Below are 72,089 nucleotides of genomic sequence, written 5' to 3'. Positions count from 1 at the left end.
GTCTTGAGAGTAAAAAGGCCTCTTCATTTGGTACTGCCTCTGTTCCGTTCAGTCCATGTTGATCAAGTTCCTTTAAATATTTTGTGGGGTTTTTAGACAAATCAACTTCTAGAAATCCACACCCAGAAATCTCATTGATTGGGCTTCAAATGAAGCGACTGAGGGACAACAGACTCAAGATTCTTAGAAGTCCTACCATTTAATGGAGAGGATCTGTGAGACACACACTTAAGGATTCTTCTTCCTTTTGCACTTCCTCCTAACCCTTCATTTCATGCTGATATGATCCCTTTAAAAACATTATGAGTTCCCTGTGAATCAATTTACAAAATCCAGTCCATTAAAAAAATTATTTCCACAAATGTCATTGAGTGGGCTTCCACTTAGGCTGCTGAGGGACAACAAACTGAAGATTCTTAGAAACCCTGTTGTTTAAAGCAGAGGACGTTTGGGGGCACGCTCTCAAGATCCTTAGAGGGCATTTTGTCTGGTTGAGTATACTAACAAGGGACTGAAATATTAACCAGGGACTTACAGTCCTTCCTTCGCATTTGATCTTTTCTTTGCAGTCTTTCTCTCAAATTGGATATCTTAGAAATCATGGGAATAAGAACAGTTCGATTTTGAAGCCAGCAAGTCCTGGATCTGTGTAGGTCTTTCTCGAGTTATCTCTCATTTTGTGGTAATTTGTTACAGCACCAATGGAAAACTAACCCAGCTATCAAGTCTCTTTAGTTTTTCTTAATCTGAGACAGTTTCTCAACCTTTCTTCATCTTTCATGGCTTTGACACATCTGAAGAGTATTTTGTTGAATATCCCCCAGTTTAGGATTGTCCGATATTTCCCCTTGACTAAATTCAGGTTTTAAAATTGTGGCGGGAATATCAGTGAAGGAAACTGCTATCGCATTCTTCTCATTGTAGTCTATTGATTTGTCCCATTCCTGATGAGCTTAAATTTGGTCAGTTACAGGCTATTGATTTGTTCCATTACTGATGGGGTTAACTCGGAAGAGTTGTTTCAATTGGTGTTCACTTGGTTTCTCTATTGCAAAGTTATTCTTTTTTGTAATTAATAAATATTTTGTGGGAAGATATTTTAATCCTATGTAAATATGCTGCTTCTCATCAATGCTTAGCTCACTAGTTTATACCCATTGATGTTTCACTGTGAATTACTCAGCACTATGGGAGTTGCCAGTTCATAGTTTTTGAATTTTATCATTCTTTTTCTCCAATAATTAGCTGGAATCCCATTTCTCTACTTATTTATATTTATTCATTTAATTTTTATCATTGAGATGCCTGCCTTTGGCTCAGGTCGTGATCCCAGAGTCCTGGGATCAAGTTCCACATCAGGCTTCCTGTGTGGAGCCCGTTTCTCCCTCTGCCTGTGTCTCTGCCTCTCTCTCTGTGTCTCTCATGAATAAATAAATTAAATATTTAAAAAAATAATTCTATCATCATGACCTTTTATGTTTCCTTATTCCATGGATTCCAAATGTTACTGTGTTTGTTTATTTTTGCCCCAATTTCCCCAAATTAGGCCAATGGGTGCCACTTTAAGGTGGCTCCTATGTCATTTTTCACATGTTCCATATCATCCTATGAACATTTCCTTACTTTCTGGTACAAGATGTTCCAGGAATGTCTTGTACTTTTCTTGCTTTGAGTCCTAGAAGCAGTCCAAAGACCTCTGAACTGATTAGTGGAGAATGGTACTTAGAAACCAAGATCTGGTTATTAGTGTGATCACTGCTAGTAAGTATCACTGCTTCTAAGCCCTCTCAGAGGCAGTTAGGAAATACACATGAATATGTGTGTGTGTCTGTGTTTGTGTGTATGTGTATTTACATACACGTATATCTGTCTTTATATTACTCATATATACACACACTGCTTTTTTATGTCTTTTGTGAAAAAAATATACTCCTGAGAATATTAATTAAAGGATTAAAAATTATTTTCTGTTCCTCATTGCCTTTGTTTCACATGAGTTTCTTTTTCTTTTCTTTTCTTTTCTTTTCTTTTCTTTTCTTTCTTTCTTTTTTTTTTTTTTTTGCCATTTTGGTCTCTGTGTCTTCCATGTGGGGTGTTGCCTGAAATGTCCAATGGTCACTAACTGTCATCCCATATTTAAGATTGATGCTCAAGCAATTTCTTGTTTTCTATAATAATGAGATACTTAATTCAGGCCAAACTTTCCAGGAAAACAACTATATATATTGGAGAAAAGTATAAAAATAACTTCTTAGAAGCAACATAAATGGGAATACACTTTGATACAACTGTTTTGGAGAGGAATTTACAAAATCAAAAAAGCTACACATGTGCTTACATTCTGACCCATCAATCCAACTTCTATAATTACCTTGGTAGATATAACTCCACAATATGAAAATGTATATGAACAAAGTCATTAATTACATGATTATTTGTAATTGTAAAATATGGAAAACAATCTAAGTGCCCAGACATAGGAGAGAGGTTAAATAAGCTATGCCACATCCACACAAAGTACTACAAGTAAAATAAATAATAAGGGTGATTTCTATCAACTGACATGGAATGATATCCCAGATATATTGTTCATTGAAAATGCAAAATGTAGATCAGTGAAGGAAGGGAGATAAGAAAATATACATGTGTCTGATTATTCATGGAAAAAAAAGAGAAAGAAACGAAACTTAGAAATAATAGACCAGAAACTAATGAGACTGTTTTCCAAGGCTAATGGGTGAAAATTGGGTGGAAAGCATGAGGGCACTGGAATAGAAGTGATGACAAAGGGGCATTTCTTTGATTTACTTTTTAATATGTTCTGAATTTTAGAACTATGTTAATGTTTCACATACTTAAAGAAAATATTAACAAGAGTGGGAAATAACAAAAAAATAGAATACAGAAAAAAATGAACTTAAATATATTCTAAATGGATAACATGACCACACTGAAAGGCCATGAGGGATAACTTTGAACACAGTATTTTGAATATATGCCCACAGGCTAAAGACCACAAGAACTGTAAACAAATATTGTGCTCTAGTTAGTAAGTGTGGGTGAGCAATTATGAAACTACTTTATGTGTATTCCATAACTGGATAAGTAAATATATTGTGGATAATGAGAGCCAGGTTTCTTACTGTTGAAGAAAGCAGTTAATGTATGAAAAATGCTAGGCTGAATTCTGAGTTGTTTGGTTGAAATTTTTGGATGCATAACTGTAAACTGATGGAGAATATCTATCTATCATCTATCTATCTATCCTCATCTATCTATCATCTATCATCTATGTATACACACACACACACACACACACACACACACTTTTTCTCATATATCCAGAGGAAAGAAAACTTCAAGACAACATCTCTCACGAACACAGACACAGAAATCCCCAACAAAATATTAGCAAATCAAATCCAGCAATATATAACAAAAGGATACTATCTCACATCTAGTATGGTTCATCCTAGGAATGCAAGGCTGGTTTAACATTCAAAATCAATCACTGTGACTCACCATTTAGTATACCGAATAGGAAAAAACATCATCATATCAGTAAATGCAAAACAGGCATTAACAGCATCTATTCATGATTTTTAAAAAACTTATACAAACTACGAATAGACAGAACTTCCTTAACCCAATAAAAAGTATTCATGAAAGCCCTACAACTGATATTATATTTAATGGTAAGAGTCTGAATGTTTTCCTCTTAAGATCTAGAACAAGACAAAGATGTTCTCAATTACTGCTTCTATTCAATATCATACTGGAAGTCCTAGTTTCTACAAGAAAAAGAAAAGACATAGAGACTGGAAAGCAAGAAATAAAACTGTCTACTCACAGATGATTATCTGTGTGGAAAATCCCACCAAATATACACACACACAAAATCCCTTGGAATTAATAAATGAGTTTAACAAGGTCACAGGAGACAAAGTTAATATTTTGTGTATTCTTACACACCACCAATGAACAACTGGAATTTGAAATTCTAAAAACTACCATTTACAATAATAGCAAAGAAAGTAGTGACAAAATATGTGCAGGATTTGTATGCAGAAAACTACCCAGGGCACGATCCTGGAGACCCGGGATCGAATCCCATGTCCGGCTCCCCGTGCATGGAGCCTGCTTCTCCCTCTGCCTGTGTCTCTGCCTCTCTCTCTCTGTGACTATCATAAATAAATAAAAATAAATCTTAAAAAAAAAGAAAACTATAAAGTACCAATAAAAAAATCAAAGATGATCTGGATGATTAGATCTATACCCTGGTCCATATATTACAAGACTCAGTATTTGAAAGGTATCTACTCTTCCTAATTTGAGTTATATATTCAATAATCTTAATCAAAATCCAAGCAAGCTTTTTAGTAGAGATTAATAAGCCGATTCTAAAATGTATACAATCTACACGATGTATGTAAAAACAAAAGGAATAGTTAAGCCAATTCTGAAAAAGAAAAATATACTTGGAAGACTCACATTTTCTGATTTTGAGACTTTTACAATAATTGTAACAATGTGATGCTGGTGAAAAGAAAGAGGCAGGTCAACAGAACAGAATAGAGAGGCCAGAAATAAACAAGTGGTGCTAAAATAACTGGATGTCCATATGCCAAACAAACAAAATGGAAGAAAAGGATCTCAATACATAACCTCACATCTTATACAAAAATTAAATAGAAATGGAACATAGACCTACATGTAAAACATAACACTAAACAAGTTTTAAAAGAAATCTTGGAGAAAATCTGCACAGCCTTAGGTTTGGTTTTTAGATACTACCCCAAAAGTACAATTCATGAAGGAAAAAGACATATAAATTGGACTTTACAAAAGTTTTAAGTTTCTCTTTCAAAGACATACTTAATTAAAAGACAAGTCACAGACTGAGAGAAAATCTATGCAAAATATCTGTCTGATAAAGGATTTAAATCCAAAATACATAAAGAACTCTTAAAATTCAACAATAAGAAAATAATCACTTTAATAAAACACATAAAGTCCGGTTTAAAAAATGGGCAAAGGATTTAAACAGATATTTTACTATACATGATACATAATTGCCAGTAAGCATATGAAAAGGTTCTCAACATCATTATCATTGGGAAATGCAAATCAAAACAATGAAATTTCAGTTAACATTCAAACATCCTATAATATCAAACCCTGGGAGGATGTGGGGCAACAAGACCTCTTTATTCATGGAAATGAAAAATATGGTACAGCCATTTTGAATGATGGTATAAAACTTGGTTATTATATTAATCATATGCTTATCATATGATCTAGTAATCATACAAAATATTTGCTATCCAGGCAGTTTACATAGAAAAAAAGAACAATCCTTCATATTGTAGGCAAAGGCCATACACAATAAACCAAGGAAACACATAATATTGAGGAACTTTTTCTAAGGTCTAACAGATTTCATAGCATTTTCAGATGCAGGTATTATAAACCAAAGCAAATAAAATTCACTTTCCAAGTTTATTACATTCCCAGGGACTACTAAGACTCAGATAAAACTCTGCTTCTTACTGAGTTGAAAAACCAGACGCAGAGTTTGAAGGGAATACAGAAGCTGAAAAGGTGAACAAGGAGAATCCCAGAAAAGAGTGTTATCAAGCAAGAGCCAAATTCTGTGTATAAACTGGCCCAAATTTCTAATCCTTGAAATAGCCATCTATTTATTATTGGGCAGACCCCAAAGAGCCCCATTTAAGCTAAAAGAACCTCTATATCAGTTGCAGCCCACCCTAGAGGAGATAAGTCTCAAACAAACAAAAAACAAACAAACCCAAAACTCTTTAGAGAAACATACCAAAATCACACAATTACTAGAAATACAAAGAAGAAATCTGTGAGCCATACACAAGAAAAAGGGTGATTGATGGAGGCTGACCCTAAGAAGGAGCTGTGGCTAGAATTAGAAGAAAAGAAATTGAAATCTGTGCTCAAAAGAATAAGAATAAATATACTCCCTAAACAAACAAATAGGAAATCTCCACAGAGAAAGAAAAATCATAGAAAAGAACCAAATGAAAATCACAGAATGTAAAAAGGAACTATTCGAACGAACCATTTCACTAGATAGTCACATAGAGTTACAGAAAATAATAAATGCTGCTATCTCGTTACCGCCATCAGGCAAGCAAAACTAAAAGGAAACCAAATGCTTATTACTTACTGGTTGGGGCGGTAGGAGATAGTATTTTTGCATATTGCTGTAGGAATGTGAAGTGTTAACAGCAACTGAACAATATAACGTTTTTGAAAAGCAATTTGGCAACATCTCTTAAAATTAAGATTTCAAATACTCTTCAGCCCCTTCTGAGAGTTTGTCCCATAGATTGATTAATAAGGACTTATGATCATGAATGCTTACTAAAGCATTGCTCATACCCATCAAGACCAGGAAACAAAAACATTGCCCAACATTCGCATTCTTATGAAATAATGCTTAAGCAAATTCATTGAAATATCATTGTAAGCAATGATTAATATTAATGTATTAGGCATAATTAATGAGTTTTGATGAGTTGTGTTAGTAATGTTTGTTTGGAAAATTTTGCTAATGATACTTACAAATTTTATAGTTAGCTGAGAACTTGCACCAATAGTAATATGCATTCCTCTTATGCCCCCCAAATCCTTGGGTACATTTCAAGATCCTAATGAAGAAAGTGACATTATGGTAGTAACATCCATCTGGAAAAATAAGCACATATAAATAGCAACTTAGAGAAGAATAAATTCCTTTTTTTAAAGACTTTATTTATTTATTGAGACAGAGAGAGAGAGAGGCAGAGGGAGAAGCAGGCTCCATGCAGGGAGCCCGACGTGGGACTCGATCCAGGGTCTCCAGGATCACGCCCTGGGCTGCAGGCGGCACTAAACCGCTGCACCACCAGGGCTGCCTGAAGAATAAACTCCTATTTAAAAATGCTCACCTTCATCAACAGTTAGAAAAAAAAAAACACATGTAAGTTGGTGTTACTGTTTTGGAGGGCAATCGGGCAATATTTATCAGAATTTAAGAATTTGGGGAGAATTCAAAATTCTCCCATGCCTGCTGAAATATCTTAGCATCAGGGAGGGTGTATTGTGTGTTGTCAGTGGCTCAGTACGTGACCCATTCTGAAGTCTCATGAAAGTCTCAAAAGTACATATTTGACCTTCACGGGCTCCTAATTCCCCGACCTGCGTGCTGCATGTGTCAGCGCCGCCTCCTTCCCCGAGGGGTCTCTGCCGCTGTCCCGCAGGCACGCTGCCTCCAGGTCGCTCCTGGCCCTGGCACCCTGGGCTTGCTGGCCCGGCGGCCCGTTAGCTGGCGATCTCTCTCACGGCCGCCCTTGCACCAAGCACTTCAGGAGTCTGGAGGCTGGAACCCCATCAAGATGGAGTGCTCCAGGTTGGATGGGCACCAGCGAGGCAGGGGTATAAAGTGGGGTAGTCCCCTTCCAGGTCATCCCCCAGTTGTCATCATGAGTGTAATCTCTTCACCAGCATAGCTTCTCCTTTTCAGCCATTCAAAGTGGATCTGCAAGCTCTGAAGAGGCGGTGGTGGGTGTCAGTGGACACTGAGCTGTGGCTTGGTGGGCACAATGTCCACTTCTGAGATGCAGGCCCACATGCTGGCAGCAAACAAGGAGGTGTAGTTTCTTAGCATGATCCTGAGTGTATTTGGGGAGCACTGTGGCCAGGAGCAGGGAAGCCTGGCTTTCACTCCTTGGGAACTCACTCTAGTGAACGTGGGCTCATGGGCATAGAACTTGGTGTCCAATACTGTATTGCCAGCATGTGGAGTAATGCCTGATGCATAGTAGGTGCCCAGTCAACGATTGTAGGGTGAATGGATCCCGTTTGTCAGGAATCAAACTTGGGAAGGGGGTGCTGGTCATACGTAGGGCAAATCCAGTCTCCCCAAATCTGAATTACTGCGTTGGGATTTATTTAATTTTGATGCCTGAAGGATAGCTATCATCTTGTCCTGCCTTCTTCTTCCTAACAGTGAGAATTTGGGGTTCTCTATAGGTTTCTGAAAAAGTTGAGTTTCTCCAGTATTGTTATGGCACCAAATTGCTTCCTACCAAACTGGATTGTTCCATATCTCACTCCGTAGTACTTGTTATATAGCTTCATGTAGAAGTCTCCCAAGATTTCTTTCCATGTGTGATCAGACGTTGATATGTAAGCCTAGTCACGTGAGTGGTGACTACATTCCCACTTGAAGGCATCTGCATTACAGTCATATTTCTCTCTTTCAAAAATGCTTGCTCCCCAGCTAACAATCATACTTCAGATTTAACCAAATTGTTAGCATTATTGTTCATCACTTATGTAGCTTCTGCTTTCTTGAGATGTCCATATTGATTTCATTATTGCTTTTCTGGGTTATTTGTAGCTTCTTCCCCTTTAAATAAAGAGAATAATTTACTTTTTAAAAGCCTCCACGTCAGAAGTCTTATTTTGCTTGAACAGTCTGACAACTTGGTTGACTCCACTGGCTTCTATCATATAATTTTTTAGGTAAGTCTGATGTCAGTTTTGATTTTTTTTTCAAATTGTAGGTATCTGGAACCTTTTTTTTTTTCATTTGTTCTCATAATTCCCCATATTTTCTTAAGTAAGACTGTGGCTTAACCAAAGTCTCCTAGCATTTCTAAAAATGTTTCATCTATTTTGTTGCTAGGTTGTCTGGTGTGAAAATATTCAGTATACTTTCCTTGACTTGGTGGAACAGACTTTTTTTTTTTTTTTTTTTTAATCTCACATGTTGGATCTTCCTTCAGCTTGGGGTGGGGTGGGGGGATTCTCAGTGTATTTTGAGAGTGCTGTCTCCCCAGTGCTCAATCTCCACTTTCCTCTCTCCTTCTGGATGCCTGGGTATTGGCTGTCCTGAAACTAGAGTAGTTAAGGACACAAGACCTGGGGTCAAAAAACCTGGTTTAAGTCCCACCACCTCTCCAAGCCTTGGTTTCTTCGTGTAAAATGAAGATAGTAATAAGCCCTTACAAGGGAAGCAAAGCCATGTGGTTTTTGTTATCTTCCCAGAATTTGAAACTTGAAGGCAAAGCACGAGACTTTTAAGAGATTTCTGCCTGTGGCCTTGCAGGTGGTGACACCTCTCCCCTAAGTGGCGTTATCTCCCAAACAAGGCTGGCTGGGGTGGGGAAATTTAGCCACCTGCAAGCAGAAGGAGCTCGGGGCTGTGTGGGGAGACCCCAGGGCCCTGCCTCGTCTAGCTGTGTGGCCCTGGGCAGCAGCCTTCACTCCCTGGACTAATCTGTAAAGGCGAGGGGAGAACTTCCAAGGTCAGCTTTAGGTTTCGAGTTTGATTTTTTTTTTTTTAAAGGAAAATTGATTTTCATTGTTTGTGCAGCATAAGCGAACAAAAAGTTTCCCCTTCAATGGTGGCTTTTTATTCAGTGGTCTAATTGTGAAGGAGAAAAAGCAAATTAAAGTTTGAATAACATCGAAGGAGATTTCAAAGAGAGAGAATTTCGGTTACGAGCACTTATTGGAGTACTTGATGAAAAAGATCTTAAGAACTCCAGCTACTGATGCCTGTTACCTGGTCACTCACCTTCTAGAAATCTTAAACAGCCAAAGACTCCATGGTGAGAGCTTTTGTTTTTGTTTTTTTTTTTTTTTTTTGTTTGTTTTTGTTTTTTTTTTTTTGGTGAGAGCTTTTGAAGGATAAATGTATAAGAATTAGAGTTCTCAGAGGTTCTTAGCTTTGGTTCATTGTAGTGAAAGCATTTAGAGCAGTTTACTTCTTTTTTTTTTTTTTTTTAGCAGTTTACTTCTGAAGAAATCATATGTTATTGTGGGATGTGCTCGGGTTTGGTGCAAGAGGGAAGAATATAAAGGAAGGGAGAAGAAATGTTGGGAAATATCAGGAAGGGAGACAGAACATAAAGAACAAAATGGAAGTTTTAAGTGTGATCACACAATCTTTAGTGTATCAAATAGACTTTTCTATACCACAGAGGTAACTCAAGTGATAAAATTAACACCAAGTTTTCTAGGCTCATATTTTGAAAGAGTATTTCCTTCAAAAAACAGGTCCTAATTACTAAGATGGTTGATTACCCTTCAGCCAATAAATATGTGTGCAGGGGACGGTGTGAACAGGGTTTTGCCCTTAACAGCTTAGAAGAGTTAAAAAATATACCTATTATCGAGAAGGATCTCATATGCTATTATAAACATTCAGAGAAAAAGTTACTTTTCTGTGGGTGGGGCCAGAGAAGAAATGGAAGAGCCATCATTTAAAAAGGGGGTGGAAGATGATGATGTTTTTCGCATGTGGATTCATAAGCAGGAGCAAAGAAAGGAAGCGGAGAAGGCAGAGGGATGGAGGGGCACAGGGAGTAACTTCTCATGAAAATAAGAGAAAGAGGAAGAGGAGGCGACAGGCAGACTGTAAGAATGGACAAGAACTTTCAGGGTCATTCAGATCACTGGCTGGTACTGACTTACTAGAAGTAAATAGGGAAATACCACACCAAAGAATTCACAAAAGCAAATACCACAGTAGGTAGCACTTTACTCCTGCGAAAGGTAATTTAGAGAATGGGATGAATTGAACTCATTTGCCTGAAGTCTTTCAGCAACATAGTCTTTGTGACCTTTCAAAGGGCGTGGATCTGTGACAGCCACTAAGCACCACTAATTCTGGGGTGGGAAAAGCTGACCTACCTTGAAATGTGAAATAGGGCATGGCTTAGGCTATTAACCTACTAACACAATGAACGTTCCTAGGACATGAAAATCTGGTTACAGGAGCCTTCTTAGAAATGTCGTCAGGGGTGTGTGAATGTTAATAACAGATTATGTATTTTTAGAAACAGGGCAGTTTCCCAACATGATTCCAACAATACTGAATGCACTGACGCTTTGAAAGCCTCCACCCCCCCACCCCCGCCACCGCCCTGCCAAAAGATTAGAGTTCTCTAATTACAAATGAAATAAGCCAAAAGGTAAACCTTTGCAAAAATTCCAGTATCATAAAACAGAAAATACCATAGTTTGTGTGAGGAACCATTATACTTTTCTCATTTCCTCAGAACCCTAATTCTTATTCTGTAAGTGGTTTTTATTATAAATGGACTGTCTGCCTGTTTTCAAGAAAAAGATTCAATTTACAAACATTCCCATATGTGCATGTATAATAAATACTGGTCTTCATTTCAAGTATGCTTCTACTGAGTGGAGCAAGATTAGCCTGTTCACATTTTTAGGAAACTTGTTCATTGGGAGAGAATCCTTTTCATCTGCAATAATAGGAACCCAAATAACAGTACAGAAAAGGAGATTCTGAGGACTTCTTTATGGACACAATCTCTATTAAGCACTGTGCTCTTTTGTGCGTGTGTCTTTTCTAAAGCAGCCAGAACCTGGGAATTTATATTCTCTGGCATAAGTGTATCAGAGAGGAAAATATTTCTACTACTTTCAAGGTAAAATCATCACAACTAAAGAATGAAAGTTGAAACTAGTTGTATTAAACAGGGTTCTTCAGAGAAACCAAACCAATCGGATGTGTGTATAAACAGATACACATATGTATATGTATTATTTGAAGAAATTGTGATCATGGAGGTTGGCCAAGTCCAAAATCTGCAGGCAGGCCAGCAGGCTGCAGACCCAGAGAAGAGTTGATGTTGCAGCCTGAGTCCAAAGGCAGTCTGGGGGCCGAAATCCCTCTTGCTGGGGAACCTGTCTTTTCTTCTCAAGGCCTTCAACCGATTGGATGAGGCCCACCTGCATTATGGAGGGTAGCGTTTTAAGGATTTATTCATTTGAGAGAGACAGAGTGGGGTGGGGGGGCAGAGGGAATCTTCAAGCAGACTCCCCGCTAAGCCTGGAGCCCCACCCAGGACTCCATCTCACGACCCTGAGATCATGACCTGGGCTGAAACCAAGTCAGAGGCTTAACAGACTTAACCAGCCAGGCGCCCCCATTAAGTCAACTGATTATAAGTGTTAATCACACCTAAAAAAATACCTCGCAGCAACGACTAATCTGGGTACCCAGGCCCGTCCAAGTTGACGCATAAAATTAACCATCACACTAGCCAAGAGTCAAACATCTTCAGAGTAGAAAAATTTATTATTGACCTCTGTGTTGAAAAGAATGCAAGTGAAGTCAAGACATCTTGGGTTTTGTTGTTTTGTTTTAGTTTTAGGCTGACATTGCCAATATTTGACCATTTTTGATCTGCAAAAAAAGAGTAACTGGGTATGGCTCAATACAATATTTTGGCTTTCCAGCAGTTGCAGTAACACTGCAATATAAAGCCAATTTCTTTTGGAATACCCCGAGGATTTAGCACAAAGTGGTGCCTGTTGCTGAGGACATGTCTGATTGAGGAAAAATGGCAGCCAAACCCAAGCTGTCTGTAGCCAGACTTGAAATTTTGTCTCCCCTCAATGGTAAACCATCAGTATGAACTTTCTCGTTTAACAGTGACACAAGTGAAAAAGTCTTTTAGCCCCGTTGGGTCTGATACAAAAGACAAACTGCATTTCGAACTACTTTTCCGTAAGGGAGGTTATACCTTAAGTGAATTAATCCCAAACGTACTTTTTTAAAGTACTGTAACTAAGCATCTTATTTTGATAAACAGTCCTCGAAATATTTCACATGCATGAATTTTAATAAAATAAAACGTATTTAGTGTTAACCTGAAGAATTAACAAAGGGATGCTTCTCGATTTTCTGAAAGTTAGCACGTGAAGAGAGGAACTGCTGATACTGGAAATCACCGGTTCCTCTCTCTCTCTGAAAGCGGGAGGGCCTTACCAGGTAAAGAGGCCAAAGGTAAAGAGGCAATTTTCCTATCACACTGAAAGAGGTGCTGTTAGATATACAAGGAATCATTTCTGCAATTGACTCCCGCTCAGATTATTAACCGAATCTCTGGGTAATGTCGCTTTCTGAAGCTGCATCACTGTTTCTCTGATGACTTTCAGACGAAGTGGTGTGTGTGTTTTGGTACAGATAACTGTCAAAGGAGGGTTTTCAGCAAAATTTTAGACAAAGAGCCCAAAGGGAACCTCTCCAAGGATCATTTATAGCACTGGCAGACAGTAAGTGTTAAAGGAATACCGAATGCCAATCTTATCTCATACGAACAAGAAACACCGATTTATACATTCTAATTGCCTTTTGGAAGTCTTTTTGGATGCTCATCTGGATTACAATTCTGATGCATGATCTTTTGACTTTTATTATTATTCTTATTATTTACAGTTTCTATCCTTCCTTTAAAGGTACAAAAGTTTTAAAACAAAACAAAAGAAACCCTGGAACTTTACATTTTGTTTCAACAACAAAGTATTGTCCTAGAGCCAGCTATTAGAATCGTATATTTACGAATGAGAAAATATTTAAAATTCAAAGTGAAGAGAAAAAGTTATACCAAATAGAAATGTATCATCTATTAAAATTTCAGGAAGATCTACATTATCTAAAGCCATTCTATAATTTTATTCATATATTTTGTGGAGTTCACATATCTTTTTCTTACAGCAAACATAACACTGTAGGCCACAAGAAGCTGCAGTACTATTGTTTCATTAGCAGCAAGTTAATATTTTATATCTGGGTAACTGGACAATAAATAGCCTGCTTCTTTGGATGTGGATGTTTAAAATGTAGTATCACTGCAGCTTCATAATGTGATTGCTATTTTACAGAGCTTATACACACACAAAAAAATACGATCTTTGTCTATATTTTATACAAATACAACAGTAGTTTGTGAATACATTTTAAGTACATGATATACATGATAAGCCACTTGATTTCCCAATATCACAGAATAGCGATTTTAAATGCAATAAAAATATACAAAATTCAGCCTGGAATGCAGATTTTTCTATTTTGACTCAAAACTTTATCATTAGAACATTTTTTAGAGTACTAGTCCAAAAACTTTTTCATCAGCTAAAAATACAATTTCAGCAGTCCAGCTTATGTTCAGGCATGACGCAATCCATCTCCTAATGGATTCCCAGTTTTTGTTAAATTCAAAGGGCTGTTAGTAACATACAGCATGTTCTTCACTCCACACCATATTATAAAGCCCACTTTTCATTCTGAGTTATAGTCACCTTGTGGACAAAAGCTGGGTTTGTTCTGATAACATTTGCACGTCCAAGATTTCCTTTTGCAAGTGCACGTGAATACATTGTGGTGGGTGGTGTAAAAGTCTGTTAATGACAAGTCACAGTATAAAAATATATTGTACACCTTTACGCCTACTGGAGTCCTTTTTTTCCTATGGCTAAAAAAATATGACTGAATGAGACAGAGAAGTTTGTAGCACCATGAAGAGTTGTATCCCAAGTTACGTTAGCAGCATGATCCAACATGATATTGAAGGAGTGTTTCTGAGAAGATAAACATTCATTCTGGTTCATCTGTACCATTGAAGCTTATACAAGGAAGTGTTTTATACATTAGCAATAGTTCTGTCATTTCTAGAGCTAGATAAGCTTATCAAAGACACTGCCTGCCTTTCCATCCTCAAAGGGGTGATAACAGAGAAGGGCCTAAGGGTGATGATGATCTAAGTGTGCCTTTACCAACGCTGGTGGGATTGATTTGTTTTATGTGATCCAAAAGGCGCTTTGTAGGGGTAATTTTTAGCACAAAACTACACAAGGCGACTTCTGTGGATCTACATAATCACGACAGACTATCTGTGCTGTAGACATGGCTTCTGACACAGTGTGAGAAAAGACGTAAAGTCAACGTAGGCACTATTTGTCAGAGATAACAGTCTGCTATTGCTAATGAAGAATACTCGACATTTAAAAGACCTCCTCCAATGTCACATGGATCTCAGTAGGCTAGAAGCAACTTGGGGGAACTGGTAATTTTTAATTTACATACTGGGAAGACAGTGTGTTTTGAAACACGTAAACCTTGTAAAAAAATAAACCATTGTAAAACCTTATGAAAAGACACACACTGATTCTGTGCAATATAGCAAATTGATAAGAAAACACTGTAAAAATGTACCTGTTTAATATACATCTACCATTTTTGAACACAAAGCATTATATATCAAAGGCCTACATATATATCATCTAATGGCACTTGAAACAAATTATAATAAGTCTTAAAATAAAAGGCATAACCTATAAGAAAGTTTCTGTAAAGGTTTAGATTCGTTTTGAAAGTGCTATATCTTGTAATATGTGTAGTATAGAGGTTGACCAAGCTCTATTTTTTAAAAAAATATTGGCCTATATATGTGTATTGCTTACTAGATGAATGATCCTGAAATATGTACTCTTTAACATTCATTATTAGCTTAATAAAGCAATCAGCTCTGGCTCATGTTTCAGTCAGTATATGGTTTTTAAAAACCGCTACTGTCCAAATTAACACAATATATCACTCTATTCCACAAATGACTAAGAATAATAAAGCACAAGTAACAAATAGGCAAAAATACATAGCTTGGAAGAAACACTAATTAAAAAGTTGCACAAAGAGTGGCGTGCGATCAGCCAGGAGAACTGAAAAACTTTGAAAACTGCACTTGGTAAATAAGAGGATTTGAAAATGCGAATTTTAACAGTGGCCAATAACTAAAGATGTTATCTGCATACATCAGTGGATAATATTGCTTACAGCGCAAGGCCCTTCCACACTCATGCTTTTGTGCCTGGTGACTTTGTACACACGTGTGGAAGTTCAAACTGAATGAGGTTCAATATCTTGTCTGAGGTCCAAATTCTAAACTGAAATATTTTTACTTAATGATAATCCCTTTTTTTAATCAAGCAAAGGCACTACTAGAAATTTCAAGGATGATGATTCTGGCCATGGGGAGAATGAAAACAGCATTGGCAATTTTTAATCACATCCAGTTGATGTAAAAACACATCTTTTTCTAGAAAAAGAGAGCTGGTTCTGCATTACATCCTTGTTAGAGCACTGTGCAATTAAAATAAGTGAATCTGCCTCGTCTTGAACAGAAATTCTCTCAAAAAGGGTTTAGTGACCAGTATGTAGTCAATTTGAAAAACATGAGCTGAATTCTCTCTTCCTTGGAAAGTGTTATTTCAAGTCTATGAGGCGGCAACAGGCAGAGGGGTTCACATGAAGATTAGTAAGACTCTACAATATTAACCCTGGTGCCCTGAAAGATGTGCCTCCACGTATTTTAATTCCAGGCAGGGTGAGAATTAGGCTAAAAATATACATACATGTATGGTGCCACTCCCCATTTCCAAATGTTTTATTAAATAAATCCTGGTACTCCCTTTTTAATTGTTTATTAGCAGTGAAATACAGCCTACTAAGGCCAACGTCTCAGGTCATTAATTTGACTTCTCCTTAAGCAAATTTTCGACAAAGTAAAGTAGTGCTTCCACACTTGTATTTGTGACTTCTATGTAAAAATAGGTTTTCTATTTATTTGTGCTGTCACCAATTTCTTTTTCCTTTTTTTTTAAAAAATGGTGATTAAAGCAATATTGAACACTAATCATTCAACTAATGATTTAAGTAAGCAATCTGTTTCATAGAAACTAGAGGAAGCAGTAATAAAGCAGAGCTAAAAGCCTACTTTCAGAGCAAATATTCTCCTAATCAAAAGCTTAGGAGCAGTTTGAAAAATTTTAAATGTATTTCCTTATTAAAACATATATAATTTTAATGCCTTTGGAACACACTTTTTTTATAAAATGTAATTTTTTATAATAAAATTTAAATACATAAGTATAAAAACTACTGCTCCTAGAATTAAAAAAAAAAATAGGAGCATGATAGAGTATCAGGGAGCCACAGCTCCCTTAAGAGAGCAATTCTGATTCTATGAAGTGCGATATATGTGTGTGTGTGTGTGTGTGTATAATATATATAGTGAAACCCCCATTTACATTATTACAATTTACACTTCTCCACAAATTATACTACTCCCAAATATTTTAAATAATGTATTATATTCAGTAATCTGCACTCATTTTTAGAAATTCTTGGTAAACATCGCAATCTGCAGTGATAATTGGCCCTATAAACAAAGAAGCTTCCATATAGGGCTAATGAGTGCTCAGAAATATTTTTTTTTTAAGAGATATATACTCTTCTATAAACCCTCCCCCTCACACCCACCCCAACAGACAGGTCCCAAAATAAGGTGTTAACAAGTGCTTAATAGATATGTTTCGTAGGCTGATGTCGCAACCAATATTCTGAAAAGTATAATCTGACCTTCAAACAGATGATGGTGGTTGTCTACTCTGAGGAAAGCCCGTACTACTTTATTTAGTGAACACAATATTCTTGATTGTTGCTTTCACGTTAACTAAGACAGTGCTTGTTCTGCTCTGGTTTCCTCCCCCTTCTACAGATTCGACTGATTCGCAACACTCCCCTGATTTCCCAGACACGTGTAAAAGTGGGGTTTTACTGTATATATTTTTAGCCACTTAAGACTTTGTGGTCATTCCTCGAAGAGTTTTCTAATGCATTGAACTTTAAATTCTCCCTCCAAAAATAGCAAGGAGAGAGAAATCGATACTGAATAAGAAAGATACCATGAGGGTAGGGCTGTTTTGTTTTCTGCTTTTGGCTCTTCTGGGAAAGAAAACTGTATTAAATTCAGCAAGGAGTGATGTAAGCGACATGCTTCTCCTTTACACCTAAAGAGTCTAGTTTTTAAGCCTGGCAACAAGGGACAGGATCCCTAGACAAGTTCGCAAGTTGAACTAAGTGCTTCACATCTTCCTTCTTAGGAGACCATCGCCATTGGAGAAAAGACAGGCCACTCTGGGATAAAGACCCCTCACATCTGTGCTCCACGATGGCTCTCGGTTCTGGATTAGCTGCGAACTGACAATTAAGATAGAGTTGCTGGCTGCACCTGACCCACCCTTTGGCCCTACAAGGCAGAAAAGATTAAAGAGATCTAGCCACACACTGACTCTGAAGACTCCCAAGCCATAACACGATGCATGCTGTTAAGTTGGAACAAGAACAACTTTGATATGTTGCCAACATCCCGTGTGCTAGTTTAAGGCCAACTACTGAATACCATGGAATGCCACTGTCACCTCACCAGGAGTCTCTTTTTGCTAGAAATACTGGTGCTTTGTGTTTAAGTTTTGTTTTCCTTATACACGTATAATAAAGACGGCAAATATTTGAGCCAGACAATAGCAAAATCTCCAAAATATACTGACCTGAAATTATGGTGTATCTAAGAAACATCTATTATCTCTCCAAACTGGATTAATTCCTTTGAAACATTTACTTATGAATCCATTCAGAGACTGGTAAAAATTTAAAAGCTCTCAGGTTATTCATCCACGTTTTAGAAACTGTACATTCTATTGCAAAGATCTTTAGTGAGCCAAAATGTCAAAAGGTAGAGCCACTGTTGCTGGACAGAAAATTTTAAGATCTTAAAGTAATTTGAACATGGGACTCATAAGACTTTACTGCTAATAATGGCTTTCCTAGAAGAAAAAATCATCTTAAACTATGACAATTGGCAGTGAGTGTGGACAAAAATACCCAGGTAAACATAACTGAACACAAATGGTTCTGAAGCTCATTTATAAAGCTTGTTTCTATTTCATACTGGCTTAATGAAAACTGGTACTGTACAAAAGCAGAAAGTTTTATGCTGTTTTAAAGTAGGCACTAAAATAAAAATGGTCATCTAAGTCAGGGCTACACATAGATTGCTGTCAGCAGTCCACATCTTGGACTTCTACTGAAAAGCTTGATGGAAACGTGGCAGTGTGGTGCTTGTGCTGAAGCTACTGGTGAATGCTGCTGACAGAGAGTGCAGGGAGCTGAGACCTAGGGTGTTTGCAGGATCCTGAAGATCCTGTGTCTGGGGGGGCAGCTGAGACACAGAAGAATGGGCTTCTTCTTGGGAATAGCTCATTCCGAGGCTCCCCACCGATATAGGATTATAGGGAGGGCCATTTAGGGGTATGAAATTGAACAACTGGGAAAAATCCAAGGCTGGTGTGTTTAGGGGGTCACTGATAGAGATAGAGCTTTTTGACAGGGAAAGGTCCCCTGCACCATCATCGAGGGACCCGACCTGAGGATCCAACCCTAGCTTAGATGACGATGCTTGGGAATCCTGGGACGAAGAGGGCACGCCACCTTGTAGCTCCATCAGATAACTCTCAATCTCCCCCTTTAGTGGCTGTTCTTTCTCAGGAATAGAAATGGCGTATGAGGTAGAGCTGAATGGGTATTTGAAAGAAAGGTGGTGAGAAGGATGGACAGCATCCATATCTATGGGGCACGTCATTCCCAAGGGTAAAGTCGTGATCATCTGGTGAGCAGGTCCCGAGCTCTGCATGGACTGAAACGGAGTGTTATAGAGGTTTAGCTGCAAAGTGTTTGTGAATGGCTTTGACAACAGTTCACTGGAAGGTAAGGACATCACCGGGAGGAGCTCATCTTTTATAGGCACAGAAACGTTGCAGGTAAATGGATCCAGAAAGTCCACCGGTTCGGTTTTGACCTTCAGAAGTTCTTGATTGTGACTCTTCTTCATGTGTCGTGTCAGGTGATCCTTCCGCCCGAATCTCTGTGCACAGTACTGACAGAGGAAGTCCTTCCTTCCTGTGTGCACCACCATGTGTCTCCGGACATCCTTCCGGGTGTAGAAGCGGCGATCACAGTGCTCGCACTGGTGCTTCTTCTCCTTCGCCCCACCAGATGACTTGCCCGCATGAGATTTAAGGTGCTCTAGCAGCACTCCCGTGCTTTCAAAAGTCTGCAGACAGACCTTGCAGGTGAGGTCACCACTGGTCGCGGCATGCAGGGCCAGGTGACGTTTGAACCCGAGCTTAGTGTTGTAGTTCTTGCCGCATTCTTCACACTTAAACGTCTCTTTGTTAGGGTCGTGCGTATGGAGGTGATTCTTCAGGTGATCTTTCCGGTGAAACATTTTTTCACAATAATTACACTTGTGGGTTTTCTCAGGAGAGTGAGTAGCCATGTGCCTTTAAACACAGACATATTCTGTAAGTATCACAACACAAATGGCACGTATTCACTTTTCAAATGGAAGCTAAACTGCTATGCTACAACAGAGGCTCCCTGATAACGGACACACTTTAACTTAACATGCGCTACAAGGACAGTCAGTACCCCTAAACACTGCATGAGCCACTGAAGTTGCCACTTCAGTATTCGCTGTTTTTTAGCTATTACTACACAAACAAATGAGCGAGACTGAACATACTCACGTAAACGTCCAGACCCTTTCCTTGTAATTTCTTTGAACAAACGGAAATTCTACTCTCATTAAGCATTTCATTAAAAAAAAAAAACCCAAAGACAACTAACACATCAAAGTATGTGACTTAGAATACGAAAACTAGCCGTCTAATCTACGTAACATTTCCTCTCTGCAAAGCAGCTAAAGAAGGTGTATACAAATATATACGTTTACAACGGCTTCACATGGCCAACATAATAGAAAATATAATCTGAAAGACAAATAGAGTGTAATACCTTTGTAATTTGTACTTAGAAACAAAGGCCTTGGTGCAGTCTTGTTGTATGCACTTGTAGGGCCTCTCTCCTGTGTGAGAGTAGGAGTGAACCTTTAATTTCTCAACACTGTTAAAGGCCTTGTCACACAGTTGGCAAGGAAAGTTTTTTCTTGGTTTGGTTTCACCACGCTTACGTTTCCCTGAAGGGACTTTCTGGGTATCTCTTACTTCTGACAAATCACCAGGAATGACAGTGGCCATCGCAGCCTAAAGCAGGCCTTCTTGTTGGACACTTGGGAACTGCCCAACTCCACTAAATGATTTAGCTTTAGGTGGCTTCTCAAGTTTCATGTGGTCGTAAAAGAAAGCAAAAAGGGACTGGAAAAAAAAATAAGAAACAACTAGTTTGTAACTAAATTTAATTTTTAAAAATTTTATTTGCTATGTGATGCTTTTGAATTCAAAAAGGAACCATAAAATGGATTCAGCTGGTCTAATGTAATATCTGTAGGTTTCTTTATATGTGCCAAAATACACATTAATGCATTGCTCAGAATGAACAGTTCACACACCCCCAGAAATTCCACCTAACAAATGTCGTACTTGGGGAAAGTAGTAGTGATTTCAGGAACTCTCAGGAAGCGTCAAAACATGACACTCAAAGTGGCATTATTAATCTTCAGTTTTGACAAGGGATCAGACAACAGAAATCTGACTAAGGACAGAAAAATGTTTCTGCAAATATTTTAACGTCAGAAAATCATTTAAACTTGTGTGAGTCAATTCTAGTCAGGCTCCGTGTGATAGAAAAATATAGATAAGAGACTGAAAACTCTTTTAGGCGCCCTGTGAACCACTTGGTCCATGGAGGAAGTCCTTAATGCAGACACGGGAGGCCTGAAAGAGTTGAAGGCACCACGTACCCAGAGTAGAAATTTACTCTTTATATCAGTGTCATCACCCACACAGGGATTTCCGAGTCAAGAGTAGAAATGACTTCTCTTCGTAACAAATACACATTCTTGAAATGGTAACACCTTGTGAAGTTATCTGAGGTGAGGATCATGGCTTATCATTTGGAGGGGAAAGGAAGATCTGGTTGAGGTAATTTTCCTCACCTTTTTGCACATCACAGAAAATGATTCTGTTCATGGGGCACACTGAGGTTAGCGGATGAGCCAGAGTCATCAGGCCGCCCCAGGAGCTGAGGGGATCAGTCTTTGGCACACCTGTAACCCGTGTGCGGCACACCAGTGCGACTTTTGGGGTGGAGCACAATACTTGTGCGTGGACACATCATTATGGAGGCGTTTCAGGTAAAAGGTGTGTCAGAGTTTCAATTCATTAGGGGTGCTGTGGGGAAGAATGAAATGCACATATCGTATGGTAAAGAGGACATCTACTTGAACAAAAATTTTTCAATTGATTGAAGCCTTTGAAAATTCATGGGTAAGAGATAGTAAATATTATCAGCTGTATTTCTCAAAGTAAGAAACCTACTCCCCAAAGATCCACCTGACATAAATGACTCAAGGTTCCTGAGTGCCAATCTAGCAACATACTTTTAAGTGACATAGAGATGAGGAGACCTACAGTCTCTCTTAAAAAAGATCTGCTGTTTGAAGTGAAAATGCATGTGGCTAAGTGACTGTTATCAACTACTACTCAGTTGGATTTTTTTTAACCTATTATGCATTTAGAAAAAAAACAAAAGTCAGTTTCTTTATATATTCCTTGTTTTGGCATCATACTGATACTCGGTTGCCTTTACGAGCTAGACATGTCATGCTGACTCCTGCAGATTCCAGGTATACTTTTGCAGGGGCTCTAAATTTAACCTAATTTCTGTAAAACTAAGTGTATGCTACAACAGATCCCACTGTGATTCAATGTAGAGGCTGTCACTAAACAGGCAAAATAGGGCAATTATCCACTCATTTGATTAAAATGTAAGGCCTTAGGGTAAGTTAACCATGTTGGCTTCATGTACCCTTTCATCAGTAGACAGTCGCAGACAAGGCCTTCCTGCAAGCTGTGCAAATCGTATCTCCTCTGCAGTTTAAGAGTGATGTTAACACAGTTGACACAGCTGACATTACTAATGCTAACACAATATGCTCCCCTGGTTTTAGATTTCATGAATCTCAGGGACTTGTACTTTTCCTATTATATTCCCATTCAAGAGAGAGCTTCTCTATCTCTCTCAGAAATATCTATACATAGCTCTCCTGCTGTGTCCGGCATTGACACCATAAACTGCTAGAAAGTACTCTGCCAAAGCAGGAAAAAACAGTAATTTTGACTATATGATTTCCTAACATGATGCTTTTATATATCTCTTTAGAGCACTGTGGGAAATAAGCTGATGAATTTGTCAACTGTAAAAATCAACATGGAATGCCAAGCGTCTAAGTCCCTGAATATACCTAGTACTGGGAGATATTTCAAAGATTGGTTGTATTTGTCATTGTTGTGTTAAGAGATCCAAGCATAAGGGGCAGAGAATTCCAGTTGAGAAAAAAAGAAAAAAGGTAACTTCTGAGTTAATGAAAAAAAAAAAAAGTATTGAAAGTATACCATGAAACAATACATAAACATTTGACTGTATTAAAGTTGGTGATCCTCAATATGGAGTAACAAATGAATTGTGTCATCTTTGCATGTACATACTGAGCAATGAAGGACTACAAATTTCAAATATTACACTTTTCTAAGACCAGCTGAAATTTTTTCATGGCTAATAGTATCTTTTCAACTCAATATATTACAAAACTCAAATTAGTTATAGGAGCATTTAAAATTATAGGATAATATAAGGTAGTGAGCTCAACATTGAATAAAAGTCAACATTCATAATATACATATCATATATTTTAAAGACACATGCATAGAATTTTAGTAATTATTGTTCAATGCATACCTGATGACCGATGGAAAAAGCCTCAGACCTTGATCTTAGCCAGTCCCATTGACTCTTCGTGGAAGAGAGCGGAATCCAGTCCTTCCCATTTTGGCTAATCTGTGAAACAAAAAATAAGAATGGACTACACTCTAAATGGAATCAGTATGTAAATGATGGAAAATAAAGGATGAAAGAATTGCAATTTCATGGCACATGCTTACATTCCATACTCTGCTGACAAGTCATGCATTAATTTTCACCAGTTGCAAATTTTTATTAGTTCTAAGCACATTTACATGACCAAATGAAATGCGGAAATGAAAAGTAAAGTAGTATTACCTATATAAATGGCATTTTGTGATGCTGAATGACTCCCCACTTCTGTCCCAAATTCAATTTTTAAATTTTTAAATCTAACTTGCCTACTGAGAGAAATGGATATTAGGGTTACTGTTTGTAAACCAAAAGGATTAAAACTTCATTAAGCTTACTAATATTATGGAAGACACAAAGTTGGTGCATCTGGAACCTCACCGAAGAATAGCTGACTCCCGAAGAAAGTACCTCCTATGCCCACATTGCACATACTTGTGCAAGGTGGGCTTCTCTGAGCTGCCCTTTTGTTTCTGCAATACCTGCCAATTTAATTCTCAGAATGCTGCAAGGATTGCTGAAATGTAGCAATAACTCTGTGCTCTTTAGATTTCAAAGCATGCAAGGGAAGTTATATACGGGTTTGCTGCAGAGGTATCCAGAACAAAGCACCATTGGGTTTTAAAAGATCATTGTTGAAAAATCTTAAAATATCTGTAAAAAAAAAATGCCTATTGGCAGGATCTTCAGTAAACTGAAAACATGCACAGAGAAAATAATCTGCTAATAATTCTTGATTGTATCAGTCAATGTGAAAAGAATGGTCAAAGGCAACTCCCCCAAATCCCCCCCAAAAAACCCCTAGGATTATCTACTGTAGAGACTACAAGGCACAGAGAAATTAGTAAGCTCTGAATATTTTAAAGGATGAACGTTCAGAAATCACGATTGTAAAAACATGAGAGTTATATAACATAAGTCAAATGGTTAAAATGTAATAAAAAAAGGATTCACCAATGACAAGTGAAAAAATTTTACTTAATGTTCCAAACACAAATCTAATTAATTTCTCCTGAAATCACATTTTCACATACTTTTTAAGAATTTGATGTGTAAATAAAATATTTGCCAGAGGACATTCAAGCATCATTACAAAAATACTAAAGGTATATTTGAAAGCAGCATTATTCTCATAGTTTAAAAAACAAGAAACATTAAAAATCAGACTAATAAAAGATATTTAAAAAGTTAAAGCAAAAGCTTTATTCTTTGGTAAAGCACAGGACATGCATAAATGGAAGAACTGAATTCTGCACATCAAAATTGCAAAATAATAAAATTAACTTTGTAAATACTTACTTGCCCAGGGTACATACTGAGGTTTTGGTAGGGTAGTTAAGAACATGAGAGCCTGTTTTGTGTATTGTGTTATTTTAATAATATAAATACCTTGCAAGTGTACTGTGTTTTCAGCTCTATGACCTCCCTGGATTTCAATGGACCTGAGAAGTGGATGCATTTATCATCATTGCCATTTTAAGGTAAGAGGCTCACAGAGGACGAATATCCTGATAGCATGCATGTGGTCAAGAAGGGGCATAAGCCCTAAAATTCCGATTTCACTCTTACATGACTGCATTCTAGGAGAAGGGTAGGTTGGCAAACCAATATGCAAGTGGATAAATCCTGTCATTACATTTAAAAGACAAGAATAGGGAATAGTGCCTATTATCTCTAGCAGAGCTGCCAACAGGATCCCCCAAAAGAAACAAATATAAGACGTTGCTTCTTTTAATAAAGGCAGTTTGCAAAGTAAATTTTCAGTAATTTATGTAACAGTTAAAATAACAACTGGTATATCTGAATGGACGGTGATTTGGGTAGAAACAAATGCAAACCAAAGTTGACTAGTCAACAATACATTTTTGTATTTTTCCTAATATAAATTTTATTGCATCTCAAATACATTCATAAAAGTTTCATTGATGCTGACTCTTCAATAGCATAATAAAAAGTTGAAGTATTTCAATATAGTTTAAAATTTGTATCTTCATTTGAAATATTACTACAGTCTACAAATTACCCATTTCATATTTTAGCCTGAAATAAAATAAAGCCATCATTTTCATTCATTTTATCACAAAACGTAATTACAAACTCACAGTTAATTTCCCTAACTTCAACTGAACTATTTTGAGTTCGTATGAGTGATCCAATAATTTCAAAGGACTGCTAACTACTTCCCCAAACCAAGGAAACTAGGAGCCAGAGTTCATTATTATTTGGCTTGATAAAATAAACATTAAAAAATATACTGTCTGCATTTATGTAATCCTAACTAAGATATCAATTAAAATGATGTATTCCTGTTTATAGAGATAAGAAAGACTTTTAAAAAGTATTATTGGCTATTCTTCTGAAAAGTCTACAACAAAATGCACACTCCTAGCTTTCTTTTTTATGTGTCAAAGAGCGGTTAGTATGCTTTCCAAAGGATTAAAATTCTTCTTTGCCTTTATCTAAGAATTGTGATACAATATACCCCTATACCCATTTCATTTCGCCCTAAGAAATTAACACTTCAGAATGACCTTCCACTTTTTGCTGGTAAGAGAACATGTTTTTTTTTTTTTTTTTCCCCCCTAGGGCAACTCTGCATACATAAAAACAGTAAGTAAAGAGAACAGTGTGTGTGCATGCACACACACATGTTCATCATCCTATGTTTTACATTCTACAACAGTGACTCACACAAAAAAACAAGCAAAAATGAATCATACATCAGAGGGTCTACTAAAACAAATTCCTATGAGAATGCTGGCATAAGAACAGCCCTGTACTGGAAACTGTTCCAATACTTTAAATTCCACAGTTCTGATTGTCATTTGTCTAACAGCTGTGAATTTTTACGACACTTACCTGCATCAATAATTCTTTCATATTTAAATTAAAAGTCAAACATACACTTCGATAATTAGGGGCAAACGCCATCGATAATCAAAGCACTGTTCATTCTACCATATGCTAATCATAAAACACCGTTAGCAAACAATGCAGAAAATGTCAACATTTGCTTAAAACATGTTTTTCATATAAAAAGGTAGCTTGCAAAAGGAAACTTACCAACAGTTAATATTTTAATTCACAAGTACAAAACACAACAGAGCTTCGAATAACATAAACTGAGGACCAATACTGAAGTAAGGGCAACGGCATAGCTGGCACATTTTTTCTGGTCATGAATGTTATGTGGAAATCTTTACATCATTCAATTTCTGTAGGTCTGTAAAATCCCTTATTAATGGATAATAAAAAGGAGAAGTAGATCTTGCAACTATAAAAATCTAAGACTATTAAAAATGGACTGCAGCATTGGGGCAGGAGCTGTGTCAGTTTTATTCACTGCTGTTTCCCATAAAAATTTTTTGTTTTTTTGAATGAATGAAAATAATTAAAGCAGGGCAAGTACTTTCTAGCATCAAAATGAATGATAGGCTTGTTCAATCACCATAAAAGACATAGGATGGAATATACATATCTATGTTCAAGTAAAAAATATTATGGCATAGATACAAATTTGGTCCAACAAACTAAGCCACTAGAAAGGTATTTTGAAACTTACCCACTATTTGTAAAGTCTTACATTAAAACAACAGCAACTGTAATACAATCTAAAATATTTGTTTTGTTTCAGAAAACAAGCCTTCTCTGATTGATCCATTGCTAAGGAATCCGTATAAGTAGATAATATTGATCCAGTCCCCGCTCCTAATAAAATTTTTTTAAAAGATTTTATTAATTTATTCGAGAGAGAGAGAGAGACAGAGAGACAGAGAGAGAGAGGCAGAGACACAGGCAGAGGGAGAAGCAGGCTCCATGCAGGGAGCCTGATGTGGGACTCGATCCTGGGACTCCAGGATCACGCCCTGGGCTAAAGGCAGGCGCCCAACTGCTGAGCCACCCAGGGATCCCCTCCTAATAAAAATTTCTAAAGTGCAAACATGCCTGGAACCTGCACCCATGCCTGGCATGGAGCAGGAAGCATGGTTGGATGGTTAGATGGTGAGATGGGCTGCATCATGATGCCTCAAGAGGACAAAGAAGCAGGAGATAGTGCAGAGAACTGGGATTGTGCTGGACCCACCCACGTTGTAATAAGGTACCTGATTAACACATATCATACCCCCAATACTGAAAATCAGAGCTTATTTTCCTATAGTAGAAGACACAGCCTGTTTTGGATGACTGTACTTCATGTTTTCAACTTTTGAGCAATTTGTTAAAAGGTAGCTCTAGCACAACTCTTTTGAAACATAGCATAAAATTTACCCTTAATCATAGGTAGAAAGCCTCATGTTTAATACACAAATAATAAAAACCAACAGACAAGTGAAGGGACAAAGCAGACCTATTTGTTCTTAAGAACCGACAGGAAAAAAAAATCAGTGGATTCCAAAGTGGAACCAACAAATCCAACATCAGTTCTCTCTCTGTACAATTAGGATGTTCCCCTTTGGGCCACCTGGAACCTGGGTATGGCTGTTTATTACAATTTCTAGCCTTAAGAGAGAAGGAAGAGACAATCTGATGGAGTATTCAAATAAATTTTACCTTCCAAATATGAAATATTTTCATTGGTTATTTATTTTGTAGAACATAAATGTCATGGTAAGTTACATTTTTTTCTTCTCTTTTAAAAGCTCTTGTTTAATGATCCATAATTTAGAAGTCAGCATTTCATTTTAAAAACTACATGGGGGCAGCCCTGGCGCTGCAGTGGTTTGGCGCCGCCTGCAGCCTGGGGTGTGATCCCGGAGACTCAGGATCGAGTCCCACATCAGGCTCCCTGCATGGAGCCTGCTTCTCCCTCTGCCTGTGTCTCTGCCTCTCTTTGTGTCTATGAATAAATAAATAAAATCTTAAAAAAAAAAAAAACTACATGGAGGATTCTTTCCCCTAAGGCCATACATTCTCATCAAAATAAAAAGCTAAAAAAAAATACACATGGGTGGTACACTGGGTATTTCATTTTCTTCACATAGGGCACTTTTAGTCAGTATTTGCAAACAGGATGTGTGAAGGGATTTGTGCACAGGGAAGCGATGGTGCTTGGGAGAGAGCGAAGAATCAATTATATCTGAATACCAAGTAAGCTTGCTTAATCAAAACTTTAACTATTTTTAGAGGTTCTTTTTTTGGCGTTGGTTTTCTTTTCTTTTCTCTTTCTTTCTTTCTTTCTTTCTTTCTTTCTTTCTTTCTTTCTTTCTTTCCTTCCTTCCTTCCTTCCCTTTCTTTTTCTTTCTTTCTTTCTTTCTTTCTTTCTTTCTTTCTTTCTTTCTTTCTTTCTTTCTTTCTTTCTTTCTTTCCTTTCTTTCTTTCTCTCTTTCTCTCTCTCTCTCTTTCTTTCTTTTGTATGAAACATTTCCGAAATTTTGGTGCTCTGGCTAGGTGTAAAGTAGGCAACTCACAGATCAGCCCAATCTGAAAATTGCCTATTTCCCAAATTGTGAGGGGTTGTTTTTATGACCAATGATTCCTTACATTCCTGGGGCTACAACAAAAGTGCCTGCCATCAACTCTAAAAATATTCACACAGATGAACCTCAGACATCTGGAGAACATGCTTCCATTCATTTAGGTTGATACTACAAGGGCCTGATACTACTAAAATGACAAACACAGCATCATCTAGGTTTCGTGTCTGAACTCTCTAAGCACTCCTACTGAATCTGCCTAGAAATGCCAATGGGAAGGCAGAAACAGTACATATTCAAACAAAAGTGATGAGGAGAGAAAGTTTTATGTAGTTACAAAAGCTCACGCAGAGAATTAGTTTTAAGTCATCTCAAAGTAAGATGCACTTAAACAGGCTGGCATTATGCTATACAAGGAGATATAAATATTAAGTGTGTTTTTTCAAAATTTTGAGCTGCATTAATGGTATCATGAAAAAGAGCCCCCATCCAGGTAAGGTTCTCTATGCATCATTACTCTGTCCTCCTTAAGTTATGCCTGTGTGACCATCCAGGACACAACGACTTCTGGAAATCACCCTTTCTATATATTCCTATAACGGAGTAAAGAGGATCAGCTCTAGGCAGAATTGTCACATGAGGGGCGGCCGCTCCCTCCTCCACCTGCAGAGGACATCACACTGCCTGGGCTGACACAATCAGAAGATATTTAATGATTACATTCCTCAACTGATTTTACTTGAGCCAGAATGAGCTTCACAGCTTTACCTCTCGGGGTGTCCTTTACCACTAATATAGACTGTAAAGCTCTTCTTGAGATTACCTGTCTCTCCCCAAGGGATTCTAAATTCATCTGCAGGAGACTATTATTTATCCTTATACCCCAAGCACCCAGTGTCCTGGCATGTAGCAGACGTTTGATAAATATTTATTGAACATAACTATGGTCCTGATAAGGGATTTCAGGAATCAGGACAAGCAGGTAAACATGTTTTGACGTTTCTGCCATTTCAAATCAGCATAAAGCAAGCTCAGAAGACAAACCCTGAAGTATAAAGCTGTTAGTTTGCTTTGGCAGAGTAGTAGATCTGAGGGAAGCATCACAACCACCTCGGGGTCCCTCCTGTTTCCATCAGGGGGTGCCAAAAGCTAGGAACACATGGGCAGGTACTACTCAGAGGCTCGAGGGTGACCCACACTCGGGATGCACTCAGCCAGCCTGGATTCTCAGAACATGTCTGCTTTCAAATACTCTGTTCCATAGCTCCTTAAGCACATGCAACCTGCATCGATTACCAACTATCATTTGGAAATTGCCAGTGAAGTTTCATAGGAAAGAAAAAGGAACAAAGTGACATTCAAATATTGAAAGACGATGTTCTTCATGTGAAATTCAAATGTGAGGATGATGTTGAAAATATTAGAGAAAGTGTCTGAGGGATTACTGATATGAGAGGAATCAAAAGAGACAAAATCTACTTAAATGTGGTTGGCTACATAAAAGTAGTGAAAAACTTTTGTCTTTTTTCCAGCTGCTAAAATAGTTTCATCAAAAACAAGTTCAAAAACAACAGTGAGGTAGAAAAGGAAAAACATTCAGAATCTGTAACACTAAAAAACCATTAACATCTCTTCATATGTTTAAAAAACTGACCAAATATAAAAATGACTAGAAGTTTATGCTAATTAGATTTTAATGCTTAATCTTCATAGAATACTGTGATTAGGAATTTTAGCCAGATTAATTTCTGTACCTTTTGTTTAATTATAAAAGCTCTGCTGGTGTATTATACTGTGAGATCCTGCTTGACTCTTGGGCCATGACCTCCTGTCCCCAGGGCTGGGCCCGTCCCAGCCTGCCCTCAGTGGAGTTTATGACTTTTAGACTATCCTCTGGTACTTGGCACTGCCATCTTTGTTTTTATCATTCTTCCTTTCTTCGTGCTGAGGGTCCTGGCCTCTAAACCTCAATCCTGTGTGTGAGGTCCTGCTGACAGACTTACCTGGTATCACATCCATGGGCGCCTGGACTTCCAGTATTGCTACACCTTGGTTCTGTGCCACTGAGCTGCACCTACAGGCTGGGAAGTCTAGATGCCAGGGTGTGTCCCTGTGTCCCCTTTCCAACAAGGCTAGCAAACTGTACTTGTCCCACGGAGCTCCTTATTCTAGTATCTGCCCCATCCCAGCAAGCAGAGTGAGCAGCCCTCCCCACCTGCCCAGAGTCAATCAGATTCCTCCCAGCAGACAGAAAGAAGACATAGTGGTAACATGGGATAGTCTATTACTCTGAGGAAGATTTGGAGAAAGAAGAGCTTAAGAGTTCATCTGCAGGCTATCTGGGGGAATGTGAACAAATACGCTTTTATGGTAGGTAGGCATTTTGTGCACTGCTCATTGCCAGTCTTCTAATCCTTCCATTAGACTAAAAGTCTTAATAAAGTCCTGCTGAACACAATACATATTGATAGACCTTAAAATAGTAAGTGGCATGCTTATTATGTGGCATGCTTTTCAAAGCTTTTAATATGATATCTTAAATTATTTGGAAACTGAAATAATGGATCACTTTGAAAGCCATGCCATATAATGATAAAAGCCACCTACCTGAGGCCCTGCTCCAAACTCTACAAGGCACCCTTATTAATAGACCATCACAGAATGAAGCATTCTGGGTGCCAAATAACGGCCAATGCAGCACCAAGGGGCAACCTAAAAAGAAAAGAAGAATTAGTTTGAAATTCCAAAAGTGTGACCCAATCTGGTTAATGGCACATGAGTCAAATTGGTTTTTATTCATCATATTTTTTACTTTATTGGAAAACCTATCTCAATTCCCATTAGAAACAAATGTGAAACAATACAACATTTACAGTACACTGAGAAGTGAGAAGTAAATTAATCAATATCCCTAGGTTTATATATTTCCCCCCTGAATCACCAGTTATCTAGATTGTTCATATTTTTATTCAAATACTACTCCCAGTTTACTGTCACTCCTCAAAATTGCTGCTTATATCCCTCATTTATATTTGAAACACATGGACTATTTTCTCTATAATAATTTTCAGAAAAACCTTTTGAGGTGTATATCTTGTTCTAAACAATAGCGGATGGAGAAACCCTTCCTGATGAGTGTTTCCCTTTAGCCATGTGTTCACAGGCAAGGGTGTGTCTTTATGATGAAGCTATTACTTGTTTCAAAGAGAATTCACAGGTGGCACGTCCATCTTCAACAACACACAAAGAAACACCAACATGTATTCCAAAGTACTCAAGGTTTGGGATTACTCACAGCTTCATTCTGTTGGTACAGGTAAGGAAGGCCTACCACTACAGGCATTAATCGAGAGACAAAAGGGATGCCGGGAGCTCTATGCAGAAGTCATCTGCTTCATTTTCCCAGACCAGAGAATCAATGCTCAATGATATGTGGCTACTGCTCTATTAAGATAAGTAGCTGACACCAATGTGATGCATCTTACCAACACTTATTACATATGGCATCAATCTGAAGTTCCTGAGGATGCAAACATACAAGGTATCTGTTCTCTAGGAGCCTACAAGATAGTTGTGGCCACAAGACAGATAGATACCTTATGTCCAAGTCACTGCTAATTAAAATAAAAGTTGCCCTTGTAAGGCAGTACTAGGGGGACAAATCAACAGTAAAGAACACTATTATATGGTATAAAAAAGTACCTGAGAAGGTCAGAAAAGGAAAAGAATACAATGGAGTTTTGGTGATTTTTATCTTGAAGAATGTACAATAAAGAAAGTGGGGGGTATAATAGGGGTGTGGTGGGGGCACACCAGTTAGCCAGAAGAACTCACAGATGAGCACCACAGATTATTACAGATTCTAAGATGATGCTTTGGCTGGAGTGCGGTGTAGTGTATAGACATTGTGAAGATTCAAATGAGAAAAGTTCACTGAATCCCAAGTGGCCGGGACTTGTACCCTCATGTACTAATGACAAGAAGTGGGCCGATTACGAAGCCCTGAGAACAAGCACTCAGGGCGGTGGGAGGGGTATGGGGGAGGGAAGAAGGTATAGGGCATGCTTGTGCAAATGAGATACAGAAGTTGGGTGCTGGAGTAGCATACAGCAGAGAGCTGAAAACTAGCAAAAATGGGCATTTCCTAGAGGAAAGTGGATGGTCCTTAAGTGTCTGACCAGAGTGACAAGGGAGATACGAAGAAGGGAGACAGGGCTGTGTGGCTCACTTTTAAACAGAGAGACTCAAACCAAATTACTGGTTAACTCATGTTGGTGCCTAGTGACTGCCATTCTAATTTAAAGAGGGGATGGGCAGGAATAGAGCTTCAAAGAGAAGGAAGAAAAAGATGGCGAGCCCCACAAAAAGACAAAGCTTCTATGAGTTTTAGAACCACCCTGCAATTCTTGCCTAGAGCTCACCACTTAGGCATGAAGACAATACACTTCAATAAGAAAGATGGTGGGACCAGGTGGGGTGGGAGGGCAAGAATGGGGAAGGAGGAGGTGGGAGAAATACCCCCATGTGAATTGCCAATTGAGCAAGAAGGAAGTGACTTCCAACAAAAGGGTGCTTTCTTCCAAAGAGCTGTGTACTGGAAGAGAAGAAAAAGACAGGCTGGCAGCTAAGGGGGGTCTCAGGATGCCAGGTGGGGAAGACCTGGGACAGCTTCTGTGCTGAGTGAGGGTAAAGAGGCAGCGAAGAAAAATGGAGCATTCTGGGAGACAGGGCAAAATGGGAGCCTAAGTAAGGGGAGAAGTTTTCATCTTAGATGAAAGAGGGGCTTCTTTATGGACTTGGAAGAAATGTATATTCAACTTCATAAATGTCTTGGTAAAAGAGGCAAGAGATGCAAGAAGTTTGCTTAACTTTGCCAGGGCCACGCAGAAGGGTCATGTGAGGAGAATGAAGGGGAGTGGGACACTTGGCCGGGGCCAGAGCAAAGGTTAAAAAGACACCATGGAGAACATGAGAGGGTGTCCAGGAGCATTCCTGATGCTTTTTAAAAAACAAACAAACAGAATTTGCTGTAAGAATTAAGTTTGTTAGTCATTGTTGGTGGGTGTATAAACCATTAAAACTTTCTGGACTACTCTGTGGAAACATGTAATCAAAGCCTTTTAAATGGTCATGTATGTTGACCTGATAAATTTCTAAATGTAAGCCAAAAAAAAAAAAAGTGAGAAACAAATATTTTAAGTAAAAGCAGGTTCAAAGTATATTTTAAGAATAAAAATTGATAATGTCTAATAAAAGGGGTAAAGTATACGTCTATATGACAGAATTACTATGTAGCCATTAAAAACCATGCATTTAAAGAATATTAATTCACACAGGAAAACACTGATATAATGCTAAAATTTTAAAAAGCAAGACAGGATATACTGAGTACAATTTTGTAAAGTACACACTTAGAGCTCCTCCTCCTACAATACCCTCATCTAGGTAAGTTATTTTTAAAGACTAGCAAGATGTAGGCTTTCTATTCCTCTGTATTTTACAAATGTCCAACTTTTATATTAAAAAAATAGTTTACCAAAAAAAAAGGCTTTTCAAATAATGGTGCTGTAAAAGCTTTCTATTAACAACAAAAATAACTTGAATCCATACCTCACACAATATATATACATAACTCCAAATGGATCATAGACACAAATGTAAAATCTAAAACTATAAAAATTCTGGAAGCAAATAGACAAAAATCTTGTGACATTCAGTTACTAAAAAACTGCCTGTCTACAACACTGAAAGCAAAACCCATAAATTATAAACTGGATATCATCAAAATTTGAAAATGCTCTTCAAAGGACCATGTTTAAAGAATGAAAAGACAAGCCCCTAGAAGAAAATCTCTGCAAAGCACAGATTTGATAAAGAGCTTGTACCCAGAAAATATTAAGAACTTCCAAAACTCAACAATAAGAAAACAACCCAATTGAAAAATGGGAAAAATATGTGAATAGACACTTTACCCATGAAAGTACATGGATGGCAAATAGGCACATTAAAAGATGCTCAACATCATAGGTCATTACCGAAATGCAGTGAGATATCGCCATCTACCTCCTAGAATGACTACAATGAAGTACTGTATCAGAACTGGTGAGGATGTAAAGCAAATGGAACTCTTACCACTGGCAAGAAGGTAAAAATACTAACGTCACTTTTTAAAAGTCTGTCAGTTTCTTAAAACGTTAAACATGTGCCTATCGTATGACACAGCCATTTCACACCTTTGTGTTTACTGAAGAGATATGAACACACAAATCTATACAAAGACTTGTACATGAATATTCATGTCAGCTTTATTTGTAATAGTAAAAAACCCCGATACAACCCAAATGCCCATTAGGATGTGAATGGATAAACAAGCTGTAGTAGAGCCAGACAGAAAAAGAGTACATATAAAATGATTCTGTTTATATAGAATTCTAGGAAATGCAAACTAATCTATAATGACAGGAAGCAGCTCAGCGGTTATCTGGGGACTGGAGGGAGGGTGGGCTGGGAAGGACAACTCACCAAAGGACATGAGTAAACTTCTGGGAATGATGGTTATGTTCACTATGTCGGTTGTGGTGAAGGTTTTAAGGATGTGGATACAGGTCACAACTTGGCACATTATATACGTTAAATGTGTGCAGTTCATTTAGCATCAGTTGTATCTCAGTAAAGCTAGAGAAGAAAAGCCCAAGTTTTCACATTGAGAAAAAACAAAACTAATGAGGATGACAAACAGATACTCATAGGAATTTACCGAAGTGTGCCAAAAAAAAAAAAAAAAAAAAAAAAAAAGAAACAAAACCCAAACCACTTTCTGTGAACTGATACACTAACATCCTTTATGAGGGCAATGACTCAAAATGACTACAATCTTTCCTTCCAATTCACAGGGGCAAAAAAGGAAAAGAGGAATACTGGCTTCAATGTAAGAGTCACATTCAGTCCTTGCTAGAAAGGCTCTGTCTAGGCAGTTTTGAGAGTCACATTCTCAGCTGTCACCCGTGGAGGAAGCCAGTGCAGTTCACCTGTTGCTTTACAGACTTTCACATCGTGCTGCATGATTTAAAGCCTCCAGGAATACATGCTAGCTGGAACGGAGACTTACAAATAATAAATAGTTCTGGGATAAGTTCCATTTATCAAATACCAAAGGAAGTACCCACTGAAGCAATTCAATGCAGCCTCTGTATAGACCTTTTAAATATGTTAATTAGCGGTAGCCTTAAAAAGAAAGGAGTGCTGAGCTAATTGGTAGGCCTGCCTTTGATTAAAAAAAAAAAAAGAATAAATGAAGTAACACTCCTGCCAAGATAACAAAAGAATAAGTACTAGCCAAGCTTGGGCAGGTATTCAGGTAGAGGGAGTCAGAAACTGTAACCTGAGGCAATTTATTATTTTCGGAGCCAGAGTGAAAGACTGAGCAAAGAGACTGGTAGAGGAGCTTCACAGGAGTCACATTACCAAGGGCTGAAAATTTTTAAGATTTATTTATTTATGATAGACATAGAGAGAGAGAGAGGCAGAGACACAGGAGGAGGGAGAAGCAGGCTCCATGCCAGGAGCCCGAGGTGGGACTCGATCCCGGGACTCCAGGATCGCGCCCTGGGCCAAAGGCAGGCACTAAACCGCTGAGCCACCCAGGGATCCCCCAAGGGCTGAAAATTTTTAAATGATACCGTTAATTTACGAAGTATCCTAAATGTTGGTACCTGTACAACTTGCTCCTGCCACTCCCGTCCCCAGCCACATTTCTAGATAATTCAGAAAACGACCAATCTTGGAGTGCTTTTGTTGCTTTCTGAAACAGAATTAAGTGGGGATTTTCCTTTTCAGTTTTTATTTAGGATAACATTTTTTTCAAAGAAAGCTGACCTTCCTTAATTATAAATTCACTTAGGCCTTTGGGGTGTTTACTGATGGGTAATTAACAAAACGGGATTTAAATTTGTCACTGTGAGGCCTCAGGGTCTTCTTTCTTGAAGCCTCCACCAGGATCTGGTGCAGCCCCTTCTCCACTGCAGGACACACCTCCGCTTGCTCCCCTCACCCCACTCTGATAGGGACACATATTACAGGAAGGTTGCCTGCCCATAGAGCAGTACACACAGAGTTGCACGAGTACGGTTCTGGCAACTGTCTTTATGCAGCTCTTTTGCAACTCAGAGAGGGCATCGCCCCACAAACCTTACACGGAATCAGAGAGTCTAGGGTGTTACAGGGAACAGTGCATGGAGACAATGGGCTTGTTGGGAATCACAACAGTGTCTGAATCCCGCCTGAGCCTTACCATAAGTGTAACTCTGGACAACTTAATCTCTGGTCAGCATTTTCCTCTGCAAGATGGGAATAAACATTCACCTTGTGGTGAAAATCATGCATGTCCAGTCCCTGCCATAGTTCTGAGGGTTCGAAATGCAAAGCTACTATACTCAGTGTGTTACTCAGAAATAAGTGCTACCCCAAAATGGCTTGATGTGCACTTAAAAATAAGGGATTTGGGTCTGTTTGTTTCCTCCCTGGCACAACCTCCTATAGAATCATAGCCAACAGAATCTTTGAAGGACAATGGCAATACTCCATGTAAAGGAGACTCCACACGTGTGATGCAAGATGACTATTAAGAATGATGTTTGGTAAGTAGTTTACTTTTGATCTTCTCATCTCTGCAACATAGGTGGTTATAGTCCCATATAACCCCAAATCAGCTAAAACAAAACTGATCCATGTGGACCCAACAGTCATTCTGCATGTTGAGCTGAATGGTAATTTGGTAATATGTGATCGTGACGATCCAGGGATGGACTGCTCCTTGCCTGTGGCTTAACTGTGGGAAAAGATTATATTGCACCTCCAAAAATATTTAATTAAAAAATGTATTCTGTTGAAGTACATGAAAAGGAAAACAAAATTCTACACTAATAACAACAATGGAATGTCTCTCACACAGCATCTCAGATTAATCCCCTAACCTCATCCTCCTGAAATTGAAGCAAGGGTTGGCAACAGGAGTGTGAAAATGAATCCTGTCTTGCAGAGCTAGGTTGGTAGAGAGATTAAGTAGAGAGGAAAGGCACAGCGAGAAGACAGGGATCCAATACTGGGGGGAAAAACATCAGTGTTTGACTACGACACACCACAAAGAAGGTTGCTCTAGTAGATAGGATTTCTCATAGTTTTAAGGTAAAGTGTGTGATTTTTGAGATCTCCAAATGATTATACATGTATGACTTTTGCATTATTGCTTTCCTCTTGCAGAAGAAATGTTTCTCAACACTAGACACAATTTGAACTAAATAAATTTATACTAGGTCCACCTTAGCAAACAGTTACCTTTGGCCACAACACAGTTTATGTCAAATATATCTACAGGTGCCTGCCACAATACTGGACTTGCTTTTGTTTTTTTCTTTTGTTTTGAAGAATGCTACTGGCATTGATCTTGGTCATGAGGTAATGAATGATACAGAGACCTGAGTATGTATTTTTCCATGTACCTAACCTATGCAATATACATGTTTTGACCTTTCTGAGCCTCAGTATCTTGAGGTGCAAAGAAAACACAATCAAGTGGGATACCCGGAAAGTAAGGGAAAAGATTATGGTTAACACAAAATTGATCACAACAATACACTGATTGGTGGTCCTTTTGCATTTTATTTATTTATTTTTCCTTTTGCATTTTAAACTGAAACTCATTTGGTAATATAAAGCTACAGATAATTGTGTCGGGCAAAAGGGGGCAAAGTGACTCCAAGGGGGAAAAAAAAAAAAGCAAAGAAACTCTTGGGCCTGTCTTGAATATTGTCCACTGAGTTTCTGCAGAGGATAGAGAATAAGCTCTACCACAGCAGAGATCTTGCTTTCTACTGTCCCTTTCTGTATCCCTAATATAAAGAACAGTGGATGCACAAGGAGGTACTCAAATATGTGTTGAATGAATAGGAGGAGGAAAAGAGGGAGGGCAGGAAGGTTTCTATCCTCTTGCCACACATATCTGGAGAACAAAACAGTTGCCCAACCTACTTGATTACCTTTGTGAATGCTTAGGAATTGACTGAATACTTTAAATTTGAAAATCCTCTTGGATTTCCCTTGAGGATCCAGCAATCAGAACACCTCGTTCTCTTTCCTCTCTTGGCCCACCCTCAACAGATACCAGGACACTGCAGTCACTGTGCCATCTTGTGGTCATGTCTAGCAAGTTCGTCTTCCTCCATACACCATTACAGTCTCCCTATCTGCACAGAGGCTCTTGGGATGGGCTGTAAGAATAAAGTTTTGGAAAAAATAGATCTCCATTATTTCATTCAACTATCATGGAAAATAAAAAGATGAATCAGTCACCAGTCCTACCACCAAGATGTGTGTAATCTAGAAGGGGCGCTATCTCAAAAGAATATTTGTAATTAATAGCAACACAAAATAGAAGGTAGAAAATGTCCTCAAATAAGTGTAGATTAAGAATAAGGGGAATTCCTAGAGATAAATGATTCATTCAAGCTTTGGAGATCAAAGTTAGGAAAGGAAGAGCCACGCGAACGGCAAGTGGAGAGAGATAAGACATGGACCTGTGGGGGGCAGCTGGGAGGTAGGGTGCAGCCCCTGTGGAGGAGCAGGGACAAAGGCAGGGCTTGCAGAGCTTGTGGACACTATGGCAGGTGCAGTTATTTCTTCCTTGACTGCAGCCGACAGTGGCTTTCAAGAAGGGAGTGGGAAATGAGGTTTGTAGAAACGGCAGGCTGAGAGGAACCAGGAGGCTAAAGGAAGTGCTCACTGAGGAAAAAGGCACTTCAGTGGGCAAGTTCAGACTCACTTGTGCCTGTCTGTGGAAGCAATATTGCCTGGTGGTTATGGGGACCAAGCAGACCAGTTGTGATGCTGTGGTTAAAAAATGATTTACCTTTCTGCAGCTTGGGTTTTCTTGGCCAAAAAGTGAGATAATTAAGCCTTACAGGTTGCACAAGGGATAGATGGCATCTGATAATCACATGCAAAGCATATGCCATAGCCGTTGGCACTCAAGAGTTTTACTAAAGTTGAGGAACACCAATAATATGAAGACCTTGAATGGCAGCATCTTTAACAGATGAGGGAGAACCAGCAGAGGTTCTGAAGAGTGGGGGAAAAAGCAGGGGAAGGATGAGAGCAGACTATGGCCTGTGACAGAGACACAGGAGCCAGACGGCTCATGACACACAGGTGTTTAGGGGAAAGAGTTCGGAGAGGGGCAAAAGGAGGAACTCTACTACTGGCAGAATGGACAGATCAGACTGGCCAGTGTAAGGCTAGAGGGACTGCCAGTGAATGGGGGGGGGGGGGGGACCAGGTAGCTGTGCTGTCATAATAGCAAAAGAAAGAAGGAAGTTCATGGAAACGGTCACGATAGGAACTAAATTCTACTCCCTTTTGATTTGGAGACATGTAGGCTTTTGGTAATCCTGGAAAGAACTGTGTCAGGGGATGGAGGAACCAGCATGGGACGCCGAGGTTGAGGAAGGAGTGCCATGTGAGAAATCTGAGGCTCTAAGCTCTTTGGAGAAATGGAATCAGCTGAAGGGGAAAGTAGAGAAAAGACAGAGCTTTCTGTCCCTGTGTTTTTAAGATGGCAGAGGTTTGGCATGTTTGCATGCTGACAGGATCAGGTTGAGAAAGGAAAATGGATTAGGGAGGATGCAACCCAGAGCACAAGAGTAGGTTTAGGAAGATGGGCCATGTGCAGATGCTGACCAAAGACCAGACAACACAGAGGCGGAGGGCAGAGAAGACAGAAATGAACATTGCCTCAGAGGGGAGGGAACATCTGAGCATAATTTTCAAGGATGAACAGGCATTGGCCAAGTGGGCAAAAGGAGGTAGGAACATTCCAGCAGAGGAAATGGTGTGAACGAGGGCAGGCAAATGAAACCCAGACTGATGAGCCTGAGGAACTTCAAGTTGGTGCTGTGGGGGCATAACCCAGGACCAAATCACACCAGGCCTTGGACTCTAGCTGTCCTTTCAGGACCACTTTATGTATGCTGCTTCTACAGCACCTGGTGATGGGACTGTCCCAGTCACCTGAAAGCCCAAGAAAAGGAAAAACAAGGGGAGAGGATTCTTCCAGGGTTGGGAATACTAAGGTGGGAGAGGGCAGTTGATGCAGTGGAATATTCTCGAGCACTAGCAAGAGCATAACGGGGTGGCAGAGAGCACATGAAAACCCATTAGGAGAAGAGGAGAGGCTGAGGGCATCAAGAGTGTGAGGAGACCACCTCCAGCAGAGCAGGGCAGTTAAGTGGAATGGAAGGACACAAGTTGTGGTTAGCAAGACCCACTGGGGTTCAGAGGCACAGAGGTGAGCAGACTGAGGTGACGACGACACTCTGGAAAGTGTAATGTAAGCACGAGGTGGTTTTAGTTTATATGATATTGTCAGAGAATCTTATGACATTTGAACCTTCCAAATATTTAGTTTTCTCAACCAAAAGAGAAAACTGCCCCCCAAGTTGTTACCTAGAGGTACCAAAAAGGGTGCCAATTTGAATCTTTTTACTTTTTAAAAATTTTTTTGAATCTTTTTTTTTTTTTTTTAAAAGAACTAGGTAATGTGAATAATTACTTCTTTAGTTTATTTGCTTTGAAAATTCCAATTATTTCAGAATTGGGCAGGTGAGTTTTTTCTCCCTCACCACAGCATGAACTTGTAGTATGATTACACAGTGATGTTTCATTTGTCTTTTAATGTCTGAAACAGGGAGAAAAAACAGAAAGGAGGAACAAGGGTCTGAACAGCCAAAGCAGATGTTACAAGTGCATACATTTCATGCATTTTTATAATGGGAGCAGAGCCATGTGCCCTCCCTCACCAGTGCCAATCTCTCAGGCAAAATGATGCTGAGAGTTTTCACACAGGAAAGATGAGTAGCCTCAGGCGTCAAAGGCAAATTTAATGATGGCAGTAGGAGGTGACAGCTTAGGACGGGAAACATACGAAAGGGAAATATGTACAAGAGAAATAAAGCATAGCCAGTAGCATGGTTTCTTTAAGTGGTCATGGCCCACTTGGGGGAGGGTTAAGGAAATGGGCACTCCCACCTGCTACTAGTGACTCAAGTCCCCCTGGGGGTCAAACTGGCCATGCAACTGCCAAGCTAGAGAAAGCATTTATCATTTTCACCACCCATTTCACACATAAGAATTTATCTGGAACAAAAAACCCGAGATGCACTAAAGCTTTATGTACAAGGCCATTCATCACTGCTTATGTAATGACCAGAAATATGCTACATGGCCAGTAAAGGGAGAAGGCTAAATAAATAAATCGTGGTGCTCATTCACCAGTAATCTAGCTTTTGAGGAATATGAAGAAGTACCATAAAAGTACGTGGCAAATAACATTTACACAGTGTTAGGCTTTCAAAAAGTAGGATACAAAACAAAGGAGATTTCAATTTAGTTTACAAAGGTATTGCCTAAGTCGTTAATTTAATTTAAATCCAATTAACATATAGTGTATTATTAGTTTCAGAAGTACGATTCAGTGATTCATCAGTTGCATATAACACCCAGTGCTCATTACACCAAGTGCCTTCCTTAATGCCCATCACCCAGTTACCCCACCGGTCACACCACCCTGCGCTCCACCAATGCTCAGTTTGTTTCCTAGAGTAAAGAGTCTCTCATGGTTTGTCTCCCTCTCTGATTGTGTCTTATTTTATTTTTCCCTCCCTTTCCCTGTGATCCTGTTTCTTAAATTTCACATAAGTGAAATCATATGATGATTGACTGACTTATTTCGCTTAGCATAATATCCTCTAGTTCCATCCATGTCATTGTAAATGATAAAATTTCATTTTTTGATGGCTGAGTAATATTCTATTGGGTATTACCTAGGTAGTTTAAAGGGGAAAAAAAGCCTATTTGTATTTAACATAGTTTTGATGATGTGAATTTAAATATTACACCAGAAATATTTCATATATCTATATTTACTATATGCATATCGATGTCATTCTTCTAGCTTACAGCACTTAACTCATTATTCACTTTTTCCACAAATTCAACCTTTCCAACCTTTTTTTCTAGGAGACTCTAACATGTTTGGAGGTAAGAGCAGAACCTGAATCTTCCATCAAATGAGGGGCCACAGAAACATGTCAAACAATCCTACAGGGATGCAATTAGCAAGAAACAGACTTGTGGGAAACTCTACAGAACCAAACTAAACCAAACCAAAAAGATTCCACTTCTTAAATAAATTTTAAGGAGGAACAAAAGGAAAGGTAACCAGTAGGTCAGAAAAAAATGAAATGACCTTAGTATGTTATACTAAGGAAAAACCCCCATCTGTGTGCACGTACAATAACTTTCAGTATTTTAATTGGGGTAAAAGGAGTAAGGTGTGACCTTTCTGGAGCTGTGTGACCTGAAGGGTATAAACTGGAGTTTCGGGTGCCCTCAGTGGTCAAGTGATAACATCTTCCTCTGGGAAAACCCAGCGTGGGCATCAGAACACATTACTCCCCAGGACTGAGGGGCATAGTGAATACTCCCCAACTCTGAGTCTCTGGTGTGGTTGTGCAAACACCAATAGTGTGGGTGAGCTGTGTGTCTCTTGTGACTTCTCAGGCACCACGGGCATCTCCCTCACCATGTCTCCTCTCACTGCCCTGTGTACCATCATCCCCTGGGTGTGGACATCCCTCCCTCCTGCATGTCTGCCTCTCTGCCCTCCTGGTATGTGTACACGTGGCTTCCTCTAGGCGTGTGTGTGTGTGTGTGTGTGTGAGCACACATGCATTGTGTGCACACGTGTGCCCACTCTCTTCTGAATTTTTCTATTGTTCTGCTTTCCCAGTTGGGGGTATATTATCAACTACCTGTAGATACAGGCCTTCATGGGTCATGCAAACTGTTAAAAAATGAAACAATTATAGAGATTTGGACATTAACTAAATATGTGGTGATATTAAAACATTACTGTCCTTCTGAGGTGTGATAATTATATTGTGATTATGCCTCTAGAGTCTGTTTCAGAAATGCACACCAAAAAATAGGTTATGATATGAAACAGTTTTGCATCAAAATAGTCCACAGAAGAGATGCACATGGGTAGAGCAACAGACAAAATATGTCTGGTTATTGAGGTGGTAACTACTGAAACTGGTTGTATATGAAGATCATTCTAGTTTTCTTTGTGCTTTTATCTCCATAATATTCTATAATAAAAAGTTTCTTAAAAATCCCTAAAGGCAGCACCACACATAACCTACCTGATAAGAACTATATGTGATGTATTATAAACCATGGGTGCTTAATAAAAACTGGTGGACACTGAAAAAGTCAGAAATTATTTACATGTAGCTTATGCCAGAACTTCTGTGTACTAAGGAATGAACATGATCATTTCTGAAACCCTGGCCCTGCCACAAAGGTCACAGGCAAACCAACTGATCTAAGCCAAGTAGTTACTTGTATGTAAAAAAGTAACATCACAACAGATATCTTTAGTAGACATGGCCTTTCAATTATACAAATGAGTTTTTAGAAATAAATATTCCGGGAGAGGGCTTTTAACATGTAGGCTTTCAAGGAATCAGTTAATATAAAGTGACTGGGTAATTTTTAACTCTAATAAGGATGGAGAATAAATTGGTCTAGCAGAATCAGAGAACTGTGTCAGGCTGGGGGGTGGATGGGGTTCCTGGAGGCAACGGCACACCACAGGGGGAGGGCCCCGGGCCATGGAGCAGACAGACCAGGCACCAGGCTGCGCAGGTGTGTGTGTGTGTGTGTGTGTGTGCACGTGTGCATGCAAGCACACACATGTGCACACACACGGAAGCCAGGATGGCAAGGTCTGAGAAAGGAGGTGAAGATGTGATGGTCTAAAGAAGAAAGAGGAAGTCTGGACAGTGGTGGTAGAGTCACATGAGAGCTTCAAGCTGCTTTGGTTTGGAGAGCTTTGACCATGTCTACTGGCTGAGGAAAATGGTCAATACAGTGTACACATTTCCGTATTCTGTGGGACAGGAAAAAGAGACGGCGAGCCTTCGGTGGGAGAGCAGAGCTTCCCAGGAGCCAAGGAAAGAAAGGCATAGGGCAAATTAAAGGCAAATTAAAGTCTGTGGTCAGGGGACAGACTGTAGATAGGTCATATCTGACAGACCCGATTTCCTCAGTGAACTTGGGGTACTTCCCTAGTGTCTACTCTAGATTCTAATTAGAATCTCAGCTCCAGGAGGGTGAGAACACAGGACCCAAGGCTCCACTTCCAACTGTTACAGCTCAAACTTCACAAAAGTTGCCATGTGCCTGCAGTACGAAGTTATGAGGAGAAAGAAGACCTAGTTCCAGGAGCAGTGGACAAGGACATCCCAGATTGGAAGTCAATGCAAACTGCATGCTAGGGGCTAGGACACAGGCACTAACACAGGATTTGGGGACACAGCAGAACCATGAGTCAGGCCTGAAAGGATGCTGTCTAATAAGAAGTGAGAAAAGAGAAGCCCAAGCTGCAGGACTCAAAGGAGCCAAGGTTACAGGTAACGCTTCAGTTAACAACCTATGGTATGGGCTGAAATAAAGGACTCTGATGTCTGCTGATGATGGGTGGGCTCTTAAGGAGTCTTATGATGGTTGATTAACTTGTACATTATACTAAGGAAAAACCCCCATCTGTGTGCACGTACAATAACTTTCAGTATTTTAATTGGGGTAAAAGGAGTAAGGTGTGACCTTTCTGGAGCTGTGTGACCTGAAGGGTATAGACTGGAGTTTCGGGTGCCCTCAGTGGTCAAGTGATAACATCTTCCTCTGGGAAAACCCAGCGTGGGCATCAGAACACATTACTCCCCAGGACTGAGGGGCATAGTGAATACTCCCCAACTCTGAGTCTCTGGTGTGGTTGTGCAAACACCAATAGTGTGGGTGAGCTGTGTGTCTCTTGTGACTTCTCAGGCACCACGGGCATCTCCCTCACCATGTCTCCTCTCACTGCCCTGTGTACCATCATCCCCTGGGTGTGGACCTCCCTCCCTCCTGCATGTCTGCCTCTTTGCCCTCCTGGTATGTGTACGTGTGGCTTCCCCTAGGCGTGTGTGTGCGCGCGTGTGAGCACACATGAATTGTGTGCACACGTGTGCCCACTCTCTTCTGAATTTTTCTATTGTTCTGCTTTCCCAGTTTGGGGTATACTATTACTCCCTCTCCCTCTGGTTATGTATATTTGTGTGTCCCTAGGTGGGTGTGTGTCCTTCTCTTCCCTCTAGGAATCTGTCTCTCTCCTACTAAAGGTATGAGGATATGGTGTCTCTCCTCTGACTCTGGGGAGTGTCCCTCCTACTCTCTGGATGCCTGTTGTGTGTCTAGCTCCTTCTGGGTATAAGGGTGCCTCCCCCTCCACATCCCAGTATGAGTGTGTCTCTCACAACCTGCTGGGTAAGTGCATGTGCAAGTATCTCCCTTCACATCCTGGCCTGAGTTATTGTTCTCTCCCACCTTCTGGAGGTATGTGTGTCTTTCCTGTCCCCCCATAGCGAGCGTCTCCACCTCATCCTGGTATGACTATGTCTACCATCCCCCAACCTTTCTAGGTATGTATATCTCCCCCTCCCCATCCTGGAATCTATGCAACAAGCCACCTCGCTACCTCCCAAACTTGCTGTCCTGCACTTCACAGTTGAGAGGCTGGCTGCCACTCCTGAGGGCAACACTCAGGCCTCTTCTTGCTGCCCTTCCCCTCCCTGATGCTGTCCTAGGACACTCCTGTAACAAAGCGCCTAGCCACTGCTCTCAGCTTCCTCCAGCTTCCCTCACTATGGCCCTCCAGTCTGGCCCCAAGGGCACAGCGTACCTTCCCAGATATTTACTGGAGTATTTACCAGGCAGCTCCAGAGAGAGAAAGGAGGAGGACGTTGGGGTTCAGTCTAGTGAGGAAGCTGGACATGCACAGGATGGGAACAGTGTCTGAGAACAAGAAATGGAATAGGCTGTGCAAGCACAGAAGTGTCACCCCAACCAAGAGCTAGGCAGGCTGGGAACCTTGCTCTGGGACATACCCAGCAACCAAGTTCCAGAGGAGGAACAGAGGGAGGAGGTGAGGAAGGTTTGAACTGGGAGTCACTAGTTCCAGGGAGCTGCACTCTCAAAGATGCCAGGGAGGGGATGACTTCACTGCATCCCGGGCCCTCTGGTTACATGGAAAATAGTCATGAATGAGAATGAGGCCTGAGGTGTTAACCAGCTGGCAAACGGCAACCCATGCAGTACTCAGAGGAATTCTAAGCACTGTGTGGGCCAGCTGCCCCCAAAGAGGGCACAAGACAGTCCTGCGGAGTGGCTCTCTGGCCTCACCCCCTACCTTGCTGCCTCTGCCTGGCTGGGCTCCTCTGTCAGGGTCTTCTCTGGAAGTGCCCCTCTCAGGTTGTTCCTGGTTTGCTCCCTTTTATTATTTGGGCCTCTACACAAAGGTTCCTTTAACAACATGTCTTCTCTGAGCACTGTCTCTAAAGGTCCCTTCTCCCCCAGTCCCCCAACTCTTCATCCTCGTATTCTTTATTTCCTTCATACCACCTGCCACGAGCTGAGAGAACTGTGTCTACTATCTGTCTCCTTTGTCCCATCTGGCTTAGCATCTGGCATAGTACCCGGCCCAAGGGAGGCCCTCTGTAAAGTCCTCTGACCAGGAGATGTGAGGAAAGGTGTCCTGGACACAGGTCTGGAGATGTTTGTGGAAACAGAAACACAGTCATGGAGGCCCAGGAAGGGGGGCAGAGACTGAGGCTTTCTTAGTACAAAGCTGCCAGCAAAGGTACGGTGCGAGTGGAGACCGGTGCTCAGGAATGGTGTAGTGTATGCTGAGAGGAGAAGCGCACCCAGGAACCCTAGGAAATGCCGAAATGTTAGGAGAATGGGCCTCGGGGGATCCCTGGGTGGCTCAGCTGTTTAGCGCCTGCCTTCCACTCAGGGCGTGATCCTGGAGTCCCGGGATCGAGTCCCGCGTCGGGCTCCCTGCATGGAGCCTGCTTCTCCCTCTGCCTGTGTCTCTGCCTCTCCCTTTCTCTCTCTCTCTGTGCCTCTCATGAATAAATAAATAAAATCTTAAAAAAAAAAAAAAAAGAAAAGAATGGGCCTCATCAGAGGAAAGTACACTGGACATGTTAGAGCAGGAGCAGCAGGGCCAGAAGAGCAGGAGAGGAGGGAGTTTTCAGAAACCTGTCAAGTCCTGCAGAAAAGCCAGTGGGAACAAAATGGAAAGATGCTACTACTGATGGGATATGGATGTTCTCTTCAGACACAGACTCAAAATACTGGGGCAGGATCGTGTAAACAGAAAGAGATGAAGGAAACAGAGACTGGTTGGAGACCTCTCTTTCAGTGAGTCTGGCACTTATGGAAAGCAAGATAAGACACATGGTGGGGGGATGAAGGCAAAGATCTACAATATTTTGCCTCTGACAGGGGGAGACTGGAGCATACTTTGCAGGTGGACAGGAAGAGATGGGAAATACCAGAATGGGAGTAATCCAGTTGGCTCTAGCCAACTCATACATGCCTCACAATGCCATTAGGCCCAGCCTCCCTAGGCAGACTCCCCAGGCTCCTCTGAAGCGTAGTCCTACCCACAGGAGACTGCCCATTATTCTGGAAGAGCAAGAGGCAAAGGGGAGACTGCTGATGGCCCCAGTCTTCTCCATGGCCGGGTCACTGGGTGCGAGGATGGAGGAACAAGGTCTGAGGGCTAAGAATCAGTGAGGAAGAGACTGAACAAAGGAATGAGGAACAGATACGCAGCCAAAAGACTGGCTCTGTATCACTAAGGACCCAACTGTGAACCTTGGGAGGTCTCATTTGCAACAGCATAAATGCCCTTCGGTGTGGCATTCAAGCTCTGCGACATGCTGGTCCCAGTCTCCCTTTCCAGCGTCATCTACCATCTTTCTGTTCACCCCTGACATGGGAGACTCTAGTTACAGGTGAGGGCACAGTGTGTGCCACATGTCCAGAAAGGTCACCCCTCCCTTATTCTTAGTTCTCCCCTTCCACTTGCTGCCCTAGGACCACCTCCTCTGTGGAGAGAATAACCTACTGGTATCAAACTCCTTCTTCCTTGGTATGTCCACCCTGTTTTATGGCTCTACAATGGAAGTACTAGACCTACGTCTGAAGTTCCAACTGAATGTAGGAAAGGTGGCCAGGGGCCTGGAGGAAGGGTAGGGCCGTTAATAAACTACTGAAATCTGAACTGCTAGTTTAGAGATGTTGAGAGTTTGAGATGCCAGCTTTCCATTTGGGCAAAAGAGTCCCTTGAGAATGTACATCTAGAACTTGCCAGTGAGGGAGGGACTAGCAGTGATAAGCTGCTGAGTTGGGTCACGTGCACAGCAGTGGACCACTGCTTCAGTGTTACCCAATGATGGTAACATTTCTGTAACTTTCGTCACATGTCCAAGAACTCCACTTACTCTGGATTCTGAGTTGACTTTACTTTCCTAACTCATCCTCCCCTGCTCAAAAAGCTACAGTGCCTTCCACAGTGTAGAGTGGGAACTCCTTGGGATGGCAATCAAGGCTGCTCCCAGTCAGGCCTCTGCATACCTTGCTAGTCTCACCTTATACTGCCCCCAACAAACCATCCTACCCAGTCAGACAGGTATTCCCGGTGGCCCAGGACAACAAGCACATTTCTGCCTCCTCACTTCTGGGGAAACCATTCACCTGAAGGCCCTCCCTGCTTTCTGCCCATTCTTAACTCACACTTGTTCAAAGCCCACCTCAAGTTCCACCTCTTCCTCCCTGGAATACCTATAATTTTTACTGTCTGGACCATTTGTTTCGCATTTTAAGATATACTGCTTTGTGTTCTCTTTCATAATTAACCTATCACCCACAAAGCATAAAAGAAAGGCAAGAAAAAGGTAGAAGGCAAATATAAGTACCCTAATAGGGTGAGGAAGTACTTCTGGCTCCCATTTGGAGAATAAAGAAACATCAAAAAGAAGATGGTTTGAGATGGGACTTACTGGGCAGGTAAGATGTGGAGAGGTATGTGAGAAAAGCTTTGCAGGGACCGGCCAAAGTAAAAAAACATGGGCACAGTCAAATGCGGGGTGTGTCTCTAGATTCCCTAAATCTGTGGAGGTAAGTGCATGAATTACTAAAATAGGGATTTGGAGCTTAACTTGGAATTTTGGAGAACTTGGAATGATACCATATACTGGTATCATTTACATACATGTATATGTAAATATACATATATTTAATGATACATTAAATTCTTTCAATTCTCCAGAGTGGTAAGATCATCAGTGACATTTCTATCTCAAAAGTCCAATATCTTAAATCAACTAAACACTATTTTTAATCGTCACAATAAAGAATGACATTGTTTACTGAGCTAAAACCACTCAAAAATTCAAAAAGAGACACTCATTATTCTGAAGCTGGAGCGCTTTGCCATAAATGTGTTTTAAAGCAAAAACTGATAAAACTACCCCTAGTGAGATCATTAAATCCTATAAAACAAAGTTTGGATTTATATTTTAAAAAATCTCCTTTAACTTAGCAAATTTATAATTTCCCTCCAATTCCTAATACATGGCTTAAAAATAAATAGACATACAGTACTTTCTAAGTTGAGTTAGTGTCAACGTTATGACTGAAAGTTTTCTTTTTACAAATTGTTTTTAAATAAATACATAAATTCCAATCTGGATAAAATTTAGGTTTACACTAGCAAACTGATGTATCAATAACTAGCTCACATGGTCTGTCCATTCTAAAGACTTACTTACACAAAATCACAGAATTCCAGTTTCTGAAATCACGAGTGCTCCTTGCATACACGTAATACCTGCACTTCCTATCTCACAACACTGTGGTTAAGAATGAAATGAGAGACTGTAGGTAAGAGCACAAAGACTGTTATCCAGCCAAAGTCCTTTATAACGGACGCATGGCATTAATACTCAAAATATTTTGGGTGATATAATTTAAAAGTCATGTTGGCTAATGATTCAGGGAATAATTTAACCAATCAAGTTAAGTTTCTTTTTCTTTTAAACAGAAACAGTCTCTTTTTTGTGCTCATTTTGGTTTTGCTTTTAGTAGGAAGAACTTTTAACTAAAACTTGGCTAAAACAAAAAAAAATCTTAGAATAGTTCTCATTTTTAAAGGATCAAAACCTCTGCTTTCTTATTTGATCAGTTCCAAGCTATCTTAAAAATACTAGTACAATCTCACCTTATTTTAGTGAAGTAAGTGATGGACCAGATAAAGGTGTTTACCTTTAAAAATTCCCAAATTTCCTTTTTTGGCAGCTGAATACTATCCTTCTGAACTGTGTCATTTCAAACATCGAGCTTAGTACAGCCTTAGACACAGAAGCAGAGGATACTAAAACGTCTTTAAAATTTATAGTAATATGGATGCTTATTTTTCAGAAGTGGTTCAGGACATGATCGCTTGATACAAAGCACAGGAAAAGTAGTACGTCCGGCACAGAGGCAGTGCCATACACAGGGTGGCAGCACTGAGAGCTACGGGTGGCCGGCAGACTGCCTGAATGGCCAATGCAGCCTCACAAGTGTGTCTGGAATCTGATTATGAAAACACTTCGTAGATACAGGGGTATTTTGGTTTTAATTAAGAAATTCCTTTTAATTCTGGCAGAGGTATCCTGAATTTTGGAAAAGCTCTTCTGAGTCAGCCTCTGAATGTGATCGATTGCAGTTTTCTCAAAACAAACTTTCTCTTCCTCTTCTGCACTGATAAAAGGTAAACTGAGTAGGATTAAATTTAAGCACCACATCATACTCAATGTTTAAGCAGAGTCATTATATCTCAAGTGTGTGTGTGTATATGTATGTGTGTACAAACACGCACACACATACACACTTTTGTTACTGTTGTTTGGGGGGGGGGCTTTTCCCCCCAAAATTTATTTAAGCTAAAAACAAAAACAGTTCACCTATTTCTCCCTCCCTCACCTCACTCCCTGCCTCTGGTAACTACCAATCTGTTCTTCATATATGGGTGCTTAGCTTTTTCTTGTTTTTAATTTCCCACATGTAAGAGAGATCATAGGGTATTTGTCTTTCTCTGTCTTACTTCAGTTAGCATAATAACTTCAAAGTCCATCCAAATGGTCACAAGTGGTGAGATTCATTCTTTTTTATGATTCAGTAATATTCCATTATATACAACTTACATTATATTAATTTGATTTATAATAATATATAATTATATATTACATATTCTACACAAATACCACATTTTATCCATGTATCTATCCATGGGCACTTTGATTGTTCCCATATCCTGGTTATTATAAATAATGCTATGATGAATACAGACAGGGGTGCACATATCCTTTCAAGTTACTGTGTTTTCATTTTCTTTGGATAAATATCCAGAGGTGGAATTGCAGGATCATAGGATAGTTCTATTTTTAATTTTTAAGGAACCTCCACACTATTTTCCACAGTGTCTGTACCAATTTACATTTGCACCGACAGTGCACAGGGTTCTCTTTTCTCCACAACGTTGCCAACACTTGTTATTTCTAGCCTTTGAAATAGCCACCCTAACAGGTGTGAGGTGATTAGCTCATGGTAATTTTGATTTGCATTTCTCTGATGACGATTGATGCTGAGCATCTTTCCATGTGTCTGCTGGCCATCTGGGTATCTTCTCCGCAAAAATGTCTATTCAGATCCTTTCTTCATTTTTTAAACTTGAATTGTCTGTTTGTTTTTTGTTTTTGTTTTTGTTTTTTTAAACAAATGAGTTGTATGTGTTTATATATTTTGGACAATAGTACTTTATCAGATAAATGATTTGCAAATATTTCCTTCAATTCAGTAGGTTGTTTTTTCATTTTGTTGATGTAAACAAGCTTTTTAGTTTGGTGTAGTACCACTTGTTTATTTTTTTCCTGTTGCTTTTAATATTATATTTTAAAAATCATCACCAATGACCTACGTCAAGGAGCTTACTGCCTATGATTTCTTCTAATGTTACGGTTTCAGATCTTACGTTCAAGACTTTAACTGATTTTTACTTAATCTTTGTATGTGGTAAAAGGTAGTGGTCCAGTTTCATTCTTTTGCTTGTGGCTGCCCAATTTTTCCAGTACCATTTATTGAAGAGTGTCCTTTCCTCATTGTATATTCTTGGCTCCTCTCTTTGTCATAAATTAATTGGCTATATATATGGGTTTATTTCTGGGGTCTCTATTCTTTTCCATTGATCTATGTGTATGTGTTTATGCCAACATCATACTGTTTTGACTACTATAGCTTGGTAATATAGCTTGAAATCAGGGAATGTGATGGCTCTAGTTTTGTTCTTCTCAAGATTGTTTCAGCTATCTGCTGTCTTTTGTGGTTCCACACAAATTTTAGGTTTGTTCCATTTCTGTGAGAAATACCATTGGAATTTTGATAGAGAGTGTACTGCATATAGATTACTTTGGGTAATATGCACATTTGAATGATATTAACTTTTCTAATCCATGAGCATGGAATATCTTTCCATTTATTTGTATCTTCTTTAATTTATTTCATATTTTCTAGTTTTCAAAATAAAGGTCTTTCACCTCCTTGGTTAAATTTATTCCTAGGTATTCTTTTTAATGCAATTGTAAATGGCAATGTTTTTTCTTTTTGATAGGTCATTATTAACATATAGAAATGCAACAGATTTCTATATATTGATTTTATAACCTTCACTGAATTTCATTATTAAATTTAACAGCTTTTTGATGGAATCTTTTGGGTTTCCACATACATACATACATACACACACACACACACCACATCATCTGCAAATAGTGGACGGTTTTACTTCTTCCTTTCAAATTTATATGTCTTTTATTTCTTCTTCTTGCCTAATTTGTCTGGCTAAAACTTTCAATACTATGCTGCATAAAAGCAGCAAGAACAGGCATCCTTATCTTATTCCTGATCTTAGAGGAAAAGTTTTCAGCTTTTCACCATTGAGTATGATATTAGGTGTGGGCTTGTCCTACATGGCTTTTATTATGTTGAAGCGTGTTACCTCTATATCCACTCTGCTGAGAGTTTTTATCATAAATGGATGTTGAATTTTTTCATATGCTTTTTCTGCATCTACTGAGATGACTGTATGACATTTATCCTTCATTTTGTTAATATGATTATTGACTGATTTGTGGATATTGAGCTATTCTTACCTCCCTGGAATAAATCCCACTTGATCATGGTATATATCATTCTTTTAATGTATTATTGAAGTCAGTTTGCTAATATTTTGTTGGACATTTTTATATTATGTTCATCAAGGATATTAGCCTGTAATTTTCTTTTTTTATGGCATCCTATTTGGTTTTGGTATCAGGGTAATGCTGGCTTCATAAAGTGAGTTTGAAAGAATTCCCCCCTCTTCTATTTTTTGGAGGAGTTTGTGAAAGAGTAGTATTAATTCTTCCTTGACTGGTAGAATTCACCAGTGAAGCCATCTGGTCCTGGACTTTTGTTTGCTGGAAAATTTTTGATTAGTGACTCAATCCCCTTACGAGTAACTGGTCTGTTAGTAATGGATCTGTTCAGATTTTCTATTTCATCATGAATCAGTTTTGAGGTCTGTAAGTTTCAGGAATTTATCTGTTTTATTCTCAAGTTATCCAATTTGTTGGTGTATAACTGTTCATGGTAGTCTCTCATGATCTTTTGTATTCCTGTGGTATCAGTTTTAACATCTCCTTTTTTTCACTTCTGATTTTATCTGAGTCCTCTCTCTTTTTTTCTTGGTGAGTCTAGCTAATGGCTTGTCAATTTTATCTTTTCAAAGAATCAGCTCTTAGTTACATTGATCTTTCCTGTTGTCTTTTTAGTCTAGTCAGTCTCTATTTCATTTATTTCTGCTTTAATATATGTTATTTCCTCCCTTCTACTAACTCTGGGCTTCGTTTGTTCTTTTTCTAGTTCCTTGAGGTATAAATTTAGGCTGTTCATTTGAACAAGAAGATATAGCATTTGTAAATATTTATGCACCCAAAATAGGAGCACCTAAATATGTAAAACAAATATTAACAGACATAAAGGAAGAAATAAACAGCAATACAACAGTGGGGGATTTTAATACCTCACTAACATCAATGGATAGATAATCCAGACAGAAAATCTGTAAATTAACATTGGCCTTAAAAATGATACATTAGACCAGACGGACTTAACAGATATTCACAGAACATTCCACCAAAAACAACAGAATACACACTCTTCTCAAGTGCACATGTACATTTTCCAAGATATATCTTATGTTAGACCACAAAAAAAAATGTCGTAAGATGATTAAAATCATATCAGGCATCTTTTCCAACCACAGTGGTATGAAATTAGAAATTAATTACATGAAGAAAACTGGAAAATTCACAAACACGTGGAGATTAAGCAACATGCTACTGCACAACCAACCGGTCAAAGAAATCAAAAGAGAAATAAAAGAGACAAATGAAAATGGAAATGTAACCTACCAAAATTTATGGGATGCAGCAAAAGCAGTTCTAAGAGGGAAGTTCATAGCGATAAATGCCTACCTCAAGAAATAAGAGCAGCCTAGTGCATATTTAAAAAGATTACTTGAGCTATAATTAAAAGTGCTTCAAGGTAGAAACTTCTTTTAAGAATAATCTGATCTTGGGAACAAAACTGCTATTAAATAAAAGCAGTTGAAGATTTAAAGTGATTGTCTTAATTATAACATCCAAAAAGAGACTTTTAAGGAAAACATCTGTAATGCTACTTAAAATGAACTAAAATATCCCTAAGAATCTTAAATGCTTAATGATTAAAAATTTCAACTACAGTGGATATTCAAGTGACATAGATAAAAACAGTTCTAACCCACTTGTCACCATTCTTCCTTCAAAAAAAAACCTACAATAATCGAATATTTTAATTCTCTACGTAGTTTTGTGCCTGTATTTGAAAAATATACTCTCACTGTGTCAAAAGATAGAGATTTATAAACTTCTACAAACTGTCAATTATATGTATTCACCTTGTTTACAAACTTCTAGGCATATAAAAATAAATTCAGGTACAAAAACAACTTTCAATTAAAATTCCCTAATTTTAGCAGTACATCAAGTTATCCAAATATTTATAACCTTCATTCTATGTCTAATTAAATCTGTTACTTGATAGTTACTTTCATTTTGATTTATGATGTATTTTACACGTATTATCTTTTAAAATGTATGTATGCCAAATTATTGCTAAGGAATATTTGTCTTCTATTTTTTCCTTAAAAAGAAACTAAAGCAAATTACCTTAAAAGTTAAGCCTGATACATACACTTTACACAAGGCATAGTTAAATCAGTTATTTGTTTATAAGACAGGAGCTCTGAAGATGCTCAAATTTTATGAAGCATTAAAAGAGAAGGATAAAATATCACCAAATGCTGTTCAAACAGTGCCTGTATTTGCAGGCACCTTCCTTCTTTCAAACACTTTAAACTCTTCCAAATAAGAACTACTAGAGCTGCTTCCACCACTCTTGATATAATTAACCTATTTTCTTTTAGATCTAATTCTATTTTAGAGCTGAAACGCTAAGCATCTGAATAGTAATTTGCAGATAAACTACTACTAATATTAGAAAAGTAACATAACAAAGGTTGAAACTCTATACAATTAAATGAACTCCGTAACAAATTAGAAAAACACATGAAAAACATTTTATCAGATTTACTTTAAAAATAAGTTTAGAAATACAAGGAAAGCAAGTTCATGTTTGAGATGGAGTTTATAATCAGATATACTGGTAATATTTAAGGTTATAATAGATCCTATTCAGCTATATAAAGAGACAACTCTCATAAACTGCAAATTTAGAACAAATTCAATTGAAAGTAAAGGAGCTAATATCTCTTCTTTGGGATGGAACAGTTATAGAAATTATATTTAGGAAATGCAAAAAGCTTAGAAAAGGTAATATACTCTTAAATAAAATTGTATTTTCATTTCATTTACTAAAGTTGACTTAAAAAAACAACCCTGTTATTCTAACTCTTTTAGGGCATGATGAAAAGTGATGTGGGCTCTATGTAATTCCAGCTTTAAGACAATACAAGAAAATAAAATCAAATTACTGAGAAAATGTAGCATACTAAAATTCAACTTGTATTATTTTTAGCCTGAACGTTTGAACTACCTTAATCTTCCAAGTTCGGTTTCTTAAAATTCTCCTGATGGAGAACAATTCGATCAACTTTTTACTAATATACCTTCAAGTTAACAAAACTGATTAAAACATATTTTTATTTTGCCTTTTAGCCAAAGGAACTAAATCCCTCATTATCCGATTGATTTCTAGTTTTAACAGTCTCTAAAAATGTTTCTCAAAATTAAAGGCTCTAAAGTCTAAATACAAATTAAGATGATAGAATATATTTAAAAACCTGATGGCAGCCCTTTGGCTGTAGCATTTAATCTGAGAATTAATATTCTCATATTCAAAAACCAAAAGATAGGTTATAAGTAATCAATATGCACATGTGCAATTTCAATATTGGCTTGAGACAATCATTCAAATATTTGATAATTACAAGTCTAAAATGAGTCTCTCATTCTCAAAAAAGGAAGAGTTCAAGACTCTGTCAAGGGCAGATCATCATTCACAATCTATGGAGAATTCGGTCGTCCTTTAGGAAAAGATGCCTCCTCTACCCTCAAAATATTTTCTCACACCAAAGGAAACCTCTACACTGGAACATAACACTATAATAAGTCTAGATCCTCCTTCAGAAAATCAATTGCTAATTAATAAATAGAAAAGAAAATTTTCCTTTTACTGTCAGCATACACTTAAAAACATTCCAAAAATTAAGAACTATGCTTAATGTTCTTATCATTACCTTGTGAAAAGCTTTTCAAATGTTATTAAGTCTGTAGAAAATGATTGAAATGGCCCTAAAAAAGTCCACAAAGTACCCTGTTCTTAGACTAAGTTTTTAAAATCTATTTCACTAACCTAAGAGAAAGCTTTAAACTTTCTGATGAAGAATGAAGAAAATAATTTTCAATATTTTCTAAGGTTTTTCAGAACACTTCACTTAGGTGCACATTTAAAATAATCTCTAAAATCATTTAAACATAGCAAAAAATAATTTTCCTTACTTAAAAATAAAGAATTGCAAATAACCATGACAAATTATTCTTAGAATTTAATTTAGTTTAATTCATAAGCTAAGAAGATATGGAGGAAAGGCTTTGGGGGAATCTATTTTTAAAAGGCTATCAAAAAGTCAGCAATTGTATCAGAAATACTCTCCTATAGATACCCCCAATTATCTCTCCCCTTCTGGGGGGTAAATTTATCATTTTTGCTTTGTAGTTAGTTATTCTTGATTCACATAGATCAATTTTTCAATTTACCATGACTTTTATTTTATTCAAAAACTTTCATCTCCCTACTTCTTTCCCATTAATTTTGGACATTTTAGTTCATTCTTATGTTCCCATTACACACTTTCATTATTTAAACTCTTGTTTTTAAAAGGCATCAAAAAGACTTTCTAACACCTTCATAGTTCTAGATTTTCTGTTTTTAGGTTAGGAAAAAATTTCACTTAAAAAATAATGCAAGGAAACATTTCAAGCAAATTGCTTATCCTATTAACCTAGGACCTAATTGCCTAATTTCACTCATTTTACATATGCACACACATCTCTTAGGCAGTCATCTCAAATTCCCAACACACACTGTGGTTAGTTTTAATACCATGATCCTGCAGTAACTCTGTTTACAAGACATCCTGGGACTTTTAAACACTAACAATTTTAATGCAATATCACACCACTTCACTTTTTTAAAATAAGAAATTATTTGTTTTATAAAACTGGATTTCTGTTTTCTGATAAACATTAAATAAAAAAAAAAAAAAAAAAGCAAAAGCCCTAACACCTTAAGGACAACAAACAGTAATACATACAGAAAACAAAAATACCAAACATACAGAAAACAAAAATACCAAAGCACCCTTGGTAATTCCCCAACACTCTATCCTTGTCAATATCACTCTGGAAAGTGGAGGCAGGGACAGGTGTACAAACTGAATAGAATGCAAACCACTGGAGAGCAGTCCAAGTGATTTAAAAGTAAAAATCAACTTATGCCTCTGTTATAATTTCTAGAAGACTTTCATACATGTATATTTCTTATAACATCAAATGTTAATAACTACACACCAATACTTTTATAAAATATTATGACCTAAATATTTTCATTTAATTTCTCTTAATTAAGCCTGAAAACTAAATTTGATAATGAAATATCAAAGGTGTCCTGTTATAAATGAGAAGTAGTGTTACAGTAGATGTGAGGTTCAGGCATTTCAAAAAAATTAGGCATTGAAATAAATGCAAAAAGTAAAAATTAGTTACCTCCCAAGTGATCTTATTATAAAATGGAAAAGAATTCCCACACATGAATCCTAAAATCATAGTTAACTTTGCAGTTTATCAATCTGATGTACCCTGCCTTCACATTTAACTTATTTGTAAATACTTTCACAAGGCTACCTAAACACTTACTAATTGGTTAAATATGCTGCCTACATTAATTCCTGTTAAAATTAAAGAAATTAAAGGTCCCCTTTTGTTTTTTCACAGTGGCTGATATACATTCAAAGTATCTGACGTTTCAGAAAAGGTGTTTATCAGGTTCTTAAAACATTTAAAACACAGCTCAAGGGACAATTTATATAGCCCTTTTACCTTTAACATATTCACTATCTTGGATTTTGTTGAATACATTCAGTTGCTTTTTCCTTCTTCTGAAACTCTTCCCTTACTCAAATAACTAAAGAATCTAAGATGTTATCAATACAAAGGGGAAAGAATTTATATTTATTCCTTACACATTTGGAAACACATCAAAAAGAACAAATATCCCAGGCAGTGTAAGTAAACTCATTCAGTAAAACTTTTTTCTTGGGTTTTTGTGTGTGTGTGTGTACATAAATGTTTGTGTAACAGGTAATTTTTTGTATATCTTAATTTTCCAAAGAACAAGATTCCAAATAAAAAATATTAAAACATTCCTGGAAGGAGTCAATATTTTGGTTACACAGCTCAGGAGGCAAATGATCACTGAAACAAAATTTACAAGATGACTATAGGTATATGTTTCAGTTATCTGGCTTTTTAAATGTCAAAGACAGGGAAGCATTACATTTCATTTAGCAAACAACAATTTAATCCTTAGAAAGGAAAATTTCCAGAATGCAACCAAAATGTGTATAGTAACAACCAGGATTATATTAAAAATGAAGGAAAAAATTCCCACCTTTGTGGGATATTAAATCAAAGGATATTAAAATCAAAGAGTACTCTTAAAAATTTTAAACTATATTGATAAAAGCAAATTCACTAATTTATTTAGCTGTAAGATGTCTGCTTATTAAACTATTTTGATTATAATAATCATACATATAGGGAATTTTATCAGTATTAGCCCATATTTATAAATTATCTTCCACAACAGCTAAACTCCTTACAGAATTTTGAATAGCAGAATTAGGCATATAAATTTCAAGTAAGAATCTCAAAGTAGGAGGCTTCGCTAACTGAAATACAGATTTTGAGTATTCTATATCCTTGTGTTATTGCTGTAAATTGGTACAATTTAGTAGTAGCTTCAGAAAAGCTATGTTCAATAGGCAGTATATCTGAGACATTAAAAAAGCTCAACATAACCAATTTAAATTAGAGATTGTGCTGTGTCCTATCTAAATACGACTCTCTAAGGAATTACAGATTTTATACTTTGTGCACTCTCAGTGCATTTTCTAATTCACATAAGTAGCTAGTTGTGTAAAACCCAAACACGAAGAAACTTTTATACCACCCTTTGTGAGAGAGGGGGGGAAAAATCACAATATCAGCACTTTTATTTAGGTTGACAAACTAATCGTAACTCTAAGTGTCCAAACAGGCTAAATAACTCAATGGTCTAATGTACTTGGAAGAAATATTTTTCCTTCACTTTTACAGAAACTGAATTTATTGATAGTTGCATCTGGTTTGTCAAAGTGGCAACTATTCAAGATCCAAAAGTCTCATTTATTTTAAACACAGAGGCTAATTCTGACTACCTATAGTTAATATAAGTTTCTTCAGCCAAAATACAATAAAAATGTAAGAGAAATTTCAAAGGTTTTATAAATATTAATGGCATTCTGAAACTTCTGGACAGATGATTATTTTGGGGAAGGGAAAGTTTCTCTTTCCCATTGATAGTTTAATCACTTTCCAATCAGTTTTGATTTAACAGTGGTTCATAGGAATAGTTTTTAAAGAGTTCTTAGAAAGTTATAATTGCTTCCAAAATCAGAAACCACAGGATGATGTACTCAAACACGACACCAATGTAATGCTGTTAGGGAGGTATTTACAGAAATGTGCAGATAGGAGCTCAGTTGTGAACACATGTTAACATACAATGGGCTTCAAAACAATAATCTGTTTGTACAGTTTGGGAAGCAAAAAATAGTCTATATAAGATGTCTAAGAATCTAGCTCTAATTTAAATCCATTTCTCTAACTCATAAAAACAAAGGAAAAGAGGCATTTATTTCAGAACTCCATATACCTGTGGAAAACAGAACACAAGTAAATTCTACTCGAGATGAAGCTTAATCTTAAACAGAATTCATCTAACAACTGGCGTATTTTAAATTTTGAAAATACTGTGAAAATGTAAACCATTAGAGTCAAGAGTAGTTTATGATCGGTAAACATTTCCTGTTAAATAACACAAATAGATTCAACTTAAAAGATGCAAACCGACAGGTCTCAGGATTTTAAAACCTTTTAATTTCAAAGTAGCAGAGTTACAGCACATGTATAGGATGGGTATAAGTAAACTTTTCCATGGTGTTGGTGTATGTGCTTTTTTTTTTTTTTCCCCCTTAAAGAAATGCCTACTGCTTACAGGGTAAAAGAATCTCCACCACTCTGTCTGCAGTTTTCAACCAGAAGTCCTCAATGTACCTTAAGCCAAATTGAATATTAGGTATTTTACAGCTTTTACAAAATGGCTGTAAAATCACATTATGGGCACACACAGCTCTTTGATCTTACTGCACAGAATTCATAACTGTTCAATAATGCTATACCATTACACCACACACCTTAAACTATTTCCATTTTTCCACAAATCCTTCCAAAATCAGCTTCCAAAGCAAAGAAATGTAACATGAAAAGTTCCTGGGAGGCGTGTTACACAAAAGAACAGCTTGGACACAAACTAATCTACACAATATCCATCTTCTGTGGAGACTGTTTATCCCTCCTTTCCCTCCATCACTCCTAAAGGTGGGTGCACTTGAGTAATGGAAAGAAAAGGCTCTTCCATCACCACACCCTCCCAGCACCTCTGCCTTTGGTCCTCAGGCAGTGATTCTGTGCAGGTGATGAAAATCATAAGAAAAGAGAAGCTGTCCCTTTAAAATGCCCTGCTCTGTCCCATATCCCACGTGGAACCAACATCAGCAGCACTTTCCCATTAACTTCAATGTGATGCAAGAGGCACCATCCTTTTATATACGTAAAACCAGAAAACTTCAGCTTCATATTCTTTGCTGAGGACGAACAGGTGAAGCAAACGGGTCAGGAAGGGAGAAACCAAGCAACTCCCCACCCCTCCCCAGAAGGTGCTCCAGCCCTGCACTCCAGTCTCTCTGTGCAACATCACCTCTCTACCCCTCCTCTGTAGAGCCCAGTTTAAAGAAAGGAGGGAGCCACTAACAAAACCTGAAACATAAATGCGACGAAAATGCAATCTAGAGCCGGAAAGGTTTATTCTTCCAATCACACATATTAACTCTATTAAGAAAATGGCATCACATTTTTTTCCACCAAAAAAAAAAAAAAAAAAAAAAAGAAAAGAAAAAAGAAAAAAAAAAAAAGAAAAACAACGCACCCCACAAAGATCATTAAAAGAGAGTTATAAAACAGCAAATATAGTGTTTATCTTATCTCAGATCAGTCCACATTACCAATAAGTTTAGCAGTTTCTGCACTACCACCTCCCCCCCTCCCTCCCCCTCCTCCTCCTGCATCGGATTTTCACGTTTTCTCATTGTCGGTTGAGTTATAAAAGGCTTTTTGCCCTTCGAAAGTTTTAAAAAAATAAATAAATATTAACTCCTTGGTCCCTGCAAAGTCAAAATGGACTTCAGGGGAAAGGCGGTTCCTGCTTTTACCTTTAGCGAGAAAAGGGGGAGCATCCCGGATTTTTAGGGATTTTTTTGCGATTTTTAAAAAATTTTTATTTGGTTATATGCCTGAGTTCTCCCTCCATTTTGGTTGTTTATGATACTGACAACAAGCTGTCCCTGCTCTGTGCAGATCTCCTGCTTTCATTTAGCACCCCCTCCCCCTACCCCCCCCCGCAGCCACACACCCGGGGCTCACACCTCCCCGCAGACCCCGCACCCCGACCCCGGCTCGCCCACCTGAGCAAAGGGCAGAAACAAATTCATTTCTCCAAAAAAGAAAAACCTCTTTTGGAGAAGGGGCAGAGTCACCCCAAGTCACTCAAAGTGCCCCCCAAATATTGCCGACCGCGGGCTCCCGCCAGGCCCCTTGGGAAGCGACCTTCCCCCGGGGTGTTTTGGCGGAAAATGCGGAGACTTTGCTCCCAAAACCGAATTTATATTAATTTTTCCCTTATTTTTCGGGTCTCTAATGTCTTCCGCTCTCGCTGCTGCCGCTGCCGCTGTCACAATATTCACAGCACCAGGGAGGAGGAGGAGGAGGAGGAGGAAAACTTTTCAAACTTTCCAGACCCTGAATAAAGGGTTTTTTTTTTTTCCCACCGACCTCACCTTCGGGGCCACAGCCGCGTCGCCCCCTGCCCTGTCAGAAGCGACTTCGGGGATCCCCACAGCCCCGCTCAATCATTTTATTTTATTTTTTATTATTATTTTCCTCTCTGGGGTCCTGAGCAGGGGCTGAGAGTAGCACAAACTTTTCCTCCTCCTGCCGCCGCGGCTGCTCCTCTGCCCCCTCGGCTAGTCCCATAATTTAAATAACCCTGATATTTCTCCCGCTAAACGCCTCTCCGCCGCCCCGGACCCCGGGAGAACTCACCGCGGGGCTTTAACATCCTCCCTCCGGCCCGTCCGCCGCCTTTACACCGCCCGCGGAATTTCTAATAATTTTTTTCTCATATTTCGGGCTGGACGCGGCGGGCCTGGAAATTGTTTCCTTACGCCTCTTTCCAGCAGCCATTGTAGTGTATGCGCTGCCCCTGCAGCCCAACTTGCAGCTGCCGCTGCCGCCGCCGCCGCCGCCGCCGCCGACGTCGCGCCCACCGCCGCCTCCCCGGGCCTGCTCGGCCGCCGCCCCCGCCTCCCGCCGGCCCGCCCCCGGTCCCCGCCCGCCGCTGGGCCCGCCCCCCCGCGCGCGCTCCGCCCCGGGGCCCGCCACTAGGCGCCGCCGCCGCCACGGACGGGCCCGCCGATTGGGCCGCGGCGCTGTCCGTCAAACCAAAGTGTTAAGAGGCGGGCCGCCGCGCGGGGGGCGCGGCGGGGCGGGGGGGAGGGGGCGGGGCCGCGCGCGCGGCCCCGCCCCCTCCCCCCGCCTGGGCCCGCCTCCCGCCAGCTGGGGGCGGGGCGAGACCCGCCCGCCCCCGCCCGGCACGGCCCCGGACGGCTGTCAGTCAGGCGGCGGCGCGCGCTGATTGGGCCGGCGGCCGCCGGGGAGCGGGGGCAGCACGTTGGGATGCGCGCTACTTAAGGTCCAGCTGCGTGAGCCATTGACGTGTTTGGAGCTGGAGACGGCCTGGGCGCTGGCGAAGCGGCCGCCCGAGGTGAGTGGTCCCCCGCCCCTCCTTCCGCGGCGGCTGCGGGGACGCGGGAAGAGACGGGTGCTCCTGGGCCGCCGCGGGGCCCGAGTCCTCTTCTTCGGCGCGGAGCCGCTGCAGCCGGGCCTCGCCCCAGCGCGGGCCCTTTCCTGTCGCTCCTCCTCTCCACGACGCGGGCTCATTCGGGCTGGGGACGAGGGAGGTGACCCCCGCCCTGCCTGGGCAGCACCCCTGGCTCTTCCTTCACGCTGCTTCTCAGCCCGTGGGACCGAATTGCCGACCCCACTTCCAGTTTCCTGCGTGCCCCCCTCCCCTTGCCCCCTCGGCTCCGTGGAAGGTCAGAGCAAGGTGTGTTCACCTGTGCCGCGTGTCCGCCGTTAGACGGGCAGGCCGCAGCGCGGGGGACAGCGAGGCCGCGGACTCCCAGCTCGCTTCTCCCCCGGACTACCCCGCGCCGCCGGGCCACGCCGACTTCCTGACCCTGCCTTTCTGCACCCAGCAGTGGGTTAGGGGCTCCAGGTTCTCGCATAACGTGTTGCAGCTTCCTGCTAGTTGCATCTGCGTTTTATCAGAGCCACAGACCCTGCCTTGGCTCGGAGCAGCAGGTGGGCATGGGCGTGCTCAGGAACGTTCCCTTCCCCTTCCCTTACCTTTCAAAGCTAGTTGGAGAGTGGGGATGTGAGCTGGATGGGAAACCAAGACATACTTTTTAAAGCAGTTTGCCTTTTGGAAGAGATGTCAAAAGTGCCGTGCTTTTGCGGCCCTCCCTCAAATCTTTGGTTTTCTATCTGGCTGTCCTTTGCAAGTAGAGCTCTAGAATATTTGTTTAGTGCCTTCAGAAAGTAAGCAGATAAGTCCTCTCCAGCACATCTTCCCTTTCGCCCCCCCCCCCCCCCCCCCACTGTAAGTTGACATTTCCTCTTCATTTCCAGTGGATGTGTGAGGATTCTCGTGCAAAGGTGACATTTAGAAATCCGAATTTCTGTTGACCCGTGTTTAGAATCCGGAAGGGAAAGGAAAGGAAATCAGAATAAATTCGTGCTGCAAACCTGATTTGCCTATATGTGATGCTACCTACGTGTTATTTTTAAAGAATTCTTGACTGATGATGGTAACCACAGTGCAGCCAAAGTGTACTTTCAACGTAAGGCACGCAACCTGATTTTGTCTGTGGATGATCATTGTTGAGATTATATATAAGGAATATGAACAGCTGAGCAGAGTTCTGTGTGCTCACATCATAGGATGGATGAAAAAAGAAGGGTGTCAGTTACTTAGTATCATCATCTCGTAGTAAGAAGTCAAGCCTCCAAAAGAATTGTGTTTAGGAGAGGAAGAAGCTTCTAGATGTAATTGAATAGCACCTTGAGTTTCCCTTTTACCTAGATGTTTCTGTTAGCTAGATATACACATGCATTGTTCAATAAAAATCATAAAACGTTAGGATTACTTGGAGGATTCCTGAAAGTTAAAGGATCCTGGAATGACTAAACTTTTCTCCATCCTTCCTTGAAAAGATTAATCTCGTTTAGCCTGGACATCCTGGTCTCTTAACTAGGTGAGTCTTGATTGGAAATACCTCCACTTTTTAGGAGCTCATGGGGTTTGATTGATTTTCCTGAATATGCCTTGTTTCTTTAAACGTGGCTGATATTGTTTGATGGTGTCATCTAGGGCAGGAAAAGTAGAAACCATTTCATACAAAAATTCTGACCTTTGTCTGGTTATACAGACTGACACAGTTTTTTATTGGATGGTGTTATGTAGGTCATACTACATTATTGCTTGTTTTCCCCAATTTAGGTGGAAGATGATGAAGCTAGAACAGGATTCAAGAGTTCAGGTTAACTCAGCCCCTTAAACTTAGTGCGGAGCATTTAAAAATATTTGTGGGTGGCTCATCAATAGTATACCGATATATTGAAATGAAAAAATCACTTGGCAGTAACAGTTTGTCGATTATTGTTTTTTAATTTTTCTCTTTTAGTTCCTTTCTATGGCATGTCTTGAGGATAATAGGCATACCAATTTCAGTTAAACTCCATTATAGAGAGCAGTTATCCTGGAATATAGTTGACGTATATGAGTACTGTGTGACTTAGAATCACTAGTTGGCTCTTAGAGAACTGCGATAATCTTTAATTGATAAAGACTTCGATAATCTTTAATTGATAAAGACTTCTGCAGAGTTGCACGTGTAAGACTTGAGTTGGAAGATGAATGGACCAGCACTCTGTGACTTCCTTTAACCCAGGGATGTATCAGTTAAATAGAAGATGCCACTAGAAGTAAAGTTTCAGTTTTTCTTTTTTAGCTTTTTAGAATGCCAGCTAAGCCATAAGTTGGGTTTTTTGTTTTTGTTTTTTTTGGTATATTGGCCGCCCCTGGTGCTGGCTACAGAATATACACTGTAAGTTTAGTAAAAAAATGTTTCTGCTAAAGTTGGGTTGTACCAATTACTCCACATTTATTTTGTATAATGATCAAATATATAATAAGGAAGTAATCGTTAGAATGCATGCTGTATTTGGGGCACCTGGGGGACTCAATCAGTTAAGCATTTCAACTCAGGTCATGATGTCAGGGTCCTGGGATCTAGCCCCTGAGCCCCCAAGCAAGCCTCCCACTCAGCAGAGAATCTGCTTGTTTCCTTCTCCCTCTGTACTCTCCACTGTGCTTTTGTGCACGTGCTCTCTCTCTTGCAAATAAATAAATCTAAAAAAAAAAAAAAAAAAAAAGAATGCATGCTATATTCTTAGGTTTTGTTAGTATACCTAATAGTTTAACATTTAGAAATAAAGATAAACTAAAACTTAATTATAGCTGAACTATCTTCCTGGACATTATAATCAAGTTTCAGTGGATGAATTTAAATATGGCCTGAGGCACCATGGCAGTGCAAAGGAAAAACCCATCCAAATATCTATTCTCATAATACAGAGGATGTATGAAGTTCCTTACTGGATAATCATTATACCAAAATTAATTTTTAAGTACTCATGGTTCTAATGAGATGTACTGATTTATTTTCTGTCATTCACTGTGTAACTCTTTTCTCCAACATCTGCCTGCAGGAAGAAAACTGTTAGGATGCCCATGGTAGCACGGAGGCTGAGAGATCCTGACATAAACCCTTGTTTGTTGGTAAGGTGGTTTGCTTTCACTTTTCATGAGTATTAACTTGGAAAAACAGGCTTGTTCTATTTTTGTGGGCATCTGTTTTCTGCAGTTCTTTAATAAAGTTATTTCTATTCAAAAAATATTCCTGGCCAGTGTATCCTTATTTCACTGGAGCATTTTTAGGTATTGATAATTTAGCTAACAAAGATCCATCCCTTCTAGGTTTGCATTTACATAATGTGCAAGCATTTACTTGCTGCTGTAGTATCAGACAGACATATGTAAACACCAAGGAAAATGTTTAGTCCAAAAGTGGAAAGTTGCACGGCATATTTTCAACTGCCACTGAAATTTATGTGTTAATGGCAATAATTTCATCTTGTCCGTGAGAGAGCCTGGCTGCAATAAGGGGTATCATAGAATTTGCCTATTTAAAGCCTGAAGGTTTCTACGAAGGTATCTCACGCACAAAATGTTTTGTGGTAGTAATAAGGTTTTATTGGCATTTCTTTGATATGACTGGCAATACAGACTTGTGGCTTTGTCACCCTAGAATAATGCAGTCATCAGACTGTGCTATTCCCTGAAGCTACATGCATTTTCCAAATATGCACATTCGTTAAATATTTGGCATAGAAATTTAGCTTTGTTTCATATGTTAGATCTGTTTTCAACAGCTTTATTAAGTCTCTGTAAATAGACCGTGTTTCTTAGATCTGTGAAGCAAATTACCTACCCCTTTAAAGCTTTCCTTTAGATGACCTCTCGGAATCATACTTTTCACTTTGAAGTTTGTTATCCAATCTACTCTCCGTTTAGACAGCTTAATTTTAATTCCCCAATGGCTCCTACCTTCCTTTGAACTCACAGCCCTGTGTTGCTCACTTAGGTTTTGAAGTCATATTAATGATATCTATTAAAACTGCGTACATAATAGTATATGTACTTACGTAACGGAGGGAGAGATAGCCAAAAATACATTGAGATGAGTGGTGTTAATTTAAGTTGCCTTGATGTAGACCAGTTATTAGTGACTTACTTAGGATCTTGAAACCAGCTTAACATCAAACAGTCAAGTCAAAGTGAGAACTTGGAAAAGCAGGACAGCTGCGCTCTGCGTCAGGAGACTGGGTTTTGATTCTCCCCGTGCAGTAGTGATTTTCAGCACCCTGCACCTTGCCTCAGCTTCTTTGTTAAATGGTTACTGGGATAAATGATCTCAGTCACTGCTCCAGCTCAAGTTCCCGTGATCAGATATTCAGAAAACTGACCCAGACTATGAAAAGGAAGATGTCTGCTCTGGGCAGAAGGAGTGCTGGGATGGTTGGAAAGGTAATTCAGTTTCTGTTCATTATATGTTCATTAAAACAAACTGAAGGGAATGAGTTCATGTTGCCTGCTTTGGGGGAAGTGGCTTCAGAAGTTTGGAGTTTTGGGGTTTTAAGATCCCATTCCACTCTCTTAAATGATGCCTATCTTACATCTTGAAGGAATCTGATGCTTCTACCAGATGTATGGATGAAAATAACTATGACAGGGAAAGGTGTTCCACTTACTTCTTGAAGTACAAAAACTGCCGGAAATTCTGGGTAAGCCTCACTTGGTTGGCTTTGTGTTAAAACTCATCTCTTAGGCCTGAAACTGAAGCCCAAACTGAGTCAGTACCCACAATCCCTTCGTAGTGATGACTGGGGAAACTTAACTGTTTGACCCTCCTCTTGTGTGTCCTGAAGGATCCTTGAGAGCTCTTATTGGCTCCCTCCCCCTGCTTCCCCTCCCTCCTCCAGGCTGTAAGAATGCAGTTCTCCTATAGGTGGGTCTTCCTATGCATATTTAAGAGCTGCAGCCCTAAAATAATAACCTTGTTATAACTTTAGTTCTCCTGGAGATGAACAGAATGGATAGCTTGCTCTGTCATAACCATTTTAGGCTTCCATTTCTGCCTTCTCCTTTCCCACCACCACCCTTGGTTGGTAAAAAGGTGCCATTTTTCTTGAGATGCTGGTATATGATTTCTGTTTCTTTGAGCACTGGATCCAGCTACTTGCTTTCCCTTTTCTATATTAACTGTTGCTTTCACATAGCAATTACTTAGTAGAGCCTCTTGATGGACCGCACTTTTGTGCTCTTATACTTAAAAGTATATTCCCTTCCCAATTAGCATCAATGTATTCTTAGGGGAATAATCACTTCTGTTTAATTGTTAGTTTGAAAACATTATCTGAAGTACTAGAATTAGTTTTTTGGCTCTTCTTTACGCTTGATTTTTAGAATTTCCTTTTTGAGGTGGCCAATTACTGGCAAATGATGAGCACTTAGTATATGATTGATTTTGGTTTCTTCTTCTTTTTATACTTTCATGCAGAATTCTATCATGGTCCAGAGAAGACAGAAAGGAGTGAAGCCATCTATGCCTACAGCAGCAGAAAGAGACGAGATCTTGGGGGCAATGGGAAAGATGCCTTACTGACTGCATTAAAATTTTTAATTTAATTTAGAAGCAGATGAATATTTTAAACAAATGATTACTGTAATCTTTTAACACTTTCTAGGCCTTACCCAGACAGATCTTAAATTCTGCAAAGAGAGATTAGGTTAACCCTGTGTCCTCTGTGTTTCCTCTCAGTGCCATGACGATTGTCTGGCATGGCTGGCTGTGCCATGCTGCTGAGTTCACATTACTTCCTGAAGGTAGGGAGCATTAGGAAAGGTCTGGACACAAGGAGGGGAGCTTTTTTGCTGGGTAATGAGCGAAGGTAATGAACACTGGCCATGAAAGGAAGGTGGTGTCCCCAAGGATGGGAAATGATGCCAGCAACAACATAGTGGAAAGGAAGCTCAAGATAACTTTGGAGACCGGTCTGTAGACTGTCTTACCTAGAGTTTAAGGTGGTCAATGGAATGGCAGAACAGAAACTGGGAAGGTAAGTTGAGAGTGGATGTGTGGTGGCCCTCAAATCTCAGGCTTGGTACAAAGTAAGACCTCTAGCCTCACTCCCTTATCTTTGTTTAAATAAGGTTAGCACGCTGACTGGGTAGGGAAGCAGGGATGCAGGAGGATTATCTTAAATAAATGGCATGCAAAAGAACTGGTTTTCTTTTTTTTTTTTAGGCAAAGGCTTAGTAAAAGGATTCTGTGACTAAAATCCATATATATTGGATAATCTGAAAGCATGGTATTCCTGCAGCACAGTAATGGAAAAAAGGGCGATTCTCTTAGAAATGGGGATTTCTATTCGCTGGAAGAGATGGGCAAGGAAGGATATGGGGGTTCATAGGTGATACACTGGGATGAGACTGGAGCTTCAATTCATTTTATGCTATAAACAAGAATATTCAGTATAGTGACTGAGGTGGGTTGTGTGGCAGCTCTCATAGCCACTACCTTTTAATCCAGTTTATCATATACTGAACAGTTTTATAACATTATTTAATAAAGTTTAACATTTACTAAAAAATCAACGAAAGAAATAGCCTGTGTCCCTTCTGTTTTTCTGGTGCTGGATCAAGTGTATTATTTTAAAGGCTGCTGACAACAAACAAATCTATCTCGTTGGTCTTTGTCCAAAACCCAGGTCAGATGTTTTTAAGCCATATGACCCTGATTGTTAAATGTGATTCTATTTGAATAAAAGATGGATTGTTTGAGAAATTCCTTGATTTGTATTGATTGCTCTAAAAGTGATGGATTAAAATAGGAACTGACAAGAAACTAATACTTGTGTGACAAGCATTTCAGTATCTAAGAGTGCTGTTTAAGGGTTTGGAATTTTAATGTCGCTTCTTTAAATGCACATACCAACATCAACATTGCTCCCAGAGATATTTGTCCTGGCCTACCTCTTTTTTTTTTTTTAATAGCAACTTTATTGAGATACAATTTAGATACCGTATAAATTATCCATTTAAAGTGTACAGTGCAATGGTTTTTAGTATTTGACAAAGTTGGGTAGCCATCACAGAAAGAAACCATAAGCACACATTTTTTGTTTCCTTTTAACACCTCCTTTTTTCGTCTCTCCCAACACCTGTGCAACTATTTTTCTGTCTCTAGAATGGCCTGTTCTGGTAATTTATATGAATGGAATCATATGATATGTGGCCTTTGTGACTGGCTTCTTTCACTTTTTTTTTTTTTTTTTCCCAAGACT

At 39.2% G+C, this 72,089-nt stretch overlaps 2 protein-coding genes across 6 annotated transcripts; one reads left to right on the top strand and one right to left on the bottom strand.

The window, feature by feature from the left end:
- Nucleotides 1–12,097: 12,097 nt before the first annotated feature.
- Nucleotides 12,098–64,334, bottom strand: PLAG1 (PLAG1 zinc finger). Of its 4 annotated transcripts, XM_072734703.1 has the most exons (5): nt 64,104–64,310; nt 31,585–31,689; nt 23,429–23,527; nt 20,528–20,886; nt 12,098–20,013 (listed from the first exon to the last, which is right to left on the bottom strand). In XM_072734703.1, the coding sequence occupies exons 4-5, from the start codon at nt 20,767–20,769 to the stop codon at nt 18,756–18,758; spliced, it is 1,500 nt and encodes a 499-aa protein (XP_072590804.1). In that variant the 5' UTR covers nt 20,770–20,886; nt 23,429–23,527; nt 31,585–31,689; nt 64,104–64,310; the 3' UTR covers nt 12,098–18,755. The 4 variants fall into 4 exon arrangements, with proteins under 4 accessions (XP_072590804.1, XP_025867460.1, XP_072590805.1 ...); XM_026011675.2 differs by lacking the exon at nt 31,585–31,689 and having other exon boundaries at nt 64,104–64,331; XM_072734704.1 differs by lacking the exon at nt 20,528–20,886 and having other exon boundaries at nt 64,104–64,313.
- Nucleotides 64,335–64,706: 372 nt separating this feature from the next.
- Nucleotides 64,707–71,590, top strand: CHCHD7 (coiled-coil-helix-coiled-coil-helix domain containing 7). 2 transcript variants are annotated; one of them, XM_026011691.2, is made up of 5 exons: nt 64,737–64,824; nt 66,336–66,376; nt 67,893–67,962; nt 69,429–69,527; nt 70,304–71,590. In XM_026011691.2, exons 3-5 carry the CDS (start codon nt 67,909–67,911, stop codon nt 70,406–70,408), a joined length of 258 nt encoding a protein of 85 aa, XP_025867476.1. In that variant the 5' UTR covers nt 64,737–64,824; nt 66,336–66,376; nt 67,893–67,908; the 3' UTR covers nt 70,409–71,590. The 2 variants fall into 2 exon arrangements, with proteins under 2 accessions (XP_025867471.1, XP_025867476.1); XM_026011686.2 differs by lacking the exon at nt 66,336–66,376 and having other exon boundaries at nt 64,707–64,824.
- Nucleotides 71,591–72,089: the final 499 nt, after the last annotated feature.

This window comes from Vulpes vulpes, chromosome 13, assembly GCF_048418805.1.
Source record: "Vulpes vulpes isolate BD-2025 chromosome 13, VulVul3, whole genome shotgun sequence".
NCBI classification, from domain to species: domain Eukaryota; kingdom Metazoa; phylum Chordata; class Mammalia; order Carnivora; family Canidae; genus Vulpes; species Vulpes vulpes.
The sequence above is the reverse complement of the archived record's forward strand: the minus strand, read 5'-3'. Positions and strand labels throughout refer to the sequence as shown.

Bases quoted from the DNA above. Each gene is read 5' to 3' on its own strand.
- PLAG1 (XM_026011675.2), bottom strand. From the start codon at position 20,769: ATGGCCACTGTCATTCCTGGTGATTTGTCAGAAGTAAGAGATACCCAG. The intron at 20,014-20,527 runs GTATTACACTCT...CTGTGTTTAAAG, and splicing joins TCTAAGTACAAATTACAAAG to GCACATGGCTACTCACTCTC.
- CHCHD7 (XM_026011686.2), top strand. From the start codon at position 67,909: ATGCCCATGGTAGCACGGAGGCTGAGAGATCCTGACATAAACCCTTGT. The intron at 67,963-69,428 runs GTAAGGTGGTTT...TACATCTTGAAG, and splicing joins ACATAAACCCTTGTTTGTTG to GAATCTGATGCTTCTACCAG. The intron at 69,528-70,303 runs GTAAGCCTCACT...ACTTTCATGCAG, and splicing joins AAAACTGCCGGAAATTCTGG to AATTCTATCATGGTCCAGAG.